This window comes from Mustela nigripes, chromosome 12, assembly GCF_022355385.1.
Source record: "Mustela nigripes isolate SB6536 chromosome 12, MUSNIG.SB6536, whole genome shotgun sequence".
Classification (NCBI taxonomy): domain Eukaryota; kingdom Metazoa; phylum Chordata; class Mammalia; order Carnivora; family Mustelidae; genus Mustela; species Mustela nigripes.
Window position 1 is genome coordinate 27,752,919 of NC_081568.1, and position 65,608 is coordinate 27,818,526.

At 38.5% G+C, this 65,608-nt stretch overlaps 1 protein-coding gene across 2 annotated transcripts; it reads left to right on the forward strand.

Moving 5' to 3' along the window:
- Nucleotides 1-26,188: 26,188 nt before the first annotated feature.
- IL7R (interleukin 7 receptor) lies at nt 26,189-57,535 on the forward strand. Of its 2 annotated transcripts, XM_059416996.1 has the most exons (9): nt 26,189-26,234; nt 26,533-26,594; nt 34,319-34,457; nt 45,960-46,117; nt 49,137-49,294; nt 51,491-51,653; nt 52,576-52,669; nt 53,553-53,628; nt 54,027-57,535. In XM_059416996.1, exons 1-9 carry the CDS (start codon nt 26,203-26,205, stop codon nt 54,528-54,530), a joined length of 1,386 nt encoding a protein of 461 aa, XP_059272979.1. In that variant the 5' UTR covers nt 26,189-26,202; the 3' UTR covers nt 54,531-57,535. The 2 variants fall into 2 exon arrangements, with proteins under 2 accessions (XP_059272979.1, XP_059272980.1); XM_059416997.1 differs by lacking the exons at nt 26,189-26,234; nt 26,533-26,594 and adding an exon at nt 30,038-30,232.
- The last annotated feature ends 8,073 nt before the right edge of the window (nt 57,536-65,608 follow it).

The following is a 65,608-nucleotide window of genomic DNA, read 5'->3' on the forward strand; positions in this document are numbered from 1 at the left end:
TAAGGGAGGGTTACAATGGGAATAGATGGGCTATGGACATTGGATGTGGCATTTGGCAGGATGCCCCACGCATCTCTGAGGTTCTTTGAGAAAAGCTCCATCTTCTTACTTCTGATTCTCCACCCAGGCCCCAACCCTCCTCCCCTCTAAATGTCAGCACCTGCTGTTCTCCTGGTCTTTGACACTCAGAAGTTGGGCTGAGTCCTTGCCTCCCAGTTGTCTCTCCCCCCTTCACACTGGAGTCTTATTGCTCCATATAAATAACTCTCACACCTGTCCTCCCCTTTCAGTTCCCACAGTCCCCAGCCTATTTCAACAGCCCTCAAACTCTTTCTTCGAGGCTCTTGAATAGCTCTCAGTTGACCCCCTACTTTCTTTATCTTCTTCATCTTCCCTTTTCTACCCCAATACAACCTCTGCATTATTCCCAAAATAATCTTCCTGAAAATCTGCTTAAGCATGTCACACTTTTGCTTTAAAAAGTTCCCTCTGACCCCTTGCTGTCAAAGAAATTCCACATCTCTTGGAATATTATTTATAATCTGATTTTTTCTATACTCACCTTTTTCTCACACTCACCTTCATACAGCTTCACTCAATATAACATCTAATTACTAGATAAGAAATACAGAATGAAGTAATGAATGAAGAGAGATGTCTCCTTTTACCAGAAATTCTGAAAGGTGAGAACATCTTTTAGAGTAAAAAAATGTTCCTGTAAACTTTTTCGCCCCGTACATTAGATCTCTTGAGAGAACTGATTTCATCTTCTCAGGATTATTTGTGTGTGAGAGAGAGAATGTGTTTGGAGGTGGTAGAGGGCCCTTTCTTCCTCCTTAGATGGTTCCCTGCAGCTCTGGAAAAGACAGACTGAGAGACATCAGGGTACATCTCCTGGAGGCTGTCTGACTCATGGAAGCTAAGGAGAAGCAAGAATTTTATTATAATCAGCTTCTTTGAGGACCCGGAGCAGGTTGGCCCAACAGAGCCCATTGTCTGGGTTCATCTAAGCGCCTCCCCCACACCTTACCCATCTTATCTAAACAAAGGGCCCTAAGTTTGCCCCAACACCCTTTGCAACTTATTCTGTCTCCTCTCTTATTTTACGGGCATATTTGACTTAATAATGAATTTATGTTGCCTGTTGGAGTAGCTCCTTCGGCCTCCAATGATTCTCATGTTCTCCAACACGGACTTAGGAGGGCATCCTCTGCTACTAGAGGCATCACCAAAGATTCTGCTGATCTAGGGATAAACAAATCAATGAGCACATCCACTCTCAGATTCTTAGCATAAGAACAGAGTGAAATTTTGTTTTTAAGCCTATATCAAAACAAATCTGGAAAGAGATGCCACTTTAGTCTCGTGACTGCAGTTTAAAGCCCCAAAAGGGCCACCCTGGCCTCAAAGCAGCGCCTTGAGAGCCTGGGCTCCAAGCAAATGCTGTTGTGTCTTTGCTCACTTCATGCTAACCACAAGGAGACAGCAACACTGAGCACTGTCTGAAACAGCCTCACCTTGCTGTGCCCCCACAAACCAGGCTGAAACCACAACATCCTTCTCGCACGCGGCAGACCTCACTATGTGCTCGAAAGCTGAGGGCTTACTGCTCTCCCAGTAGTTTCACTGTTTGAGCCCATCTCAGGGTGTAGTCCCTGTAAATCAAGGAGAGCTTTGTCACCAGGCTCCTTGCAAGGGTGTCTATAGGCGCACTGGAAGTCATCACTTAGCTTTCTCATGCTACAGGAGATGGTAAACCATTATAATTTTTTCCTGAATTTAGCTTCCCTTCTCAAAGTTTACCCCTCCTGTCAATAGGATTGTTTGGAAAGTTCTTGTATAACATTAAGGTGCCACTTGTAAAACTAGGCTGCTGTTATTTCTTGCAGAGAGCAATTTCCTCCATGCTGATAACCCTGTTTCTAAACACTATATTTTCCTAAGGTAGTAAGCGGGTAGTAATAAATACTTCTTGGGTACTTGACATATGCCAGCCACTATTCTAAGCACTTTCTAAGAATTAACTCATTTAATTCTCATTCTAGAGACAGTTCATAAGGTAGGTATATTGCTATTCTCATTACTGAGGTGTGAAAGGTTAAGGAGCTCACCTAACCAGCATGGCTGCTAAGGGGCCAGGATTCCTACCAGGGATGGAAGAGATCTGCCTCCAGATTCTTTACCCTTAATTCTCCATGGTAGGTCCAGTAGAGCCATCATAAAGCAAAGCCATGTGTTTAAGTCCCCCAGAGCTTCCCTCGGGTAAGGATTGGTGCCTTGAACCCTCTGCCCCTTGAGCATTGCCTCCCTACTGACAATTTTTCCATCAGGGATCTTGGTTAATGGAAGATGACTCCACTGACCTATATACCTGATTTTTTGTGGCCTCCTGGCTTGCCTTGCCTGTGTTGCTAATTTCACAGTTCTTCCTCCCCCACATTCAAATCTTCACAAGTCTGATCACAACATCTCTTTATCTGACCCTTGACCTATTGCATGTGGTCTACTCATTCTCTAGCCCCCTTGCTCGCTGGGAAGGGTCTACACCCTTTCTCTTGACAAATACTTTAGACAGAGGAACAGTGAGACAGATGAGCCTCCAAAATACTCTTCCCCTGCTAAGCCCTCTCCTACAGAGGCATCATGATAAATTAAGGTTCTTCTGTCAGTCATAGCTTAATTTAATGGACAAATGAAGGAGCATGTGCTCGAACTGAACTTCTACAGTTTCCTTGACTACATGATGCTGGGACAGTTTGACCTAAGAACACAGGCTGTAAAGATAATGCTAGATAGATGGACTTGACAGACATTTGAAAAATGTGGTAGCACGTCAGATTTCTTAAAAACTTGGCTTCTCATTCTGTCTTTAATTTTCACACTTTTAAAAGGGAATAAGGTAGATTTCACTTTTAATTCTTCTATAAGAGAACAGAGCACAAGTACCACAACAAACACAATTAACCATCGTTGGTGGCAGAGAGGCCACAGGGCATGCATGTGAAAAGGCTGAAATTCTGATCCGTATGCAAAAATCTCTTCAGTTGGAAATATTGACAACTCTTTCAGGTATTATTTTAAAGAGTTTATTTATTTATTTGACAGACAGAGGTCACAAGTAGGCAGAGAGGCAGGCAGAGAGAGAGAGAGACGAGGAAGCAGCCTCCCTGCTGAGCAGAGAGCCCGATGCGGGGCTCTATCCCAGGACCTTGGGATCACGACCTGAGCTGAAGGCAGAGGCTTTAACCCACTGACCCACACAGGTGCCCCTCTTTCAGGTATTTTAAAACATTTTGTGAGCCAGCTCTGCGTAAACCAAATGATTATATTTGTGGGCCTTTTATGTGGCCCGTTGCCTATCCACTTTCCTTTGTCAGGTTTCCCAAAGTGGGCCATTCCAAGCAAGTCAGAGAGTAGTTGTGGTAGCAAGAGTAGAGGCCACCAAACACAACACTTCAGCTTAAACCATGTGTACAGAGCCATAACTAGCTCATAGAGCACCCTTGTGTAACTCTCCATGAGGCACCTTCTGGGAGACATCCCTTCCTCCAGACTCAAACAGTACATGGCAGGACACAGCAGATCAGGGAATAGAATTCAGTCCCCCATTCTTGTCTCCACTGGTTGCATTTTTGCAGTGCACAGACTGCCCAATCATCTACAGGAATTTGGTGTGGCTTCATTCAGCATATCTGGAAAGTCAAACCGTGTGAATGAAAAAAATATATATATGAAGAAGGAAGACTGTGACTGAGTTTCTCCCACTGTCATGCAATTCCTGGGATTCTAAGTATTTGAGCCACCAACCAGGAGACCAGGGGTGCACAGCTCAACCAAGACCAGGGTACAACTCCCTCTACAACCTGTTGTCTTATTGCCTGCATCTCCCACCCATGTTGACATGGATGAGTAGAAGAGAAAGGAGTAAGTGGAAATGGTAGCCTAGAACAGGTCTAAGAATAAGCACACAAACACATCGCACAACCTGCTAATGCATTTGCCCACACTTCTCTTGCATTAGGTGGTTGTCTAGCAATGCAAATTCAACCCAACTCTCAATTTTACCTGCAAGGCTAAGTTGAATGGAAATCAGCACAACTTCCTGTACTCATCCCACCCCCAATGACTAAGAACAAGGCAAGGCCACAGAAGTGGTGATGACTGGCAGCACACGTATCAGTTGTGATCAAGCTATTGTTCTGGAAACCACAGCTGGTGGATCTATTTCCAAACTGGCTGTGGACTCACTTTATAAGGTTCTCCCTTCTCACAGAAATTCCCAGATACAGAAGAACATGGTAAGAAGATGCATTCCCTATGTCCACCCTGTCCCCTTTTATTGTTACCATCACATCCCCCTTACTCTTTGGGGAAATAATAATTACAAAAATAAATATATTGTTGCAAAACCTCATTTCTGATTCCAAAGGGGCTCTGGGTGAAGGCATCTCTCTTGTTCTCCTCTCATCCTCTGGCTCCCATCTCGCTCTCCACACCCATCCACCAGCCCTGAACAACCTCGCAGCTGAGGTGCACATGGGCAGCAATTCTGAGCATCATGGGACCTGTGAATAGAGAACAAACTCCTCTACTTCAACTTTCCTGTGAGGCAATGTGTGCTGCTCTTTCCGGCACACAATACAACTTCCCGCACTAGAGGCAGCAAATGCTAAAAGAGCTGTTTACTAAAACCCTGGGACACAGAGCTTCTTAAAGAGAATGACACTAAAAGAAGTTCTTTCCTCTTGCCTAGAATGCTATGTGGCATCAGTTCCCTCCTCAATCCCCACACACACCCTAGGACTTCAGTGTCCCAGATGCAGCTGGAGACAGATGCCTCTTAGAAGAAAGATAATCTGCAGAGGAAAAAAGTTCCTGGCAGCAGTGGTGATGGCCAGAGGAAAGAGACAAAGCTGGTGAAAAGTAAGAAATGGTAGATTTTTTGCAGGGAAGCCTCATTTGTTTATGGGCACATATAAGAACCATCTCAGTCTTCCTAAAGATTCTTCCAAATACTTGGGCAACATTTTTCAGGAGGCTGGTCCTGAGAGAGTGGGTAGGTTCAGGGGCCAGAGAAGTTTAAATTATTGTTATTAATGTAAAGTCATTTCAACCCACAAGGTAGTGACATCTAGAGAAAACAGTTTAAAAGGTTTGTGTATTTTAACCTTCAGAGCCTGTGTAGAATTTCCATACATTTTAAATCTTGCTGTGTGAAATGTTTCCTAAGAGTCAGTTGTATATACGAGATTTCCAGGAATCATCAGGGTGGTGGGGATGTTCCATGTTCAACCTTAGGAAGTAGATTTGCCTACCATTCTTCAACCTCTGCCCTCTTGGTGTCAGCAGATCCAGTGTAGACCCTGAAACCTTGATTTCCCAGGTATCTTGCAAATCAGAGAGCTGACACTCCTGTGTCAGCTCTCTGATTTGCAATTGTCAGCTCTCTGATTTGCAAGATACCTAAGAACTCTAGTATCTCAAGAAGTTGAATCAGTTGTAGCATTTATAACTCAGTGTTCTGATATTGGGAAATTGGATATTATTGCAAGCTTAACCCTAGGATGAGGATCACAGTTCAAACTAGGGGGATTTACAGGAAAAGTATGAAGGTCCCTTATGTCAATGACTCACTCTGCCTGCTCTGTCAAATTCTCTTGGCAGATAAACCCTCAGTGACATAATTACATTCTCATATCCTTAAAAAGCAAGCCATGTGGCTTGAAGAATTTTCCTTTCTCACCACACTTCTTAAACAGGAATACACTAGCATGACAAAAGCAGCAGGAGTGTGTGTGGAGCTGCCATCTCCCTAGAGGTGTGAGGAGCAAAGTAATTGCTGTATTTGCAAGAAGTTGCTCTTCAAATTTGTCCAAATAGATAATACAGGCACATAGAGAAGTTCAAAGTTTACACAAATAATATATGACAAAAAGTAAGTTTCCACCCAATCTGGTCTGCTAGTCCCACAAGGCTACACCCAAGAGTTAACTACCATTATTAATTTCTTAATTATCCTTCCGGAGGAGATATTTGTAATATACTCCCTTCCAATTTAACACAAGTTGCAAATGATTTGAAACTGTGATTTTCAGATGGTAAAGTATATATGACTCATCTGGGGACATTATTTAGATGAGAATTCTGATTCAGTAAATCTTGACTAGGACTAAGATGCTGCATTTCTAACAAACTCCCAGGTGATGATGCCAAGGCTGCTGGTCCCTCATTGGTCACACACTAAATAGCAAGTATTTAAAACCTTGTATTTACTCTAATATGAACTAATGAGGTAAAAGTGTGAATTAAAACATACCTTTTTTGGAATGCAATCTTACAATACTTACTAAAATTAAAAATATTTGAGGGCACCTGGGTGGCTCAATTGGTTAAGCAACCGCCTTTGGCTCAGGTCATGGTCCCGGAGTCCCGGGATTGAGTCCCGCATCGGGCTCCCAGCTCCATGGGGAGTCTGCTTCTCCCTCTGACCTTCTCGCCTCTCATGCTCTCTCTGTCTCTCAAATAAATAAATAAAAATATTTAAAAAAAAAATATTTGAAGTCTCCAACCCAGCAACCATATTCTAGCCCAGAGGAAAACATTATCATTTTATATATTATATTTATATATATAATATGTATGATATTATATATATAATATATATAAATATTCACTGCCATGGAAATACATGGGAGAAAAATACATTTATAGGGAATGATTGAGTTAACTGTGATATATCCATATCACAAAACATTGTGCAGTCATCTAAAAAAAAAAAAAAGACAGAGAGAAAGACTTCAGAAGGTAACTAGTTGATTTAAAGAAATTTCCATAAGGTATTGTAAACCCAAATTCAGTGAAGTATGTATTAAATGATCCTCCTATTTTTGCCAAAGAAAAGACAAAAACTAAAGGCCTATGTATGTGTTTGTTTATACATGTATGTAATATACATATTTATATAATGTATTTACATATGTGTGTTGTGTGTATATACTTTGATGTATATATGTTATATATGCTTCTATGAGAAGATAAAAAGATAAGAAGATACACACTAAGTTATCAACCTGGATTTAGGGGGGAAGGAGGTGATTATGGGTGGAAGGGATAAATGAAAAAGAAATGAGAGGAAAATTGTATTAAAATAACATGTATAAATTATCATGTATGGACCTATGTATGGCATCGAGAACAAACTATACATACATCTGAAAATAAAATGTGAGACTTCAGTGTCCTCAGAACACTGTTCCCCTTTCTAAACTTTCTTAAAAAAGACTTTAGTATGAATATTTGAAAGTCTTCACTTAGCTCTTTGGTACCCATATGGTACCTCCTCATTTGGTTGCTTTCAGCAGAAAAACAGAAAAAAAAAAATGACAGTGAAGATTGATGTATCAATAATGGCCAGAGAAGGCATAATTTGGGATTCCCAAAATCAATTGCCCATAAGGATAGCCACCATAACTGTGATTAAATCTCCCTGAAGTCTTCATTGAGAGTTATCAACAATTTCTTTTCACATAGCTCAGAAACTGACACCTATCTGTAAAAGCATTCTCTTCAAAGCTTGTTTTCCCCCAAAGAAATAAACACCAAATTAGCAGTATCTAGCCCACATCACGGTGCAGAATGTGGGGCAGATTACCAAAGCATGTGAGACGCACGTAATTTGAAGGGTTTTTTTATCCACAGAGTAAAGAAACATTATTTTTTCCTCCCCGCTGCTTACCCACATCTGAGCATAATCAGACAGACACCTAAAATATGTGTATGGCAAATCAGCTAAAAAAATATGGCCATACTTGCATTTTGTTTTGAAGATTTTCAGATAATATCTGAAAGATTGTTTCAAAGCCACAGTTCTGGTATTATGGTCCAGGGCAATGCTTTAACCATTTCAGAAGTAGATCAGAATATAGGTTTTTAACTCTTTCCCCTTGTAAAAACAGAACAGATTTTAATTTCACTTTAGTGGCAAAGCTATTAGACCTACACATATGTAATCTAATATGTTCATTTCTATCAGCCAAATGTTTATTTTTGTGGTAAGTTGAAATGTACTGAGACATCTAGTCATACAGACTTCATAAATATCTGCTATCTACTTCCTTCCTTTCTAAGAAGTTTCCTTCCTAAAGGAAAGTTCTAGCCATGGAATGGACAGAGACAATCTTACTTGTATCATCTTTCTTCTTCACCTATATCCACTTTTTTAGAATAGTGTTGACACTTAACATGCTGTTTACTTATGGTTTGTTAAGATGAGTATGCAAAAGTTTTATTCTAAGGGCTTCAGATGCCAACCAGGTATAAAAATTTAGGCCTCCTTGGTGAATAACTCGGTTTCCCTATCACCTCCATCTGTGGGAATGAAATGCCATCCACCCAGTAGACAAGGAGTCCCCAAGACTGTATGAATAAAATAGTGGAGTCCATCGCCAAAGCAATTAGGAGGACCAGAGCCTTTAATCCCCTATAATTTCCCATCCCAGCCAAATACTGAACTGCCACTGGGGAACAAGTGTACAGGCTCCCCTCCCTGACAAGGCATTAACCTCTCTGGGTTAAGAAGATACCATGGAGACAGTCCTACTTGGCCTCCTCTCCCACGCCTTAAGAATATGGAAATTCAATTGGAATTTCAGGGCTCTATATTTGTTATTAGTTCCTGGAAATGTAGCCAACCAGTACTGTTGAAGTATACAGAGTGACCCATGGACTGGGAGGGACACCCTCTGGTGAGACATAAGACTTGGCACACAAGACATTTAGGGTTAAGATGGTAGAAGAGTAGGGTGACCCTAAGCTTGCCTCCTCCCTCAAACACAGCTAGATAAACATCCTGAACATCCAAGAAATCCATCATTAAGTCTTATAGAACAAAGCTGCATGTCTACAAACAGGGGGGAAAATGACTTGTGGAAGGTAGAAACTGTGAAGAGTTGATTTTGGGGAGATAGGAGTGATAGGTGTTGCAGAGGAGAGGGAGTCCTGATCCCAGAGAGAGTAGGGAGAGAGAATGAGAGAAAGAAAGAGGTGGGGGGAATGAAAACACATACAGGTGACTGCACAAGAAACTGTTTCCCAAAACCATTGGCTGGGGAAAAAAGAGAGGGTTTCAATACCACCACGTTTTTGTAGCTAGCAGAGCACAGAGTCTGAAGTTTCAGAGGTCAGTGCCATAGCCAGAGTTGTGTCTGGGGAACCTTGATGTGGAAGCAGTGTGGAGCCTCAAGAGCAGGCAACACAATCTAAGGATCCTCTGGGTTGGTCAGGGAGAAGTATCTCCCCTCTTTGGGGTGCAATTTGGTAGAGGATAGATGGTCTTTCCATGGGCAAAAAAGACTCCGTGGGAGCCCCTAAACTTCCACATTCACTAGCATAGGAACAAAGACTCTCACCGAGGGCAGCAAACCCTGGTGTTGGCTATGTGTTGCAATTTCCCATAAACTTTGAACCACTGCACAGTTGCACAACTGTTTTCTGGAACAAGCCCACACTGGTCACAGCACAGTGAGACCTTCCCCAAGAGGATCAGCACAGGTCCATACCATGAGGTTCTCTAAAGTGTGGGGTATCAAAACCCAGCCATTCCTGAGATAATGCACAAGAGTTCTGTGTCACCTGGCAGGTGGACATCTCATGTAAGGACAGGGTGAAGGTGGGGATCTGGAAACTGGGGATACAGGAGGAGTGATTGTTGCATGTCTGTGAAGGCTTCATGAAGAGTGGCAGGAATGAAGTTCCCATTCTGGAGATGAGAGAGCAGAACAACTCTTTTCACCCCTTGCCCACCAGCACTGATCCACCTCAATAAACTAACCTGTGCCACCAAGTGGGGAATGGAGCTGCTACACCAAGCCCCACCCTCTGTGTGCTGCAGGCACATTTCCACTAGGGCAAGTTCACATGAGAATCCAAGCAGCAGGCATCTCTCCCAGAAGGCTGGTACAAATCCCTTACACACACCAAGTCTACTGATCATGGAGTGCTACAAAGCTTCAGCTCTAGGGGAAACAGGATCTAGCTTCCTTCTGATTTTGTTGTTGTTGTTTTTGCATATAAAAAGGGCATTTTTTTGTCTTTTTTTTTTTTTAATTTTGATCCTCCTTTCTCTTTTTTTAATCAAGCTTCTCTTAACAAGCAGACCAAAAACACATCAAGGATCTAGCTTCTTTTAACCATATATTTTTTCCTTTAATTTTTTAATTTTAATGTTACTTTGCTTTACTTAATTAATTTATTTATTTATTTGGTCTCCAAAATGACAAGACAGAGATATTCACCCCATAAGAAAGAACAGGAACAGATGATGGCCTAGGATTTAATCAATATAGATATAAGTAATATTACAACATCAATTATAAGGATACTAGCTAGGTTTGTGGGGGGGAAGCATAGACGATACTAAAAAATTCCTTACTGCAGAGATGAAAGAATTAAAATATAGTGAAGTAGACATTAAAAATGCTCCAAACAAGATGCAAACCTGAATGGATTTCATAACAACAAGGATGGATGAAGCAGAGGAATGAATCAGAGATATAGAAGATAAAATTATAGAAAATAATGAAGCTGAAAAGAAGAGGGGAAACCAAAGGCAATAGATCATGAAGGTAGATTTAGGGAACTCTGTGTCTTATTAAGATGGAGTAACATTTATATCATAGGAGTCCCAGAAAATAGAGAGAGAGAAAAAGGTGCAGAAGGTTTTTTCAAAAAATTATAGCTGAAAACTTCCCTAGTCTGGGGAAGGACACAGACATCAGAATCCAGAAAGTACAGAAAATTCCCATTAAATTCAATGAAGCCAGCCATCACTAAGTCATATCACAGTCAAATTCATTAAATCCACAGACAGGAAAGAAGCCTGAGAGTAACAAGAGAAAAAAAAAAAAAAAGTCTTTAACCTACAAGTGAAGACAGATCAGTTTTGCAGATCTGCCCACAGAAACTTGGCAGGCCAGAAAAGAGTGGTAAGATACATTCAACATGATTAATGAGAAAAAAATGAAAACAAGAATACTTTATCCAACAAAGCTGTTGTTCAGAATAGAAGGAGAGAGAGTTTCCCAGACAAACAAAAACTGAAGGAATTTGTGACCACTAAACCAGCTCTGCAAGAAATAGTATGGGGTCTCTCTGAGTGGGAAAGATTAAAAACAACAAAGAAAGGAACAGAGAACATCACCAGAAACACCAACTTTACAGGTAACACAATATCACTGAATTTGTATTTTTCAGTAATCACTCTGAATATAAATGGACTAAATGCTCTAGTTAAAAGACATAGGGTATCCAAATGGAAAATAAAAAAAAAAAAAACAAGATCCATTTATAAGCTGCTCAAGAGACTCATTTTTAAATTTTATTTATTTATTTGACAGACAGAAATCACAAGTAGTCAGAGAGGCAGGCAGAGAGAGGAGGAAGCAAACACTCCACAGAGCAGAGAGCCTGATGTGGGTCTTGATCCCAAAACCCTGGGATCATGACCTGAGCCAAAGTCAGAGGTTTTAACCCACTGAGCCACCCAGGCACCCCAAGAGACTCATTTTAGACCTAAAGACACATCCAGATTGAAAGTGATGGGATGGAGGAGCCCTTGGGTGGCTGTTGGCTATGCATCTGACTTTGGCTCAGGTCGTGATCTCCAGGTTCTGGGATTGAACCCTACATCAGGCTCCCTGCTCAGTGGGGAGTCTGCTTCTCCTCCCACTTTCTCTTTCTCCCTCTGCCCTTCCCCACAACCACTCTCTCTCTTTCAGATAAATGAAATCTTAACAAAAAAAGGAAGGAAGGAAGGAAGGAAGGAAGGAAGGAAGGAAGGAAGGAAGGAAAGAAGGAAGGGAAAGAGAGAAAGAAGGAAAGAAAGAAAGAAAGAAAAAGAAAGAAATGGAGAGTAAGTGAGGGGCTAGAGAACAATCTACCTTGTTAATGGACATCAAAAGAAAGCCAGAATAACCATACTTATATCAGGCAAACCAGATTTAAGAAAAAGATTGTAACAAGAGATGCAGAAGAGCACTAGATCATAATTAAGGAGGTTTAATCCATCAAGAAGTTCTAACAATTGTCAATATTTGTGCCCCCAACTTGGAGTACCCAAATATATAAATCAATTAATAACAGACATAAAGAAATTCACGATAAAAATACAATAACAGTTGGGGACTTTAACACCCCACTTACAGCAATGGACAGATCATCTAAGCAGAATCAACATGGAAACAATGGCTTTGAATGACACATTAGACCAGATGGACTTAACATATATATTTGAACATTTCATCCTAAAGTAGCAGAATACACAATCTTTCTTTTTGAGTGCACCTGGAACATTCTCTAGAATAGTTCATATACTAGGTCACAAATCAGCCCTCAACAAGTTGTAAAAGTTTGAGCTCATGCCATGCATATTTTCAGACCCCAATGCTATGAGACTTAGAGTCAACCATAAGAAAAAAGTTGGAAAGGTCACAAATATATGGAGGTTAAGGACATCTTACTTAAAAGAATGAATGGGTTAACCAGGAAATTAAAAAGAAATAAAAAGTACAAGAACCTAAATGCAAATGAAAACATAGTAGTGCAATACCTTTGGGATGCAGCAAAGGCAATCCTAAGAGTGAAGTATATTGCAATACAGGCCTAACTAAAGAAGCAAGAAAAGTCTCAAATACACAACCTAACCTTACATCTAAAGGATATAAAAAAGGAACAGCAAATAAAACCTAAAACCAATAGAAGAGGAAAAATAATAAACATTAGAAATAAACATAGAAACAACAGCAACAACAACAAAAAAACAGTAGAACAAATCAACAAAACCAGGAGCTGATTCTTTGAAAGAATTAATAGAATTGATAACCCCCTAACCAGGCTTATCAGAAAAAAAAGAAAGAAAAAGGACCCAAATAGATAAAATCATAAACAAAAGGAGAGAGATCACAACATAGTGATCAAGTGGGATTTATTCCTGGGCTGCAAGCCTGGTTCAATATTCACAAATCATCCAACGTGTTATACCACATTAATGAAAGAACAGATAAGAACCATGTGATCCCCTCAATAGATGCAGAAAAAGCATTTGACAAAACAGAACATCCATTCTTGATAAATGCCCTCAACAAAGTAGGAATAGATGGAACAGACCTCAACATCATAAAGGTCATATATGAAAGACCCACAGCTCACATCATTCTCAAATGGGAAAAACTGAATGCCTTTCCTCTATGGTCAGGAACAAGACAAGGATATCTATTCTCATCATTACTATTTAACATAGTACTGGAAACCTTAGCCTCAACAATCAGACAACAAAAAGAAATAAAAGACATACAACTTGGCAAAGAAAAAGTCAAACTTTCACTATATGTGGAGGACATAATACTCTATGTAGAAAACTCAAAAGACTCCACCAAAAAATTGCTAGAACTAATATATGAACTCAGCAAATCACAGGATATAAAACCAATGTACAGAAATCTGTTGCTTTTCTCTACACAAATAATGAAATAGCAGAATAAGAAATCTAGGAATCAAACCCATCTGCAATTACACCAAAACCTATAAGATATAGAGGAATAAACCTAATCAAAGAGGTAAAAGATTTAGAAAACTATAGTTTTCTAAGTGTAAGTGTACACTTTTGTAAGTGTACAAAAGAAACTGAAGAGGATGCAAAGAAATGGAAAAGCATCCATGCTTATGGATTGGATGAACAAACATTGTTAAAATGTCTATACTACCCAAGCAATTTACACATTTAATGCAATCCCTAACAAAATACTACCAGCATTTTTCACAGAGCTAGAACAAGCAATCTTAAAATTTGTATGGATCTACAAAAGACCCCGAATAGCCAAAACAATCCTGAAAAAAAGAAAAACAAACTGGAGGCGTCATGATTCCAGATTTTAAGCTATATTACAAAGCTGTAGTCATCAAGATAGTACGGTACTGGTGCAAAAACTGACACACAGTTCAATAGAACAGAGTAGAAAACCCAGATTTAGACCCACAACTATATGGGTAACTGATTTTCAACAAAGCTGAAAAGTATATCTGATGGAAAAAAGACTGTCTCTTCAACAAATGATGTTGGGAAAACTGGACAACAACATGCAGAAGAATGAAACTGAACCACTTTCTTATACTATACACAAAAATAAACTCAAAATGGATGAATGGTAATGTGAGATAAATGTGAGACAGGAAGCCATCAAAATCCTAGAGGAGAACACGGGAAGAAACCTCTTTGACCTCAGTGGTAGCAACTTCTTATTAGATACCACACCAGAGGCAAGGGAAATAAAAGCAAAAATGAATTATTGGGACTTTAACAAAATAAAAATCTTCTGCACAGTGAAGAAAACAATCAATAAAACTAAAAGGCAGCTTATGCAATGGGAGAAGATATTTGCAAATGACTGATAAAGGGTTAATCAGATAAGCTATCCGATAAAGGGTTAGTATCCAAAATCTATGAAGAACTTATCAAACTCAACACCCAAGAAACAAATATTCCAGTTAAGAAATGGACAGAAGACATGAATAGTCACTATCTCAAAGAAAAGCAGACATATGAAAAGGTGCTCAACATCACTCATCATCAGGGAAATATAAACCAAAACCATGATGAGCTACCACCTCACACCTGTCAGAACAGCAAAAATTAACAGTTTTTGGAGAGGATATGGAGAAAGTGGAACATTCTTGCACTGTTGGTGGGAATGCAAACTGGTGCAGCCACTCTGGAGAACAGGACGGAGGTTCCTTAAAAAAGTTAAAAATATAGCTACTCTAATACCCAGAAATTGCACTACTAGGTACTTACCCAAAGGAGATAAAAATACATATTCAAAGGGGTACATGAACCTGGATGTTCATAGCAGCATTATCAACAATGGCCAAACTAAAGAGCCCAAATTTCCATTGATTCATGAATGGGTAAAGAAGAACATTTGCAAGGGAAATCTTAGCTTTTTCTGTGTTTGTTTTACTGTGTGTTCCCTAAGAAATGTTTTATTTATCAATAGCACCTAGTTAACCATCCTTCCGTGTTACCTAATTTGCTACACTCCTAAAGCATTTGATGCCAGAGTAATGATATTTTGCTTTCAAGATAATTTTTAACTGATAGCTGTTGTCTATGTTTCCATCCTGGCCTAAAGCCCGAGTGGCTAGTCTCAAAATTCCACCCAATTCCACTGAATGGAGTGCAACTCATATTTCATTGCTTTGGAAATAAGGCTCTGAAACCCCAATTTTTTTCTTCTTTTTTTTTCAAATGATACATAGATGTGTACTGTGACAGCTGAACTTGCACAAGTAGAATTGTGCTTGGCAGGACACTGACCTGACCTACTTTGATGAGAATGTGTTGCACAATTGTAAATCACTTACTGACACTGGCTGACCTATTTCCAATTATATAAGCCTTCTGTGAAACACTTATTGAGAAGGGACATGAATTAAAATCACTATTGAATTGTCTCTTCAATCAGATCGGAGAAAATCACAGAAAATACAAAACAAAATCCTATTCTACTCTGCTATTGAGAGCAACATATTTTTCTGTGTTCTTGTTTTTAATCCTTGAGTGTTCTTAATTTATTAAGAATCATTCTTAAGAACCAAACTGCTCCTTTAGTCAATTCTTATTCTTCTTCTTATAAGTGATCAGTTTAATTCAACTGACTAGAATGACTCATATCTGAATAAAATTTTTTAAATCTTTGAAATAAAAAGCTGTTTACAGTACTAGATAAAATTACCTGGCAAATTTTTCTTTTTCTTTCCATTTTTTCTTCTTTCTTTCTTTCTTTTTTTTTTTTTTTTTGAGTATCAGGTAAGATATCTGGATATCACATTTTTGATACTGAACACTGCTGCACAGAAAATATTCTTTACTGAAGACACATGTAAATACAACTCAAAATGGCACTAGATGAGCTCTTGGTGGGCCTAGCATTTGTAAGTTCCAGAATTACCCAGAAGAGAAAACATCTATCCATTCATTTTTATTATATAATTACCAAAGTGTTAATTACATGTATTTTGGGTGTTCCCTTATTGGGGAAAATGTTTTTAACACCTATAAACCACAAGCAGAGTGTCAGATTAAACAAAGCCCTTTGTTCCCACAATTTGTTCAAAAACAATTTGTATCTGTAAGCAAAATTTGATATCAACATAGCTCTGTCCTAAAACGCTGACTGAGATCATAAGTTGGCTAACAGCTTAGAAGTTAACAGGTTGATAGGTGTATAAAGTTTAGGATGAACTGGGCTTCAGAAACCAAGCAGAAAATGGGTTGGTGGGGGGTCCTTTTAATTTCAATTCAAAATAGGTTCAAGATTTTTATTGTGTTTCTATTGTCTGGGGAAAAAAATCAAATCCTACTCCTTTGAACTGTCTCATGGCGCACAACTACTGCTAAGTGACTAAAACATAAAAATAAATCAACTTCTGATGCATCACAAAAATAAAGGCCAGCGTGTCAAGATAGAACTATTGCCTAAACTATGTAAACAGGAAAACCTAATCTCTCTAAAATTTCCTACCTGAACACCTTTTTTTGTTGTTCAACAAGCATGTTGGTAAATCACTGGGAAACATTAAATTGCTTGCCTGCAATTATTAAGGTATTGCTTAACATAGTAACTCATCGCAGGGTAACAGGGACAGAAACACCTGTAGCCAACCAGAATGAGGCCAGTTGTTTGTTATCTGCAAGAAAAAGAGGAAAGGGACCAAAGAGAAAGAAAGACTGTAAAAAACATATTTAAGACTACAGCTCGCTTTCAGGATGCCAGGATGGCTCAGTTGGTTAACTGGCCAACTATTGATTTCGGCTCAGGTCATGATCACAGAGTCATAGGATTCAACCCTGCCTGCAGCCCTCTGTGGGGCTCTGTGCTCAGCGAAGGGCCTACTTGAGATTTTCTCTCATCCTGTCCCTCTGCCCCTTGTTCCACTCTCTCTTTCTCACCAAAAGTTAATTCTGCTACTTGGCTTCTGCTGTTCTGATCACATGCAAACCCGGACTCATTCTATTAAATCCCCAGCGTCAGGTAATTTAAAATGAAAGCAGGCCAATTAATCTTTGGAGGTCAGTCACACAATACACTGAGCCTTTCCCTTTGCAGCCTCCTGTTCTGTTGCTGCATAGATGCAGCCCTTGAGTGTTATCTCCCCGGTTAACCTACTCCTAGGAGGATGGAGGAGACAGATAGTCAGGGAAGAAGAAACAAAGCTACCCACTCCCTAGAATGATTTTAAAAACTCACCTTACTGACGGAAGGAGGTTGTAAAATAAGCAGTCTTCACCACAGTTTTTATTTATTTTAATGCTTTATGACAGATAAATATTTCCTACATTAATCTTTCCTTCTTACTTCACATGAGTCTTTCTATGCTCCTCACTTGGCAAAAATAATAATGATGATAATAAATGTTTTACATGGTCAGTTCTCTTGTACATAGATATAGGTTGTGTTTCTCCACCTTCCCTCTGTGTGTTCTCATTGATTTTGGCTCACTGTGGTATAAAGTAGAGCACTTTTTTTCCTTTTTGGTCAAAAAGATGATAATTCATCACTGTGTTATACATTCACAAATGACCTGAAAAATAGGGTCCAAAAGTATATTTTGCAGTATTTAAAGTTATTGTTATTTGGAAATTTTTAATGTCATCACTTGGAAAATGAAATTTTAAAGTTTAGTCCAGATAATAGTGGGAAAGGCGATTAGAAGTATATACTAAATATTAACCACCTACTCCAAAGATTTCATCAACACAAATCATCTCATTTCTTCAAATGTTAGTCATAAGACATCACTTTCAGTCTTTCTCTGGTTAAAACTGAAAAAAAGAAACCACCCCTTTCCCTTAACTTTCTAGGTAGATGTTTTACAATTACAAGAAATGTTTGTTTACGAAGCAACTGAGGGAATGAATGATGCAAAGTAAGAATCCTTTATGAATGCCAGCAAGTAATTAGGAATTGATACACTCATAATTGGGAGTGGGGAGAGGACAGAAGGCATTCTGAGTACTTTCATCAAAAGAAAAGTCTGAAAGTTCTGAATGGTGAGTGGGAAAAAACCCAGGTAGGAAAGAAAAACGCAGTTCACAGTAAGAAAGCTACCAGTGAAAATCAGTTCCCTGAAGGGCTGCATTGCAATGAGAGAAGGGCAAGTCTGAAGAGGCTTGAAATTAGCGTTATCTCCAGAAACAGCCAAGTAAGTCAATGCGTATTTATGGGGCTCACTGCCCTTCGTCATTGTTGTCATCATCATCACCGCTACCATCATCACTAATACATGCTGAACATCTTGTTTTATCTCATTTGATTATGACAACAACCTTATTTAATAGGAAACTCAGACTTTGAGGTGTTGAATAACTTCTCCAGGGGTCACACTGCTATTTTAAGTATGCAGGTCTATATGATTCCAACCCCATTGTATTAGCTGTTATACCAATATTCCTCAAAGAATACAATTTAAAGATGATATACCTTGGAAGGAGCCAAACTCTGAACATATAACCACCATTCATTCAGCCACACATTAACCTTGTCCAATCTCTCAGACCTAAAAAGAACATTTCATGTCCTATTAGTCAAATATGCTTTCCACCACACTTGTAGCTACCATGAAATAAAACAGCGTTTCAAAGAAGGAGATTTCTGTGCCCTGTACATATCTGTGAGCTTATCACATAATGTGAAATAAGAGCTTTTCAATCAGTCTCATTGGAATCCCACTAACAACATACAATTCTTTAAATCACATCATCTGAACTACTATGATTCATCTTTTCTTGTATTTGTGCTATCATTCTAGCGAATCATACTATAATACTAAAATATGACTCTTTTGTTAGTAATACTTTCCCTAATCAGATATGAGGCTGTAAGGGATAGACTCACAAAGTATTAACCTCCCCTCTTCTCTTCTCCCCATGATTTTCTTAGAAGTATATACTTTGATAAATTAGATATTTGAAGACATCAACAAAATTTACAAAAACCTTTAACTAGACTAAGAAATTCAGGAATTCAGACTAAAAATTCAGGAATGAAAAAGCAGATATCACTATATATCCTACAATAATAAAAATGATTATAAGGGAATACTATATACAATGGTATGACAACAAATTATATAATTGAGGTGATAAACAAATTCTGAGGAAGACATAAACTATCAAAACTGACTCAAGAAGAAATAGAAAATTTGAATAACCCTAAACAAATAAAGAGATTGAATTAATAATTTTAATTATTATTATATATTTATTATTTATAATTTATTATTATATATTTATTATTATTTATAATTTATTATTATATATTTATTATTTTCCCACAAAGAAAAGGCCTATGTGGCTTCACTGATAAATCCTATCAAATATTTAGAGACAATCTAATGCTAATCATTCACAAATTCTTTCAAAATATAAACAAGCTTGTGAGAAATCCTAATTTATTCTAAGATGCCAGTATTACCCTATATCAAAACAAACAAAGACATCACAAGAAAAAACTACAGATCGATGTCCTGTATGAATGTGGATGTAAAAATCCTCAACTAGCCAAACTGAATCCAGTAACATAACAAAGTCATGACCAAGGAATGTAAGATCCATTTAACATCTGGAAATTAATACAAGTCATTAATCTTATTGGTAAAACAAAAGAAAAAGCCATACACACACACACACACACACACACACACACACACACACAATGGAATACTATACAGCCATCAAAAGAAATGAAATCTTGCCATTTGTGATGACGTGGATGGAACTAGAGGGTATCATGCTTAGTGAAATAAGTCCATCAGAGAAAGACAACAACCATATGATCTCCCTGATATGAGGAAGTGGAGATGCAACATGGGGGGTTAAGGGGGTAGGAGAAGAATAAATGAAACAAGATGGGATTGGAAGGAAGACAAACCATAAGTGACTCTTAATGTCATAAAACAAACTGAGGGTTGCTGGGGGGAGGGGGTTGGGAGAAGGGGGGTGGGGTTATGGACATTGGGGAAGGTATGTGCTATGGTGAGTGCTGTGAAGTGTGTAAACTTGGCGATTCACAGACCTGTAACCCTGGGGATAAAAATATATTATATGTTTATAAAAAATAAAAGTTAAAAAAAGAAAAAGCCACATAATCACCTCAATAGATGCAAAAAGCATTTGACAAAATACAACACCTTTTCATGATTAAAATACTCAACAAAGTAGGGTTAGGAAGGAAATTCCTCAATCTGATAAGAGGCAACTAAAAAAACCCATAGCTGATACCATGTTCAATGATGAGTGGCTAAATGCTTTCCCCCCACAATCAGAAACAAAACAAGAGTGTCCACTCACACCAGTTCTGTTTAGCATTGTACTGGAAACTCTAACCAGAGGATGTAGTCAAGTGAAAGAATTAAACACATTCCAAATCAGAAAGAAAGAAGGAAAACTACCCCTCTTCAAAAATGACATGATTTGTGTATGGAAATTGCTAATCAATCCATAAGGGGGAAAAAAACTAATAAGAATAAGTGAGTTGAGAAATAAGAATAAGTGAGTTGAGAAAGATTATAGGATATAAGATTCATATTCTAAAAACAATTGCATTATTATACCAGAGCAAATAATATGAAAATGAAATTAAGAAGACAAGACCATTTACAGGAGCACCAAAGGGATTAAAATACCTAGGAATAAATTAAAAAAAAAAAAAAGAAAGAATGTGACATGAAAACTAAAATCCACAAAACATTTTGAAGAAATTAGTGAAAACATTAGAAATGGAAAAATTTTAATGAATTGGAAGACTTAGTATTGTTTATATAGCAATACTCCCAAAACTAATTTTCAGATTTCATGCAACCCTATCAAATTTCAGCTGCCTTATATGCAGAAATTGACAACCTAATCCTAAAATTCACAGAAATGCAAGACTCCCCAAATAGCCAAAACGTTCTTGAGGAAAATGACAAAGTTAGAGGACTTCATACTTCCTGACAACAAAACTTAACCTGGGTGGCTCAGTTAGTTAAGCATCTGACTCTTGATTTCAGTTCAGGTCATGATCTCAGGGTCCTGGATTGAGCCTTGCATCAAACTCTGTGCTCAGGAGGGAGGAGGGAGTCTGCTTGGGATTCTCTCTCTCCTTCTCCCTCTCCCCTTCCATTCTCTCTCTTTCTCTATCTCTCTCTCTCAAATAAATAAATAAATCTTTTTAAAAAGAACTGATCCATAAAGCTATAGTAATAAAGGCAGTGTAGTACTGTACTACCATGTACTGCAATACCATTTCTATTCTACTCTCCAGTGACCTAGAGGGAAACCTGTGGGATGGCCACCTCCAAGCATGCTGCTGAGAAGTGAAGTACAGCTCCCTTCTATTCTTGCATCCCTCAAACCTATCTTGGGACCTTCTCCCTTACCTTGGGTTTATACGCCTAGTGCAGAGAGGTGTTGGGATGCTGGACTCCACATCATGAGTGCACACCAGAACAAAAGTCTCTCTTTTCTACTCTCTTGATTTTTCTCCCCTTCCCCATTTAGAACCTCTTTAGCTAGTTGTGAGAGAGAGAGGGACATGGGTAGGAGTGGTTGTATGTATTGGACAGTCTTCAGATGAGATAGGGAAAGAAGAAAATATCTTGCCTGAAACACAATTGTTCTAAATTTCCCCTACCTTTTAGAGAGTGGCTTTGAAATTGAAAGCCAGAAATTTGAAGTCTGTTTTTCTAGTATCATAGTTTTCACTTGTGGCAAGAGACCTCCTGGGGAGGGTTCTGGGTAAAAGCTAACGACTGGGGAGACAGATGGTTTAACACTGTCATCTGCCACATTTTTTACCCTCTTGATGAAAGCAGATGGTAGAAAAAACTTGCCTGCACTAAATATCTATATGACAGGCACTGAAGCATGTACTTCAACCATAGAGTGACCCTCAGAATTAAATATTATTCCCCCGTATTGCTGATGACAGACACTTGCTGAAGTTGAATTGCAATCCCAGTATGATTTCAAGTCCATTCCCTATTCACTAGAATCTAGAGATTTTTACCTTTTAAGCGGTAGATCTCATTTATTTTCCAAACAAAAGCCTACACAAAAAACTATATTATTAAACAGATTTTAAGCAGGAGGAAGGTTACTATTCTCTTGGTTCAGAGTATTTTCTCATCGGTTCATTCATCCCCTCCCTCAAGTATAGTCTGTCTATGGTAGGACTAAGAAAAGAGAGGGATTTTCTTTTCCCTATTTCTAGCCCCATCTGAACGGCCATTCTCCTCCAGCACTTAGCAATTATATGAAACTTTGTTGGGGGGAAAGCCAGATCATACTAGAGCACTGTTTGCACTGGGAAGTTGGAGGGGAAACTGATGACTATGGTGAAATGAAGTCCTCACGATTTCTTGTGGGAAGGATGGTTGGCAGCGCTCTGAATTATGGCATTGTGCACAGTCTCCAAGAGTAGAAAGAAGCGGCTCTGGCTCACCTTGCAAGAAGATCCCAGGTGCTGGCATATAGTTTGCAGCTGTGGACCCCAACCCTTCCCATCTGAGCTCTCCGAAGCGCTCCGTCTCAGCCTGGGAACATGCCTTCTTTTCCCACCCCCTCTCTCCATTCTCCTTTCCCTCAGGAGAAAGGTGGTTACTCATCTAGTCTGAAGGATGGAAAGAATGGTATTTGACAGGGCAGAGGGGTTGAGAATCCTCTCCTTTGTGACTCTATTTATGCTCCTCTTCTCTTTTACTACCTCCAAGGCTCAGACTTCTGAATTCAAAAGCCAGGAAGAGACTCTCTACTTAAATCTTTTCATCGGGCAACTTTCCTCCCTGAGTGAAGAGTTCGGAATGTCTGTCTCTTGTATGAGGAGTGGGGGACAGGAAGAGCCAAAGTGGGAAGGAAAACCTGTAGGTAGGAGCAGGGAGGAGGCAGTGGTTAATATTTCCCAAACATCACCATGCTGGAGACAGACCCACAACATGCTGCCTCAGCTTCCCCCTCTTTTCTTCCTGCATCCTCTAGTGGCCCATAAGGCATTTATGAGAGACACTGTGAAAATATGAGTACAAAACACTGCCAAGAATGGCCTAAGTTTTTGCTTGAAATAGGATTTTGCCGTTCTGAAAGACATTGTAAAGTAACCAGTGCAGGCAAAATTCAGCTTCTCATAATAAACTGGAAAAAAGTTGTGTCTTTTCAGTGACAACACAAATATGAGATGTACACTGGTACAGTCTATAGTTCCCTGCCTGTCCCTGCCACCTTTATCATTCTGCATTTACCCAAAATAAATCCCCTTCTTTTTGCTTCTAGTAGTGGAAAAGAGTTTAGTTAAGAAACCACACGACTTGGTCTGAAGTTAGGGAATAGAGTTATGCTGCTTGTAGAGAGGCAGAGAGTTGCTTTAGAAAGGGTGCATGCAGAGCCTAGACAGAAGAAAATGGTGAGGAGCCTCCCTAGCAAGGTCAACCCCCTTCCAGGGAATGGGGGTAGAATAAGAAAGAACAGGCTTATCTGCTCCAGAGTAGGGAGGTAGAGGCCAGCACAAATATTCAATGTCATACTATCAGACATACCTCCCCTCAACTGCCAAGATTGACATGAGAGAAATAGCCAGGAAACGCAAATCAAAAGTCTGAGACACAGCTGCCTCAGTCTCTAATTGTCCACGGTTCCCTGCGAGCAGCTCATCTACTTTGTCACGGTGTCCACCTCCCCAGGTCAATGTATTGGATTTCAAAGTTTTGTGTCACTGTCCCTTCTAAGGTTCTAATAAGAGAAAAACCTTTGATCCCCATATATGGCTTAGAGTTTCAAGAGATGCATGGAGTACCCAAATTTGGAGCCCTAGCTTTAGAGTTTTAATTTTCTTTAAAGCTCCTTGGGATCAGAGACCTGAGATCAGAAAAAATGGCCCTGGTTTGAATATTAAGTCTTATTTCCCCATTGGGCAAGTGCAAGTTCTGTCCTGCCGGATCTAGGTCCATTCACCTGATGAGTCATTTTGCATTCTTTACTCCCGAAATCAAATGCCTCCTCTCTGGTCCTGCAGGTGGAATTGGCTACCACTGCCTGTGTTCTTCATGATGTATACTTTGGCATAACTACTGAGTCTACAACCCTTGTAGAGGCTTCTTGTTGGCCCCAACATTCATTCTCCCCTTCTTCCTTTTACTAATAGATTCTCCAGTTTTAGTTTGAAACATTGGCTAGAAGTAGTCTCCACGGCCACTTCCAGCAGCAAGGGAGAAAGGAAAATGTAGTCTGAAAAGCAGTAACTATGTTTCAAACTGTGAAACTATGTTTCAAAGACAAGAATAGAAGTGATAGACACCATTTTCAGATCATGTTCTTTAAAAGGAAACCGACTCCTCTTCACTTTCTTGTTGTATCTGCTTCTCAAAGTCTGGAATAAGATCATGGTACAGGCCAGCTGACCTTAAAGACACAGGTAAGAGCAACATCCTAGGAAATGAAACAGTGGGCTGGGCACCTAACTGAATGAACCCCAGGAACAGCCTCACTGCCGTGGGTCACCTTCTGAGAGAGCAATAAAGCTTCATCTTCCTTAGAACCACTCTATTTCCAAGTTCCTGCATTTCTGCCAAATAGCCCAACTAATACATACAAAAAGAAATGAAAGTCCTATATAAAATTCCAAAGTCTCCTGAGACTAATAAATAAAAGCACAAAAGTTTACACATCCATAAGCAAAAGTAGGCAGGACTTCTCTGTTTTCTTGGAAAGCATCGGAAGTAACAGTTGTGTCTTAAGAATTCAGCATAGTCTTATGTAATCTGCCAACAGACAGACCCCTTGCTCCTTCTTTTCCAGGAACATCTGCCGATTCTATGTGGCAACTCCATGAACAATATCACTCAGGGTCACTCTGCTTATGTTGATGTTTAGCTTAGGAAATTATCAGACACCAGTGCTATTCTTTTTTTTTTTTTTTTTTGAGAAAAGTTTTTTTTTTAAGTATAATTTTTTATTTTTTATAAACATATATTTTTATCCCCAGGAGTACAGGTCTGTGAATCACCAGGTTTACACACTTCACAGCACTCACCAAAGCACATACCCTCCCCAGTGTCCATAATCCCACCCTCTTCTCCCAAACCCCCTCCCCCCGGCAACCCTCAGTTTGTTTTGTGAGATTAAGAGTCACTTATGGTTTGTCTCCCTCCCAATCCCATTTTCTTTCATTTATTCTTCTCGTACCCACTTAAGCCCCCATGTTGCATCACCACTTCCTCATATCAGGGAGATCATATGATAGTTGTCTTTCTCCGCTTGACTTATTTCGCTAAGCATGATACGCTCTAGTTCCATCCATGTTGTCGCAAATGGCAAGATTTCATTTCTTTTGATGGCTGCATAGTATTCCATTGTGTATATATACCACATCTTCTTGATCCATTCATCTGTTGATGGACATCTAGGTTCTTTCCATAGTTTGGCTATTGTGGACATTGCTGCTATAAACATTCGGGTACACGTGCCCCTTTGGATCACTAGCTATTCTTGAGGACTTAATTTTCACAGGTTCTGGGTTCTAAGAGGGCAGGGAAGCATGAGAAGTAGGATTGAGGGCTGGCTCTTACCAGTTTTTCCAGTTGTCTGGATTTGGATACTGGTGCGACAATCAGCACCACAGTTGTCTGGAAAGTGTTCTGCAGGCATAGCCCTTCCTGCATAGTGCTTCCCTGCAAGAACATCTCTGCAGAAAGAGTCACAGACCAGGGCTCAGGATGGTGTCACTCAATCCAGACTTTCTCCAAAACACTACAAGGCACTGACCCTAGAGCTGTGAGCAGGAACCTTCTGTGAACTGTCTGTTGGGAAGGGCCGGAAGGGAGAGACAGACCTACACCTTGCCCCGGCTGCCCCCCCAAAGTGCCAGGATCTGCACCCATTGCCAACAGGCATACCACTTTCCTCAAGGACCGACATTCAGGTTCACATTTGTATCAAAATTTGTGCGTATATTGAGAGCAAAACACTCTCTTTCTGGCAGAAATGTCTTCAGCAAACAGTGAAAAACAGGCACTCAAAGACTGCATTTTTGTTGTATCCAAAGACAGAGACTAAAATCTTGTCAGTGCAAAAGAGCTCTGACATTTCAAACTCCGCCCAGAAAGAACTCATTGCATGACATGACAGCTAGGCATGGGGCTGAAGACACAGGGTAAGGAGGAAAGGGAAATGAAAGAAGAGCCACAACAAGGAAAACGCTGTGCTCCTGGAAATGAAACTTTATAATGTTGGGACTCCCCCTCAGAGCCCTAGGGACTGACTCAGCACACACTGATAAAATGCTAAAAACAATTCATTGAGGACTAGAGCAAGATTAGGTCTGCTTACAGTCATCCTCGCCTACTTGATGCCTTGGGGGGGGGGGGTTCCTCTTTTTTTTTTTTTTTTCATAGTTCTCGGGGGTCCCCAGTCACTCCACTGAGCTGGTGTGGATTTCTTTCTTCCAGCAGAAAGCAAGTGCCCAGGACTGTTTCCCATCTTATGGATAATATCTTACTGTTAATTAAGAAAGGTAAGTGAGGGGGGGGCACTTCCTCAGATTTCATAGAACATGTTTTGGAGCTTTCTGAGTATTTTTTAAACATCAGATTTTGCCCAGGATATTCCTGTAGCAACATATACTGCCTATTATTTCTATTGGAGCTGCCGTTTCATTTTATTTTTCTTCAATGTCCAATCACAAGGTGAGTAACTTTTAAATCTTTCTCATTGGGGACAAATTACTAAATGTTACTATTTTATAAGCCTTGTACAAAAACGGACTCTGAGAAGTGCTTTTACTCTTAAAACAGTTTGTTTCCCAAGGGTGCTGAAAGAGATGACGTGTTGGTACCTGACCCACTAAATTAATAATTTCTGTCAAGTATGGAAATGAAATTTCTGGTCCTTAGGGATGAGTTCAGAGAGTGAGGATTAGTAATAAGCCTAAATTTGCCTAGGAAAATCTTTGTCCTTACATATTGGGACAAAGAGACAAAACCTGGGGCTTCCTGGAGTGGATTTTTACTAAGAAAACAGACAGTAAACAGTCAAATAAAGAATACACACCCTCTCCCACCCCCTATTCAGGAACCTCATATCTGGCTAAAAGGTGAGTTCTCTGAGCTCTTCAGGGCTCTACTTGTGATATACAAAGTTATAGACATAACTTATTACAGTAGGAAAATAAAAGAAAATCGTTCTTGCTTTCTCTGTTTAATAGTCTGAATGATCACGTGCGCACACGCGCGTGCACACACACACAGGAAGAAAGGAAAGTTGTGACCAACTGATACTGGGAGTCTTACAACAGTGTTCTGTTTGTATATGAGAAACAATAAAATGCCTTTCCTTTTCTGTGATTCACCACATCATAGGAACGCGTGAGACTAAAGGAAGACAGAATAGAAGAGAGGGAAGAGAGAAGGTAGTGGTACAAGGAAATGACAGGAAAAGAGAAGGGGGATGTGTACAACAATCAGGCTTCAGCGTCCAGGGATCTGCTTTGTCCTCAGTCCACTGCTGGGATCCTGACTTTACAGGTGGAGACTCAGGTGCCCTGAGCATCTTTCCTGATCTGCTTTTCTTAGCTCTCTACTTCTCTCACAGATTAATGACAAAACAACACAATGAAACTCTCTCATCTGGAGAAGTAGGTAGAAGCAACTTCTTCCTAAGTTTCCAAAGGCCTAGCCAGAGCTGGGCCAAGAAAGTAGAGAAGTCACCATTGCTCCCCCAAAATCTCTAGAAGGACTAGTGAGGCTTCTCTTTTCTTTGAGCTCCCCGCACTATATCTAGGTTTCTCTCTAGGTCCTTAGGCATCTCCTGCCCCACCCAAAAAGAGTAAGTACACCAGTGGAAATCCCCTGAGCAAACTAGCACATGCTGTACCAAAATATTGTGTCTTGGCTTTGTTCTTTTACATCTTCACAACTAAAGGAAAGAGATACAATCAAAATGATAGTCCACTAAAATGATAAACAAGAGAATTTAAAGAGACACAACCCAATTACTCACCCATGGAGTGACAACCTGAGCAATCCATGGGACCTATGCTGGTGGAGAGATACAATACATGATTCCTTCTCTAACACTTACTTAGTTTATGGGAATTCGTAGTTACATCTTTCTTGAAAGGATCTTCAGCTCATTGCAAAAACGTACCAATTTTCATGAATCAGACTCGTGGTTTTTCTAGCCAAGCTTTCAAGACAAGATTAGAAATGAGGGCACAAATTATTATTTGATGCACAAAATTGTCACTCTTTGAAATATGTTTGAAAATGCCAAAAGAAAACCTCAGCAGGTGGAGGAGATAGATTGTGTCCATGCAGCTGGCTTCTTGCTCTGAAATGTCCCTTGAGCTTGCACTCCAGAGTGTGATCTTATGAACAGGGCACCCCTTCTCTTTCACTGGATCTGCCTCAACGATGGGGACAAGCTTCCAGAGACTAGTATTGATGCCCAACTTCTTCTTTTCTTATTTTATGAGTCTATCACAATAACTGTGATGATGACATCCATGAACTCAGGCAGCTTTCAAAGACTTTCTGTGTTTTACACTTTGGGGTAGTGTTCGTCTTTGTTAATTCAGCCACTTTTACAACCCTGTAGGACCAATATCTACCCAATGTCTGTAAATCAAACAAAAGTTCACTATCATTTTCTACTCCACATCAGTACTCATCATCTTGTAATTTTAGTCTTATGGCTTTTTTTTTTCTAAAAAAGAGCTGAGGGGTATTTTATAACTCCAGTCCAGGTGATTAGCCAGTGAAGACCTGAGCAGTCATCAGTGTTATGGAAGGCCTGTCCGTCTGTTGATAACAGGATTGCTATCAAGCAGCACCTTCATTTGAATACTAATAGTGGTTTAAAGAAAAAGATACAACAATTACCAGGAAGTCCTTTAGACTTAACAAATATGACTACTTTAACCCAGGAACCAGGCTGGGAGCAATTTTGTTTGGCAGACAAGTTTGGGGAGAGTCTGAATTATCTTTGTCATTGTCCTAAGCTTTTGCCCAGTACATGTAGGGAGGTACCAGTGTGGTTTGCGAATACCGTATGTTCCCAAAATGTTGTGTGGCAATCACATTTTCACAAATATAAACCTACTAAAAACTCAAAGATAAGCAATCTATCCAATAAGCAAGGGATCAACAGCTTTTTTCTGTGAAGGACCAGAGCATTAAGATTTTACATTTTGTGTACCATATAGTTTCTGCAGTAGGTCCTCAACTCTACTGCTATAACACAACAGTACCTCTGTTCCAATAAAACTTTATTTGCAAAAATAAGTGGTGGGCCAAATTTTGTCCCTTGGCCATAGTTTGCCACGTCCTGAACTAAATAAATAATTCTTGAATGCCTACTTTGATGAGCAAGGCATAAGTAAGTACTGGAGACACCCAGAAAACCAAACAAAATTGCTGTTCTTATGAAACTCTCTAGTGTGTATGTTCAGAGATTGGAGGTGAACTATTTAAAATAACAATATATTCATAAAGTGCAGAATCTTTCCTTAAAGAGAAACCCCAGACAATCAACTGATTAGATTTCTAAGTTTAGAGTTTTATCTTGCTTTTTTTAATTGAATCTTATTTAATTGAATCTTAAGTGAATCTTTTTTTAATTGAATCTTTTTAATTGAATCTTATTTAATTGAATCTAATTTTTTAATTGAATCTTTAATTGAATCTATGCTTTTTTTTTTTTTTAATTAAATCTTATTCACCCTAGTCTCAGGTAGTTTGGGGCTAGATTTGAATGTGCTACCTTACTCTGGAATAAGCTGAATAAGTTTGGGGGCTGAAAGACATGTCAAAGAGGTACAATAATTCAAAGGCTCTATCCCTTCATTTCCGCTACCTCTGCTTACAACAGCAATACTTTTTACTCAGACTTCCTGTTTCTGGCACTTGCCTTCTTTTTTGCTGTGTTTATACTTCCCCCTGTCTGTGGTTAAGTAAGTATAAAGTGCCAAAGCTGTAGATTTGTCTCTGTCTCTCTCTCACTGCTGCTCTCTCTCATTCATTCCTACACATAGGCTCACACACCTCCTCTCTCCTTTCTTTCTCTCTCTCAGAATGATGATTCTGGGTACAACTTTTGGTATGATTTTCTATTTACTTCAAGCCGTTTCTGGAGAAAGTGGCTATGCACAGAATGGTGAGTCATTCCTAACTTTTCTTTAGGATTTCAGATTATCTCTAGCCTATGCTTCAGGTACTCAGATCCCTAACAGACCTGATCTGGATACTGGGTTGGAAAGGAGTTGGAGACCTTACCACATACTCAGTCATTTTTTAAGTTCTAACCACCAGGACGGGGGGTCTTAGGGACAATACTGTGGGTGGTTTATAAAGTCTTAGAATTGTCAGAAAAGAATGCATTTGACTCTCTAAATGTGGATCTTAATTGTTGGTCAATGCCTCTGCTCTTACAAAAAGAACACCCATATGGACACAATGGCTGTGCTTATTGGAGAATCTCCAAGGAAGTTTTACCTTGTTAAAAAATCAAGCTAGATTTCTTTTGCTTAGCTTTTCAGGAGGTTCCAAAAGCATGATTTTCATGATAAAATAATTTCCAGAAACAACAGCTTTGTATGCATTCACCAATGCCATATCTTTAGCACCTGAAAGAGTATCTAGAACATGTACTCATTCAGTCTTCGAATTGAGTATTTGAAAATTTCTTCAAAATACTTTAGTTTTGATAGACTTACCTGAGATTCTTAGTGAATAACTGAACAGAGAAAGATCTGAATGAGTTGTCTCATTGAAATATATTTAATTTTCTACATATTGGCAAATTTATCATCCTATAATAATCTTTGGAATCCTTGAAATACTTAACATCTGGAAGCCAGTGCTGCCTACTTAGTAAACAGGTTGTTAATTACAACAAGACTGTAGACAAAGGCAAAACAGCCGCAACAGGAGCCAACTGGGAATTTGGACCACCCATTTGTTCCTGATAATTAAGTCCTATCACTTTAAGAATTAAAAAGGCTTTTCTTACCAAGGTTATCAAATACATCAGCCTAATGATTCAGCTTAGATATGTCAAGTCATGTATTTACTAAGGGTGGAAATTCCTAGAATATTTTCACTAGGGGCATTATCAGAGGGCTGACATTTTTCACAGGGTGACCATGTATGAATTTCATTGTGAGGATGATTATTATTTGAAAGTGTTGCCTAGTGTTTGCACAGATAGGTGGTTGGCAAGTAACACCTAATTCTAACTCTTCAGAGTATAATCTGTTTCCTCTATATCCTCCTGGTGGCCATACTTTTTTTTTTTTTTCTAAGAAATAAGAATTCTAACTGAAAACTGATCAGATGGATTTAAATTTAAATTTCAGATGGATTTAGGAGATCTAACCACTCATCCACATTGATCATCTGAAAACACATTTCAGTTTGGTTGTATAATAATCAGCTGCTATTTGTTGAAAGATTCATTCTTTGATAACCACAAAGATGAACAAAAGAAGAAAGGGTTATTTTTTAAAAATCCAAGCCATTTATGCTTTTGATTAACTAATTTATTCCAATAGAAAGATTTCTAAACCACATGGCCTTGTCTATAATACATATTCAAATAATTAAATTTTTATAGAAAAATATGCTTAGATAGTGAGCATTTAAAGGATATGTTAACTCACTGTTTTAAGTTCTATGTAATTTCAAAGCCATAGTAATAATACTTTTGATAAAGAATTCTTTTTCAAAGGAGCCCCCAAATTTTTCACATATATTTCAGAATTAGAATTCTTATTTTACCTTTTCATTTATTATTTCTCAAAAACAACAACAAAAAGATGATAGTCATAACTAACCCTTTTTGGGTGCTTACTGTGTTTTAAGCTAAGTCTTTGCATATATTTTGTTCAATCATTCTTCAAAATAATGTGAATTTCCATATTGAAACAATGAGACATAAAGAGGTTGAGTAACCTGACAAGGACCACAGCTAAAAAGTAGAATAATAAGAATTTAAACCCACAGGTGTGGTGACGGAGGCCTTAACCACGGTGTATATAACCTTTACCTAAGGATTTTTCAGCTTAGATCAAGTATAATATTCTCTTTGTAAAATGCCTTGCAATTTTTGCAAGTTGTTGAGGGGAACTTATCTTGGTTACAAAGCAACTTTATTGGCTAAAGAGCCAAGGAACTGCTTCTCAAAACATAGTCACTTTAATTGTATGACCAGTGCTTTGTATATTGTATGAAAATGTACATCAGACTCACTCCACCAGACAGGATGGCTAAGGTAGGTGGGAGTGCTTTGTTCTACTGGTGCTCAGCATCTGCTAGACTGTGTTCTCTCTCTGGCTTATACTGATCTCGAAGAATTTTGGAGACAAAGTTGATCCACAGAAGCCTGAATCCAAACAGTAATGTAGGTTCTATTGTATAGGATTGGTGGAAGATTTATAAAAGAGAAAACATCAAGACAGAGTGAGGACTGCTGAGTAAAGGCAGGCTAAAGCCACCTAGAACCATTCCACTGAGAAAATAGCCAGTTCTTAGGAGACAAGAGCTTAGTCCTATAAGATTAGGAATGAACATGTTTTAAAATGTGAGCCCTATCTGAGGGTTTTGAAGGGGTGGGGAGTGGGAGCTTGGGGGAAACCAGGTGGTGAGTATTAGGGCACATATTGCATGGAGCACTGGGTGTGGTGCAAAAACAATAAATACTGTTACGCTGAAAAGAAATTAAAAAAATACATTATTAAAAAAATAAATGTGTTTCTATATTAAAAAAATGTGAGCACTAAATGATGGGTTTCCCCCTCATTATTTAAAACTGTCATCAGGAAGAAGGCTATACCTTGCTGAAATTACATAAGTCTTTGCTAGTGGCAGAATTGTGGGCCTAGTGAGTTCTAGGAATGGTCAGAAAGAGAAGTGCCAACAGCTCTTATCTAGATCTAGCTTTTCAAGATTTGTGGCTTTAACTGAACCAACCTGTCACTCAGCTAGTTGGTCCACTCACAACCAGCTTTACTAATTTTCTCACAGACCTGCTTAGTTATTGAAATAAAGAAGATGCTGTTTCTACATTTCATTGCATTCAGGACACTCAACGGGGGTTTAATTTTAGTACATTCTATATCCTATTTAAAACCCTAAGAGATTCTAATTCTAATTTCTGTTGTTGATGGGTCAAAGTATTTTCTTGTATTGATGGACCTGGAAGCCATCACAGGCTCACATTTGACCACTCCAAGAATGGCTTCGGTTACGCTGGATTTTTTTCAGGTCCCAGTCCAAGTGTATTTGCTGACAATTTTTTTTATTAAATACTGTGAAATATATATACAAAATGTCTGTTAAATCTTAGGGTCCTCAACCCAGTCTAAGAAATCTAGTACTATCTGTGACAGAATGTACTGCCCAAAAGTGGCTGAAAAAAAATTCTGGTTCCCTCCATACTTCCAGAATTCTGATGTCTTTAAGATATAATATCTATAGAGGAAGGATCTATATACCTATAGAAGCAGTACCTGTAGGATTCATGCGAAGGTCTACTAGATCTGAGTCCTGTCAGATCTAATTTTTTCTAACCACATTTGCCTTAGTAGCTTAAGACAAATTGCTTTAAATAAATATTTGTACAATGGAGATAAGCAATTATACTTTTGGTTGGGATGCCTATTTATGCAAGGAAAAGCTATCCCTTAAAAAGTGAACTTCTGACTGTAAGATGGTTCTCATTTTCCTTCATTCAAAAAAGAAATACTTGGGAGTAAATAAATGAAGATTAGTGATAAAGTCAAAGGCTAGATTAGGTAACATTTGAAAAATGGAGATAAAGTATCCATATTCGAAATGTACCATTTAACAGAAGAAATTAACAGTATAAAAAAGAAAGAGCATATTTAGTATTTTATTCTAAAGAAAGAGTATACTTAGTATTTTATTCTAGATCTCTGGGGCACTAACTCAATAGCAGAAATATTTAGAAATATTTGGAGGTTATTTAGTAATTGTGATGATTTTGTTTCCTGTTAGAAAAATCTGTGCTCACTAGAGAATTTGGTTTGGGTTTGGGTTCTTTTCGGTTTGGGTGTTGGTATTGGTTTTTCTGTCTTTTCCCTTGGGCTTTTCTTCTTTAAATAAACTTATAATCATTCTTTCATGTCTGCCCCAAAAGGCTACCATTTCTTTAATGTCACCCCAGATTTCAAAAGGAGGTACCATTTGCTTCATTAACAGCTGCAGATTTGTTCTTCCCCAGGAGAGTTTGAAGATGCCGAACTGGATGACTATTCATTCTCTTGCTACAGTCAGTTGGAAGTGGATGGAACCCAGCACTTGCTGACCTGTGCTTTTGATGACCCCGACGTCAATACCACCAATCTGGAACTTGAAATATGGTGAGGTGCCTAGAAATCCTGCCTCTCCTTTCATGTGCTACTTAGCAAAGGAGGGAGGATGGGGCCTAGTTCTCAAGTACTAAAGTCAAATAGATTCCAAAAACTTCCTGAAACCCCCTGTTGTTCACCAAAAGACTCCAGCAGAGATGCTCTCACAGTTTCATCTGTCCTGCCTTGCTGCTACAGCAAGCTGACAGGATGACCTCACAATCCTGACTTCGTGGCAGAGTTTAAATCTTGCCTTCCTAGGACACTCCTCCCCCAGATTTCTTTGTCCAACATGAGACAGTCTAGTGCTTTGTTGCACTCTGGAGCACAGCTACCTGGTTTCTGATCCCAATACTGCACAGACTTGGCTTTTTAACCTAAAGCAAGTTATGTAACTCATCTATGCCTCAGTTTCTTCACCTGTTACATGAAATATACTAACTCATAAGGAGGTCTGGATGATTAAATAATTTAATACTTTAATAATTTAATTAGAAGACACATCCAGTATATAATAAGTAATGGGAAAAGAGCATTAAAATAACAAAATCTGAGTACAGACCTAACTTCTACTCTCTTGACATAGTTTCACTTCGCATGATACCCTCAGTATCAATTTTCCAAAAATCTGCAGGAATAACCCAGCTCTTGGTTTCTTGAGGTCTCAGAGAAAAGGCAAGGGAAAAGAGAACGTTTCTCTCTAGTTTGAAAGTTTGATGAAGAGCTCAGGGAGCTTTCTTCTCCCTCCACAAACCATCTTTTGTTGCTGAGGGTTATTCTCTCTGATGACTTGAAAAAAATGCTCCAATGTGAAATTCTAACTTAGGGTTATCTCCAAATTCATATCAGATGACCTAATTAGTTTCTTAGAAAAAAAAAGTAAGTCAAGATTCACCAGTCGGAAAAGAGGGCTTCTTAAACTCAGTAGTCCTTCAGCTAAGCCCCTCTAATACAAAGTCTAGACAAGCTCTAAATCACATGTGTTATATTAAATTATAGGAGCTTTCCTGCATGTGCTCATGCAGTGCCTCCTGATGGAGTCATTGGAGAAGGATGGTCTTGGACTTGAATTCCACAGAGCGTTCTCACTCTGCCTCTGTAGGTTCACTTCTCTAACACACTTTCCAGAAATAAATCGTCAGAAGAACAGCAACCTTCTTTCCAGAAATAAATCGTCAGAAGAACAGAAACCTTCAATGTCCAGAATCTCTACTGCAACTAGATATACCAACATAGCCAAACAACTTATTCAAACTATCCACTCATTTTTATGGACAAAACCCCTTCAACAGAAGTTTGACTTTGGGTTTTCCACTCAGCTCTTTGATGGACTGTCATGCTAGGGTAGTTTCTCCTTGGGAGGCTGAGATGGCCTTTCTGGCCACTTTCCCTCACACCACTTCCTTGCCCCCTTGAATAAATTTGTCCACTCCCTTTTTCAAATTTCTTGATTATTTTTCCTGTCATATTGTAATCTGTCAGCAGCTTCTATTGGGGGTTTTCAATTGGATTTAGATATTTCAGTTGGAAAGAGATTGTCTTAAGACATGTTTTGCAGTGTGAAACAAATATGAGGAGGATAAGGTGCTCCTAGATAGCAGCTGTTTTTATAAAGGTATATGTTGACAGGGATTTTCATGTAATTCCTAGGCCCAGCAGGGACATTGTTTCTCAAATCAAAATCCCCTGGTGTGTTATATTTGCTGGATAGGCTAGGTTGCTTTTCCAGTGAAACTAGATTTATTGGAACTTTCTGTTCCTTTAACATGTTAATAAAGAAGAAATTGGAAATGACTCAAGAATGTGCTTTCTGATGAGGTCTTTACACAGTTTAGATTGTTGCTAGAAACCAGGTATTATTTCCCAGTTTACTAGGGGCATTTTCCTAGGTGAGTTTACCACCTGTCTGATCTGGCCACCAATCTCCCAGTGTTAGAAACTAAATTATTTAGTGTTCAGTGAGAGGATCCACCTCTCAGGAATGTAATTGGATTAGCCAAAATCATAGGATTAGATTACTGGCATGCCAGTTGATGATTTCACAGTGGTAGATAACAATTATTACAGATACCCAGATATTCATACTGGACTCAGGACCTATGAGACTTGGTCTTGGGAAAGAAGAGAAACAGAGCAGGCCAGTAGGGTGTATATCAATATAAATCCACTCTTACTGGGTGATCTGAAAATTTTTCATGCACCAAAACATTAACCAGTTTGCAGGTACCTAGAATGACAAAATAGAGGCACCAAAAATAGTCACCTAGGTTAGAATCCCAATAGCAACCCTTATAGAGCTCTGTGACCAAGGAATTACTTAAGCTCTCTGATCAGAACAACTACCTTGCATCGGGGTTTTTGGCATATGGTCAATACCTGTAAATGGCACTTAATTCTCAGTGTAGACTGATTTTCATTAACAATGTGATCAAAAGTTTGTTCAGTAAATAGAACGTAAAACAAAGGAGTTTGTTCATTTTAAGATGAAGGTTATTTGGTTCAGACTTTAAAGTGCTTATTAAATTTTTTAGGATTAGCTGCCAGCACTCAAACATCTAGTTTATCTCTTTAAAAATCAGTTTTGATAATAGTGGGCCCATAAAGCACAAGTACAAAGTAGAATTCCAGCTGCTTCTGTGGGTAGACATTGAAATCTCAGTCCAGAGGTTAGGCCCACTCTTATAGATACCAAAGGCACTTGAATTGGGAAGCCTGCTTTTTAGCTGTTTGAGTAAGTCCTACAGTCAGCTTTCAGAAGGCAGCTGATTTTCTTTATTCCCGCATTCCTGGGGGTACCACATTCACTCCCAGTTGCCACCTACAGATATCACTTCACATACGTCACTCTCGGTTTCATCATTTACCACCTGTGACCAGGCACCCTACCAAATCTACCTCTAGAATTACCTAGCAATATCTGTCAGGTAATTAATTTAGTCCTTCTTCAGTAAACCATACTAACTTTCAAAGTTGTTTGATATTTTTGAGATTGATTCTGTCTTTCAAGGCCAAATGATGCTTTTGTTTCTGTTTTTACTATTTCCATGGAGACCCCTGTCTGCCCCCTCAGGAGAAATGCATTTATCCAGATAAACCAGACATGATTGCAGGAAATTTAGGAAGCTGGAGACAGGGTAGAGAGGCAGGCACTATGGTTTTCCCAACAGTCTCTCCCAGTTTTCAGAAACAGAGGGTTTTTGTGAGTGGCTTAGGTTGAGGTCCCCTGGGAAGGTCCTGCAGGCCCAAATTTGTTAGCCTGAGGTCAAAAGTACATCAACAACAACAACAACAACAAAACAAACAAACAAATAAAACAAACAAAAAACAGAAGTAAAGCCAGCAAATCACCGAAGTAGTAATTTCTGAAAGTTTATTGTGCATGTACCAAAGGGTTTGCAAACCAGGAGCACTTAAACTAAAATATGGAATGAGGCTTAAAGATATATTGTTATAAAGTAACTTATATCGTGGAAAGGCGATGAAGGTTTATTCTTTACAGTGATTGGCTATAATGTTAGAATTTTCTTAACTGAATGGAAATTGGTTAGTGGTTACCTCCTATCAGTTTTGGCAAACGATTTAAGTTTTGCTTATGATTGTCAGAAGCATAAGCAAGAAGTCACCCAGGTTAAGTTAATCTTGCTTGTCTTACAAAGTAAGCTAAAACATCTGCTTACATGACTAACTCATTTTGTCTGCCCAGAGAATATTCAAGTTTGGTTTCTGTGTTTAATTTTAACATTGGATAATTATAATCCTTTTTTTCTCCCCCCAAAATACCCTAAAATGGCTCTATCTGACAGAAATACAGTGCAATCCACAAACATCTGAGCCATATATGTAATTCTAAATTTTCTAGTAGCCACATTTTAAAAAAAAAATTGGTGAAATTCATTTAAATTAACATATTTAATATAATAATATATTTAATTTAATATATTTTATTTAAGTTAATATATCTAAAATATTATCATTTCAACATGCAATCAATATAAAAATATTATACACTCTTTTTTGCATGCTAAATCTTCAAAATATGTTGTGTATTTCATAGAGCACATCACAGTTTAGACTAGCCATATTTCCAATGTTCAATAACCACATACCAAGTAGTGGCTATTGTGTTGAACAGTGTAGTTCTAGAATATGTCTAATCTTAGCAATAAATACTTAGCAACAAAGTAAATTGTTTTAACCTAGTTAAGTTAATTGAAATTCAATTGGATTGACTTGAGTTTAACTTATCATGGGGAAGACACTAAATTTTCTTTTTTTTTTTAAGATTTTATGTATTTATTAGACAGAGAGAAATCACAAGTAGATGGAGAGGCAGGCAGAGAGAGAGAGAGGGAAGCAGGCTCCCTGCTGAGCAGAGAGCCCGATGCGGGACTCGATCCCAGGACCCTGAGATCATGACCCAAGCCGAAGGCAGCGGCTTAACCCACTGAGCCACCCAGGCGCCCAACACTAAATTTTCTCTAATTACCTGAGGCCAGGGCCACTGGCACAAAGTGAGACTGTCCACTGTAGGCCACTGGGTTTTCTTAGCTCCTAGCATGGCTTCCCCTCCATATAGAGGGGATCCTGAAATTCAGACACTTAAAAGGATGCCAAGGCTCACAAGCCAACTGTATGGTGACCCTTTCTATTTCATTGCTTATTAATCTCATTCTCCAAAAGGTGAGAATGAACCAAGAATACCATTTTAGGTTCTTCTTAAACTTCCAACAATACCAAGAACTTGCTTCTTGTTAAGGATTTATAATTGAATATTCTACCATGCTTTACTTACAAATATATTCTAAACTCGATGACTGAACTAAAAGCTATTATCTTTTTAATTTCTCCACATCATGTCTTACCTAAATTCAGAAATGAAATCTACTCCAATTCTTCCCTTCTATCCTTATTCATCTAATTATGACGTATTGCCATCTTCAGAACTTTCCATGTGACACTCGTCCCAAGTTTGTCCCCTAGTATCCATCTGGCCTAACTTAAAAATTTGCTTTTGATATTTACTCTACTCCAAGGGGAAAAACCTCAATGAAGGATATGCTCTCTAGGAAGTCCAACACACACACGTGCACTCACACATACACACACACACACACACACACACTTAAAGCCAAAACAATTGCATACCTTAAGATATAACAACAAAAAAACTATAATTGGGGGTGGGACAATTTTAAGGAAGGTGCCACAAGTAGTAAATATACTTAGCCAATTAATAAACTTAAAATTTCTTCAACCATCTCTATCTTTGTCTGAATGCAGAAGTATAACCAGTCACTCAAAGATCACAGCAACCCAGAGCTGGGAGACTCTGCCCCTAAATCTGAGGCATCCTTCTCAGATTTTAGCCCAATGCCCACCTCATCTCAAGCCACAGACATGTTCTTTCTGCTCAGAGTCCAGGAACAATCCCAGAGAGGGCTCACTTGAGCACATGCTGAGATAAGTACACCCACATCCAGTTTGCCAAAGAAAACTAACACATTCTGTATTGTAGATAGTAAAGGACCTTTTTAGAAGATATTCCCTATAATCTTTTTTTAAAAATAACTTGTACTATGCAGCCATCAAAAGAAATGAAATCTTTTATTTATTCTTCTCCTACCCACTTAAGCCCCCATGTTGCATCACCACTTCCTCAAGATGGGATTGGGAGGGAGACAAACCATAAGTGACTCTTAATCCCACAAAACAAACTGAGGGTTGCTGGGGAGAGGGGGTTTGGGAGAAGGGGATGGGATTATGGACACTGGGGAGGGTTTGTGCTATGGTGAGTGCTGTGAAGTGTGTAAACCTGGTGATTCACAGACCTGTATCCCTGGGGATAAAAATATATGTTTATAAAAAATAAAAAATTAAAAAAAAATAACTTGTTATTTAGAAGAATTCTTTCCCTGTAAGCAAATCTATACAAAGCCTTTATTTTTCCTGCCACTATCCCCACTTCAAATTTGGCCAGCTATACCTCTCTTCAGGGCTATTTGGCTAGAAGTGCATGTAGAAAAAAATTTGGTAACCATGTTTATCACAGGGGAGGGACATTAAATTGAGGGTTGAGGAAGGAAGAGAAATGAGTACTTTTATTTTTATTCTTCATTGTTTAATTATTTTTACAATGAGAATACATATTTTACTTCCTTCTTTAATATGGAATATTTCTTTCACCCTAGAAGGATGCCTCCTGTCCCCTTTCAGCCGTTCATCCCATGTGAGCAATCTATCACCCCCTGGTTTTGCCAGTTTCCAATAGTTCTTATAAATGGAATGACACACTATTTACTCTTTTCTATATGAATTCTCTCACACAACAAAATGCTTTCAAGAATTACCCATGTTGATGTATGTATCAGAACTCATCTTTTCAACTGCTATTAATTCCACTGCATGAATATATCACAAGATTTGAATCCTTTCTCCTCTTGATGGACACTGGAGATTTTTCAAATTTTAGACTATTATTTTTTTTAAGCTGCTACTAAATTATTTTACAGATGTGTTTGTTAATGCACACTTTCATTTCTCTGTGGTAAAAACCATAGTGGAATCACTGAATCATAGGGTAGGTGTGTGTTTAACTTTGTAGGAAACTGTCCAGCAGTTTTCCAGAGTGGTTATACCATTCTATTCATCAACCAAGAAAGTGTGAGAGCTACACATCGTCTCCAACATGTGGCTTTGAAAACAGTATCTCGTGATTTTTCTTTACCTTTCTCAAATAACAAATAATTTTGACCATCTTTCTGAGTAGCTGCTGGCCATTTGTATGTCTTCTTATGGCAGGTGTCTGCTAAAGCCATTTGTCTTTTTTACTGAGTTATTTATCCTTTTATTGCTGATGGGTATGAATTCTTTGTATGTTCTGGAAATAATTCCTTTGTCAGATACATGGATTACAACTATTTTCTGCCAGTGTGTAACTTGTCATTTCATTTTCTTAATGGTGTATTTCAATGAGGAAGAAGCTTTCATTTTGATTAAAGTCCAATGTCTTTTTTTTTCTCTTTCATGTTTAATTTTTATGTGTCAATACTATTTTTGTTCACTCCCAAAGTCAGAAAGAAAGTTTACTTTTTCAATGTTGTTTTGAGTATTCTGAGCTCTTTATATCTCCACATAAATTTTAGTATCAGCTTGGTTTTTTTCTTTTAAATCTTGCTGAGATTTTGATTAATATTATATATGTTACATTGGGGGAATTTGTTATCTTCTCACTACTAAATTTGCTAATCCACGAATACGCCACTCCATTTATTTAGATCTCCTTTAATAGCTCTGAGGAATGTTTTATAATGTCCATTGTAAAGGTCTTGAACATCCTTTATTAATTTTATCTTTAAGCATTTTATGTTTATTGTTATCATAAGTAGAGTTGTTTTTAAAATTTATTTTCTAATTGTTTGATTCTAGCTTATAGAAATATAATTGTCTTTTATATTCTGACCCTGAAGAATTCACCCTACTAGTTCCTGTAATTGTGTTGGAGAATCTATATAATGCTGTCTGCAAAGAAAGGTTTTTTCTTCCTTTTCAAACTGGGTATCTTCTTGTTTATTTTTTCCTCTTGCCTTACGCACTGACTAGAACCTCTAGTACTCTAATAAATAAAAGTGGTGAAAGTGGTTATTCCTGTTTTGTCCTTATCAACGGGAGAAACGTTCACAATTTCACCATTAAATATGATAGTAACTCTAGACTCTGTAAATTTCCTTTATCAGGTTGAGGTAATGTTCTTCTATGAATTGCTGGGAGTTTTTTATTATAGGTGGATGTTGAATTTTGTCATATGTCTATCTGCGTTACTTAAGATAATCAGATTATGTGTGACTTTTGTTCTGGTAATACGGTGAATTGTATGATTCATATTTGATTGCTGAACCTGCCTGGATTTCCTGGGATGTGACCTACTTTCTCATAGTAGTAACATCAATGTGTTAATATTTTCTTGAGGAAATTTTGATATACATTCTAGGGGGATGTTTATCTGTAAATTTCTTCTCTGTGATATTTTTGCCAGCTTTTGGTACAAGAGTTGAGCTAACCTCATAAATTAAGTTGGATAGAGTCTGTTTCTACTCTATTTCCCAGAGTAATTTCTGTAGAATTGGCACAGTTCTCAGTTTTCAGTTCTGTTTTTCTAGAGCCATCTAGCTATTGCTAACCCATGCTTTTCTTAGCATGTTTCTTAAATATTTGCTAGAAGTCACCAACATAGAAGTATCTGGCATAGAGTTTTCTTATTATGGAAGTTTGTTGATATTAAATGTAATTCCTCTGAAAGAAATATAGCTATTGAGATACTCAATTTCTTCCTTATTTGTACTTTTGGGCAATATCTTTTTCTTAGTAATTGCTCTAATAATTAACAATATTCAACCTTATCATAGTTTACTTAGAGTTAATATTGTACTATTTCATATATGAAATCTAAGAAACTTGTAATGATACATCAATATACTAACAATTATCACATCCTATCTTATGCACTATTGTTATATATTTTTACATCTACCATACATTATAAATGCCACAATAATGTTATAATATTTGTTTTAAGCAATAATTTAGCTTTAAATAATTTAAAAGAAAGAAATATATATTGTCTTTTACATTTACCAAAGTATAGCCTTTCTGGTACACCTAGTTGTCTCCTATAGATCTGCAATCCCTTATGGTCAATGCCTTCTGGTCTAAAGAAGTTAAAACAAATTATCTCAATTTTTATTTATCTGGAAATATCTTTACTTGACCCTAATGATTGAAGAATATTTGGTACATGTGAGACTTCAAAGTGGACATATTTTTTTCTCTCTTCCAGAGTTTTAAAGGTATTATTCCAGGGTCTTCAGTTCCCATAGTTTTTGATCAGAAGTGATATTTTTCTCTAGATACTTTCAAAATTTTCTATTTGCCTTTGTTTTTCAGCCATTCAACTGTGATGTGCCTAGGGGTGGTTTCTTTTGGATTGATCCTGCTTGGATTTGCTAAGTTTCTTAAACCTAAAAATAGACATTTTTGTTACATTTGGGAAATTTGCAGCCATTATTTTTTAGGGCATTTTTTTCCATCCTAGTATCTTTTCTTGTTCTGGAATTCTAATTACATATTTATTTATCCCTTGATATCATCCTATAGGTCACTGACCATTTCTGTTACTTCAGACTGAAAACTTGTCGTTGCTCTATCTTCAAGTTCACTGACCCTTTCCTCTGCCATCTTCAATCTGTTGTTAAGCCCATCAGTGCATTTTTACAAATTTCTTTTTTAATTATTTATTTTTTATAAACATATATTTTTATCCCCAGGGGTACAGGTCTGTGAATTGCCAGGTTTACACACTTCACAGCACTCACCAAAGCAAATACCCTCCCCAATGTCCATAACCCCACCCCTCTTCTCCCAACCCCCCTCTCTCCAGCAACCCTCAGTTTGTTTTGTGAGATTAAGAGTCTCTTATGGTGCGTTTTTACAAATTTTGGATTTACTTGTTCATTACAGTATTTTCATCTGGTTTTCTTTTACAATTTCCATGGCTCCATTAACATTATACATCTATTCAATCATTATGGCCATATTCTTTGTTTAGCCCTTGAACGTATTTACAAAAGCTGCTTTAAAGTCCTTTTCTGCTAATTCCAACATCTGGTCACTTTAGAGTAACTGCTTTACATTGACTGCTTTTTGTCTTGACTATGGGTCTCATTTTTCTTTTTTTCATCTATTATAGTGGCTCTTGAATGTATGAAAGACATTGGTAACAGGTTTTCTGGATTCTGTTAAATTCCTCTGCTGAATTTTAGTTTTACCTCTGTTAGTAGGTCAACGGGACTAGATTAATCTTCAAATTCTCTTTTATTTTGAGACAGCATCTAAAATCTCATTTCAGTACTTTCTAGAGCCATCTAACTATTGCTAACCCCTGTTTTTCTTAGAGTCTCTCCCACACTTGACAATTAAAGGGACATATACTGATATGAGCAAAGTTTATATGCAGATCTGGTGTCATACATCCCCATTAAAAATATCCAGCCATGCAGACAAGTCCTCTAACTTCTCAAGAAAATAAAATTGTAGCTTTCTGTTATATTCTAGATGCCTATCACAGTATGATCTGAGGATTGCCATCAAACAAATTTTAAAAAACTAGGAACAAGGATACCATCCACCTCTTTTTAAAGGATTAATTTCCCTCTCATGTCTGCATATTTTTGGTTACTCTCTAAAGCTTTTAAATAGGATTTCCAAAAAAATAGCTTGTCTAAGGTTTATAATAGTTACATATTAGAGGGCTAGTATGACATAAGTTGTTCTGCTATTACTGGAACTCAAACATATACTTTTTATTTTAAAAGTACAATGTGGAACTTTTTAAAAAATATATTTTATTGGGGTGCATGGATGGCTCAGTGGCTTAAAGCCTCTGCCTTTGGCTCAGGTCATGATCCCAGAGTCCTGGGATTGAGCCCTGCATCACACTCTCTGCTCAGCGGGGAGCCTGCTTCCTCCTCTCTCTGCCTGCCTTTCTGCCTACTTGTCAAATAAATAAATAAGTAAATAAATAAATAAGTAAGCAAATAAATAAATAAATAAATAGTTGTATTTACGCATTCAAATAAATGTATTTATTTATTTATTTATTTGAGAGAGAGAGAAAGAGAGAGAGAGAGAGTGTGTGTGTGTGTGTGTGTGTGTGTATGCACGAGTTGGGGAGGGGCAGAGGGAGAGGAAAAAGGAGATTCCAGGCTGAACAGGGAGCCCAATGCAGGGTTCAATTCCATGACTCTGGGATCATGACCTAAGCCAAAGGCAGACACTTAACTGATTGAGCACCCCAGTGCCTCAATGTGGAGATTTTGATGTTAGTTGTACAGTAGGCAACAATCTCTCTTCCTCGGTTTCCTGAAAGTCTGATCTGAATTGGGAAGAGGAAGTGACAGAGTTCAATTCCTAGAGCATGGCTACTGTGTGTTAAGCTAGGGAACATGGGAAGAAGGGTTGATTTTAAAGTCTGTTGATTAGGTAAAAGTGGAACACAGTCAAAATTACCTTTGAAAATCCCTAAATTACTCATTAAGTATATATGGTTTTATGTATACAATTCTTTAGACTATTGTATCATTTCCTTTAAGTTTTCTGGGGGCAATGTTTCTTTACAGGTTTTATTTTCTCAATTTATTTCTGCAGGATATCAAAAAGAGAAATTACCTTCTCACCTAAACAAGGATTTGTTTTTCAATGATTGATCATTTAAAAATAGGAATTTTCCATCTTTTTCATGAACATGCTTTGACTGTTTCAGATTCAGTATATCACTAGGTATGACAATAGCAAGAAGCCACATTATTTAATTCTCTCTCTCTCTCTCTCATAAGCATCTATGCATCCACACACCTATTGACAGAGTAGAAGTCACACAACTGAAATATCCATGAAATGCTACTCTATTGTATACAGAGACTCCGACTTGATTTAAGATGGATTCACTTTTTGTTTCTACAGTGGAGCCCTTTTGAATGTAAAATGCCTGACTTTTGATAAACTACATGAGATGTATTTCATTAAGACAAAGAAATTCTTACTCATCGGAGACAGCGAAATACATGTGAAACTTGGAGGAAAGAACATAACTTTCAAGAAACTGAACATAGTCAAAATAGGTAAGAATTTGTATATAGGGGTAAGGTTGCCATTTAGGGATATATGAAGACACTGATTCAGTGTCATAACCTGTAAGTGGAAATTGGACAAAGTGATTAAAGAGATGCATTCTTTTGCTGGTTTTAAATACTATGGTTCACTTTCTCTCCCTATTTTTGACCCCTTCTTTGGCGCCCCAAAAGAAAATTAAAGGTAAGAGAGCAGTATTCATTAGAGACAACAAGGAGGTGAGAAACTTTAAATCTATCTCAGCTTTGCTTCACTAAATTGGTAAAATATAGAGTAAAAGCAGAAGTTCTATCTGTAAAAAAAAAAAACCCGGAAAAAAAGTCAGAGAAAAAGTCACTAATGTGAAAAAGACACATTAGTCAGAGGGTTGTGCATGTTGGCCACACAGCAACATAGGCCACAACCTATGTGAAAGCAAAGGAGATAATAACAACAAGGTAATTATGAGTATAGGACACAAGAAAGTTGGCTTTTGTCATTTGTAGACTAGGCTGTCAAGGATGGATGGTCAGTTTGTGCACTGTGCAAGAGCATAATATCTACAGGTTCATCACTGGAATTGCAAATATAGATAATAGACACACACACACACAATTGCAAATATGTATCTCTCACTTCTCTGAGAGCAGGTAGAAAGGACAAAGATTCTCAGTCTTCTGGCAGACTCCTGGCATTTTAGAGACTCCAGCTGGCACCCTGTCCATCTGAATCCCCAAATCATACCCAGTTCTCTCAGAGGCCCAATTTCTATACCCCAGCAGAAACAAATCTCAAAAACCACATCTGAGGAGCCAAGGGAAAAAAGCAGTAGTGCTTACCCCTGGTAGCATGTGCCCCTGTGAAGTGGGAGTTAGGAACCCCTTGGGGTTTTAGAAAGCACCCTTAAGCAACCAGGATGAGAGATAGTGGAGGCATATTACTCAGTAGTACCTTCTTCTGGTTCTTAAAGTTATATTTCATTGGCAGAACTGTCATTGAATTAAATTTAAACTGGAAGTCCCTGATTGAGCTCTAGAACAGAGTTCCCCTGCAACCACCTGGCCCTCACATACTTCCCTTTCTTTAGGTTTGGGCCCTCTGATAAGGCTAGAGGGGTAACTCCCTCCATTCCCATTAGTCTTGGTGGCGTAAATCTGTTATTGTTCACATTGTTTCCAGAATAAATAAACTTATAAAAATATTTCTTGAGAAATGAGCTACTTTTCCTAATGTGCTCACAGGCACCCTTTGGACCAGAGACAGACCTATTTGGAGGACACCTGGCAAGCCACTATGAGATAATGGAGCACAAAAACAAAAGCTAGAGAAGAGCAAGCCTCAGAATCAGACAGAATTGACTTTAAATACTAGTAAACCATTTTATAGAAGCCTGAACTTAATTAATCTCTCTGAGACTCAATTTCCTCGTCACTATAGCGGTAATAAGGGATTGTTGGTGGAAGCTTGTATAACTAAAGCACTTGGTGCTTAGTAGGTGTATAATCGATAGAAGTCTGTTCTTCCCTTTTGGGGAGTCCTTGGGAGATGGGAAAGAAGCAAGGAATTCAGTGTCAGAGGTTTCATTGAGAAGGTGAATCTTAATTATTCTCTTGAATGAAGAGTAGGAACTGACTTGGCGCGTGAAAATGTTGACAATATTTTGTGGTGGTCTGTTTCTTTATACCCACGTGCCTTTCCCCTTGTTTCCCCTGGGCACCTTCCCTTTCTATAGTGCATCTAAGAGTAAAAAAGAATAAACTTCCTCTTTTATAAGACATCGAAGGACAAAGGAGAGACTTCCTCTTTTTCAGGATCTCTGGGGCAATGCAGGAAAATCTTAGGTGGTTACCACTATGAGCAAGTGACAATAATAAGTGAGCCAAATTCCACCACATGAGTTCACTTTACTGGGTCAGCAAGTGGGTCTCAAAGCCCAAATCAGGTAGCTTAGACTCCAGATCAGTCTACAGAGTAAGAGTTTGATGAGCACATACTCTCTCATTAACAATAGGTTTAGCTTGGATTTTAGCCTATGTGCTCCCCATCTCTGTCTGAGATCAGCCATGCGAAAAAGTGGCTGTCCCACCTTTAGACAACTAACATCCCAGGCTTTGGCGATAGAGTAGCTAAGAACCCAAGACAGGAAAGCCCCTGGACAATAGTGGAGAGGCCACCTGACACGCATGCTTTTCAAAGAATTTAGTACATTTCTCTGGGATCATTTTGCCTAGAATAAAACCTATCTCCCTCAATAGCATTTCATATATGGTGCATATGATCCTAAGAGGAACTTTGCATGGCAAGCAGGCAGAAGGAAGAGACTAGAGAAGAATTTAGAGCCAATACAAACTAGATTGAAGTCACACCAGAAGTTATGAGCTTAGGGCCAGGAGGCAGACCCTCAAATTCTATATAGCTGAGACGTGCAAGTCTCCCAGCTTACAATCTGATTTTATTGGAATAACAAGGACTCAAAGTTCAAATACTCCTATTTGGGGGCCAGTTATTAGCAAATTCTCTAGTATTCAAAAGGCAAAGAGAATATGTTTTAGTGTAGAATTGGCACTAGCTGCCATAACAAATAAACCCTAAAACATATGACAGCTCAAACACCAAAAGTTTATTTTTTTGCTCACATAAGAACCAAAATAGGTATTTCTAATTTGTGGTTGATGCTCCTCCAAGCAATATTCAGAGTTCCTTCATTCTGTGGTTCCATTGTCTTCAACATATGTCTCCAAGTGTTAGAAAGGGAATAAGCATAGAGCCATACATGTAAGGTTCCTGGGCCAGGATGGGAGATGGTACACATCACTTCCACCCACATTGCTCACAAGACCACACCCAACTGCTAGGGAGGCTGAAAAGCATAGTTAGGCTTGTGAATCAGAAGAAGAAGAAATGGTTTTCTCAACAACTGTCCAGTTACTGACTCAGAAAAAGAACGTGATTTTCAGAGTAGATGAATTTTAAAAAGTATAAATGAATTTTAAAAAGAAAATTCCTTTTTAATTTCTTTTTCCTTTCCAGTTAAACCTGAGGCTCCTTTTAACATAAGAGTCATCTATCGCGAGGGAGCAAATGATTTTCTGGTGACATTTAACACATCTCATTCACAGAAGAAGTATGTGAAAGAACTAATGCATGAGGTGGCCTATCGCCAGGAAAAAAATGAAAATGACTGGATGGTATGTAGATTACCCACATTTATCCATTACAACATTCATAAAGATGTATATATAAATATACTTTATAGGTAAATTTACATAAAATATACAAAATTTAAAACACTTACATAAAACTCTAAAATAAAAAACTTCTTAATGTTATAAATTTCATTGTCCTGGAGGTGAATTTACCTGGGGAGGGCCCATAGCAATTTTGTGGTCAAAATATACCTTTTCTGGGAGAGTCTGCGTGGCTCAGTCATTAACCTTCTGCCTTCAGCTCAGGTCAGGCTCCCTGCTGGGTGGGAAGCCTGCTTCTCCCTCTCCTACTCCCCCTCCTTGTGTTCCCTCTCTTGCTGTATCTCTCTCTGTCAAATAAATACATAAAATCTTTAAAAAACAAAATGTCCCTTTTCCTGAAAGAAGCTTCAGGTTCCACAAAACCTAGGTCTTCTCGGGGCCATCCCATTTTAGCTCTAATTTTTTTTTTCTTGCTCTATTTTTTTCTTTTCATAATGTTTCTAAATTAGGCTGTTGAATTAACAATACAGAATCGATCCTCTTTATTTGGGGGGGTCTCAAAAAGTACACAACTCTCACAGGAAAATCAGACAAAAATCATGACCAAGCCATAGCCACAGTCTGGGTCACAGTTGTGGAATCAGCCTGAAGTAAGGAAGCGAGTGGAATATTTTTCTTCGTTTTTTTAAAAGCCTGAGTTCTTCATCTGCTTAGTAACAAGATTCATTTGTATCATAATTTGGAGGACTATTTAGACTCTATAAGTTACTGTTGGAATGGTCTAGCTGTCCCAGAAATTTGTCTTGAGGAAAAGACAGGAGAAATGTAGAGTGTCCCAGATTTTCAGGTTTCTCTTAGCCTACTGGCTTAACTTCTGTCTTTTTTGTACCACATGGACAAAAACCAAATGATGGCTTCTCCTTCTCAAGGTGAAGAGTGTCTACTTACCCATACTCTTCCCTTTTCTCAGGCCAGGATTAGCCTTCTTTTTCCACAACATGTTGCTGTACAGTACTTATATTAAATGTAATGTCTGCCCTAAACAGCCTTCTCTGTCTTTCTACCCATCCATCCCACAAACTAGGCTACCTTGATCCTGCCCTCTTGAACCTTCATCTGAAAACGCTCCAGTGGAAAAACAACTATAGCGTAGAAAGGAAGAATCTTGAATAAATGATAGTAGGACAGTCAGTTTGCTACTTGCCAAAAAACCCAAGTTAAATGTTTAACTTGGTCCATATAAAAATAAAATAAAATAAAAAGATGATTTAAGGAAATTATATAAAACTGAAACTATACTAGGTAGGGAAAATATAGGTAAATGTTTATATAATCTTGAGATGAAGAAGAATATCCTAAGCATGAAAGCAGTAAAAAAAGGCAAAAGATTGATACGTGTGACTACATAAAAATAAAGGCTTATAAATGTCAGCACATAAAATAATCAAAGTCATTAAGCAACTTAGAAATTAGAAATTAGGATTAAATTGTCACGTATACTACTGACAGATGGTTAATATCTTTCCTATATAAAGAGGTCATATAAATCATTAAGAAAAGGACAAATGTAGAATAGAAAAATTAGCAAGAAACTTGGAAATGTCTCATAAATTAGAAATATGTAAATTCAATAAATACATGAAAACTAATAATTGAATGAGTATAAATGTAAGTAACAATGGAATATTAACTTTTTATTGATCAAATTGAAAGATGTTTTTTCCTCCTTAAGGGTAATGCACATTTTTGAAGATACTATTGTCTCTATATTGTTATTTACAATATAGAGTGGTATATTTTCTAGAGAGAAATTATTCCTGCTCACTAACCTTACCACTCCCTTTTATTTCCTTTTGGAATGTGAAATGGGGGAAAAGGGGAAAAAAGAAATTAAAGTAAAGAAAGGAAGGTGGGAGCCTGGGAGTGATTTATATCCTCTTGGAATGGAGAGCCCAGCTCACCTGGGCTGAACAAACATCACCTGCTCACCTGAACAAAGACTTATGGTACTGTTGTCCTCCTTGACCCCTGGTAGCATCATTTAGGAGCTCACACATGGTCCTCCCCATGTCATAGCTTCTTTTCCTAATGAGAGTATCCATGTGACTGAAGACACTCAACTTGAAATGATTCGGGGGATCTGGGTAGCACTTCTTTTTCAATCCTAGACATGTAACAGCGTACTTTGTTCTTTAGCATGTGAACATATCCAGTACAAAGCTGACACTCCTACAGAGAAAACTACAGCCTGATGCAATGTATGAGATTAAAGTCCGGTCCATCCCTAATGCCAACTATTTTCAAGGCTTCTGGAGTGAATGGAGTCCAACCTTCCACTTCAGAACACCAGAGATCACAGGTGGGAAATGACTGTAGAATCTTTGTGCCCTTCATAGGGCTTTGCATGTCAAAGTGTGTGAGCAGGAGTGAGAGCCAGAGAGACTAAATGAACCCACAAGTTAGGACTCCCCCTAGGGTATTCTTACAGTTTTATAGAATGACCTGCTGTCTTTGCCCCTTTGGTGAAGAACAAGGAAGTGGTGGGAGCAAGGTCCTTAGTTGTTGATCAAATGACTCTACTGGTATCGTCAGTGACTCTACTGACCTAGATGCTCTTGGGAGATGCTAATGCTGAACAAAATGCCCATCGACTACCTCCACTTTACCAATTTAGACTGGAATTCCCATGGCTGGTCTCTGTAAAGTGCCTCTAGGGAACGCCTGTGGTGATGGAAGACGGGCAACCAAATGCTGCTCTTCTGTGCCCCCTTTTTCAGAATAGCAAAGATACCCACGTGGTCTAGGAAGCAAGAATGGCTAGAAAAAAACAAAGAACATGGCTCAGGCAGGCCCCTGAGGAACAAAAACACCGCAAACATATCTTATCTTTGACGGTATGAGGGGAACTGTTCTGCCATCCCAGACTCCCATTCTCAGACTGGAATTTGTCGAGTCTTCAGTACAGAGAATCCACCTCATCATTCTCCTGCAGGGCTTCCTTCTCTTGGTGGTGGGAGTTGGGAAAGAGTTCTGGCAGCTTAATGCCTGTCACTTTTATATTTCAAGTGACAGATGTTCTAGACCTGGTCACCCAGTTCAGTACCACTTACTGAAACCAAAATTCTTAGTTTATAAATCTAGTACATCATCCTATTTGCTGAAAAGTAACTTCAAAGAAATAATAGATGGTCCTATGTTACTAAATAAATTCAAAGCACCCTGAAAGCATCCCCTACTACGTGGTTAATGATTGCTAACCAAGATCTATCCTTGCATTCCAGGGAGGATGGATCCTGTTTTACTAACTATTAGCATTCTGAGTTTCTTCTTTGTGGCTCTGATGGTCATCTTGGCCTGTGCATTATGGAAAAAAAGGTGAACTTTAACTAATAAAGAGGATGGTTACTTGGGGTCCCAGACAGTTGGAGCTCTAACCCTATTTATTGATGAAAAAACTACAAAGGGGAATAAGGCATTTCTGGAATTACAGTGCCCATATTCCTCCCCAGCTGGGGGCACTGGTGAATTTCAACCGTTAATTTCATAAGGGATGAAAATATGTAAATTTGACATAGGACAAACCCTCCTCCCAAACTTTCTCTCCTAACAGAATAGAAAGTATGCCTCCAAAATGTTTGGGCGGCTTGGGGTACCCAGGGAAAATGCAGAATGTATTTGAAAGCTTGAATTTCAACACATGACTTTGTGGGACTTTGCATTCTACCCCACGAAAGAGCCATGTTGGCTTCATCACAAAAATGATGTTTTTGGCACATACCTTCAAGTTATTAATGTTCTAGAAAGCTACCCACAGCACAGAGCCATATATTCTCATAAGACTCCAACTTGAAAAAGAACAACTTAGAGCAATTTCCCTGGGTGACTTAGAAAATATTCCTCATCTCCACCAGAACAAGAGCAGAGGGGAGGAATAAGATGACGACACCTGTATTAGGAGTAGATGAACAGGGTGAGTGTTGGCTTCATAGCTACACCATTGCCAAACTTCACTGTTCCTCTTTCCCAGGGCTCTCTCCCCAGTGCTCACAGAGATGACTGACAATGACCCCTCTGTGAATTGACAGGACACTGAGGCCCAGGGAAAACAAGTCACTTACTCAATCTCACCCATCTAGTTGTAGCAGAGCCAAGACTAGAAATCCGCTCTTTTGATTTCTGGCTCAGAACAAATGGAAAGACCTACTGTGCATGCTCCCACACCATTCATTTCCTCTTTCTCAATGTTCTTTCATTTCAGAATTAAACCCATTGTGTGGCCCAGCCTCCCCGATCATAAGAAGACTCTGGAACAACTGTGCAAGAAACCCAAAAAGGTGAGGGCTTCTGGCGCTTCTACCACAATGTTAGAGGCATCCCAGTACCCAAGAATGATATTGCAGGATAGAGAAAAGTTGAACAATAAGTTTTGGTCTTTTGTGCTTCCCATGACTAGGGTCCCTCATGAGATCCTGGCCGTACCATCCTAGAGATAGGAAACTAAAATGAAGTAAAAGTCTCAGAAGTCTCCCAGGGTGGAGGACATAGCCAGTCCCTTTAGACCTTGATGTGTCAGAGCGTTTCCAGAGGCAGAGTCAACTAGACTTGCGGGTAGTTCTCCAACCTTCTCTGGTAGACCCCTGTCAGAAAGTTCCTTACATCCTTCCATGAACTGAACCTTTGCTTGTGTGTCCCTTTGGAGCACTCTCTATGCCTTCTCTCTTTTTTGGTGCAGAATTTGAATGTGAGTTTCAACCCCGAAAGCTTCCTGGACTGCCAGATTCATAAGGTGGATGACATTCAAGCTAGAGATGAAGCAGAGAGCTTTCTGCAAAACACTTCTCCTCCACAACTAGATGAGACTGAAAAGCAAAGGCTTCGAGGGGGTATGCAGGGCCCCACCTGGCCATCAGAGCATGCAGTCATCGCCCCAAAAACCTTCAGAGGAGATTCACCCTTCGGAAGCCTGGCTGGGAGCACCAGTATGTGTGAGGCCCTTGTGCAACCTTCTTCCAGGTCCCCAGACTGCAGGGAAGGTGGCAAGAATGGGCCTCATATGTACCAGGGCCTGCTGCTTGGGTCTGGAACTACAAATAGCACCATGCCCACTCCATTTCCTTTCCAGCCAGGAATCCTGACACTGAACCCAGCTGTCCGGGGACAGCCCGGGCTCACTTCCTTGGGATCAAGTCAGGAAGAAGCATATGTCACCATGTCCAGCTTCTACCAAAACCAGTGAATTGTCAGAAATGCAGGACTGGAAGGAACCATGAAGACCAAGATGACCGAGCTCCTACTTACTTTCCCTCATAGGACAAAGAAGACAAAATCAATGCCAGCCCTCCGTATAATCTACAGGATTCAGAAACATAGGTTGGACCACTCCTCCCCACTCCAGGGTCATTTGGCTTGAGGGAGGAGCACTCTGCTGCAGGCAACCCAAATTATTCCATTATTCCAGAAAGAAAAAGAAGCAGGAAAGAATGAAAGAAAGGGTGGAGGAGAGGAGAAAGGGGGGTGTACAGCGGGAAGAAGGCAAGGGCAGACAGAGGGAAAGGAGAACAGAGATGATGATATCTTCCATTACTAGGACTCACTGTGTGTCCTGTGCTCTGCACATCTTGTCTCCCTGCATCCTCATGGTAATCCCGGGCACTGGCGCAATTTTTATTGTTATTATTATTATTATTCTCTTTTCTAATGGATAATGCAACTGAGTCTTGGAGGCGTTAGGTAACTTGTCCATTTTGTTCCCCCTCAGCATGGGGTTTGATGGTTGGCATCTAACTCTGCCCACTGCCCTTCAAGGCATGTACCTTCTCCTTGATTAGGGGTCGTTCCCTTTACAAGTGCCACACTTCAATAATATGGAACAGGATGACTATATAATTTATTGTCCAAATTGAGTCATTTTGAAAGTGAAAGGGGACATTATAAATACTCATTCCAGGACAAGCAGCATAAGTCAGGAGTTTCCCAGGCATATGGGGACAAGGCCACCAAAAAAAAAAAAAAAAAAAAAAAAAAAAAATGCTAAGAGAAAGAAAGGGTGATGTAGTATGTGAACTACCATGGCTAGCCACGTCTATGAAAACTGAATAAGGCAAGAAAAAAGCCACAAATGCCACTTGATTTTGTTTTTCTGAAAAAGGAGAAGCCCAAAATTTCTACTGTTAGTTATCAAACACATGATTCTCTTGCTACCACCACCCAGCTGCATCCCTTGACACAGAAGAATCTGTTACCACCTCTGGATACAGGTGCACTTGAGCAATAAACCAAGAATAACCTTTCTTTGTGTGTAGAGACTGCCCCAACCCAAACATATCTACAGACTGTCCTGAGTTTTATGGCCTTAGATGCTGCCACAAGGGAGAATTATAAACATACACAGTGAGTGAGCTGACTTGGCCTGGGTCTTGAAGATAAAGAAGATTTGACATGCGACCCCTTGCCTTTCTTGGTCTAGATGAATTTCTGGTTATTATCTCAAACCAGGTTAAGACAGCTAAATAATCGCAACCCAGGGGAGTGCAGGGGAGGTCTCTCCCACAGGCCCCCAACCCCTGGGCACCTGTAGAATCACACAGGGCAGCTGAGGCCCAGGAAGTCATGAAGGGCATGGGTTCAGGATTTGATTTGGTTTTGTCCAGGAGTTTGTCCCTGCTGTTGTTGGGGTTGATATTTCATATCTTTTTTTTTTTCTTTCTGTTTTTAGTTTGTTGAGGAGGTGATGTGTTTTTAATCTCTTTGTTTTGTTTTGTGATATCTGGGAAGGGGGCTTTAAATTCTGTCTAACAGATCTTATTTGCTGGTTTAGCAGCCTAATTATAGTAAGATCATTTATTCTTCCATTGGGCATTATACCTTACAAATGCTTTTCTCTGAATCAGTGAAGAATATAATCTCACATTCCCTTCATGCTTTTGTGATTTTTAAAGCATTTCCGTAAGCATTATCCCTTTCATTTCCTTGACAAGTGTTTATGGAAAGTCTGCTATATGCCAACCCCAAGGCTGGGTGTGAGGAATCAAAGACTAATAAAGTCAGGGGCCTCATAAAGTGAGCAATCTAGTAAAAGTGCCAGCTTTGTAAACAAATGATTATAATCACATAAAGTGCTATAATAGAGGCATGATCATTCAAAGGGCCCTGTTGAAGACAATCAGAGAAAATGCCATATCTGCATGGAGGAAAAGCAGAATCTGCCTGGTGTGTCAACAGCAGAAGACATTTTCCACCAGGTAGACATGTATTCTTTACCTTTTGTAGAAATGGGAACCAGGTCTCAAAGAGGAGGTCATCACAGGAAACTTCGTATCAGCCTAGTTCTCTGGTACCTTATCCACCGAGGTCCTATGAAGTGTGTTGTTAGCTTTGACTTATGGGAAAACTGGGAGACAGAAAGGACAGGTAAGTCATTCCACCTGAGGTGTGAAGTCAGGACTTAAAGCCCGAAGTTTGTTTCCCTGACATAATAGACAATCTCTCAAAGAAATGAGAGCATAAGTCTAGAGGAAGATCCAAGTTGCTCCAGCTCTAAAATCCTGTGTTTCAGTATTGTTGAGTACAGATGATCATTTGAATTTTGTGTGTGAGTGTCTGTCTTTTACTGGAGGGATTTAAAATTATTGTATTATCCTCTTATAATCATAACTGCTGCTAATGTGTGATCTTATACTCAGGGATAATGTATAATATCAGATTACAAGTTAGTTCTGACTGACCTCCTTTCAGATTTCATTAAGAAAGAAAAGCTGGTGAGAGACAGGGCAGAAGGCAGAGATGTAAACTGCTAGTTCTGTAGAGCATGAAATGATTGCTGTTTTGACAGGCAGCTCATTTGGTCAAATAAACAATCCTGGCTGGATCTAGGGAGCCTTGGCGTGTTCAACTGATTTTCCACTAGCTTTTGCCTCACCTGTCCTTCTGGTTTCCATGGAAAATGGCTTCAGAAAAGCCAAGGATAGGCCAGTTCAGATGTGCATATATGTGTTTCCATAACACTTCTGGAGGCACTATAAGATGGAACTGGCCAGGAAGGTGGTGAGAATATGTGGTAAGACAATATGTGGTTTTTCTTTGGGGTTGTTCTAAAAACTCTCCAGAATTCACTACAGTGAAGGTCTCTGATTGGACCACATACTTCCCATGGGCATTACAAACATTTTGCAGAGCTGCTAAGTATCTAAGTATCCATTGTGTGTTACCATCTCATATTTAATTAAATGCTATGGAACTCTCTATGCCTGTGCTTGTCGTCTGTGAGGAAAAAGGGACAGAGTGGGCCACAGTTCTCCTCAGCCACTGAACACATTCTGGTGTCATTTGCTGTCATTTTATATTTGGATCTCTGGGGGAAACTCACTCGGTAATTAAGTAATGAATTCACAAATTAAGGAATTAATAACAGTTTGTTGAGTATCTGTTTTACGTTACTTTGTCCTGTGCTAAGCACTGGAGTTACAGAGATGAGATGTTTCCATTTCACCATCACCGGGGGCCAAAGACACACAGGAACAGTTACAATGTCATATCACATACTTGAAGGCCAGGTATCACCAGGATTCTCAGTTGAAGCAATAAAAACAAATGTAGGCTGATTTTTCAGAAAAGGAATTTAAAAAGGCTACTAGAGTCCTCCCAGAAAATTCAAAGGGATCGAAGAACCAAACATGGAGTTCACGAAGCTGTCCCTTCCCTCTAGCACAGGCATCTTCAAAACCTGGTCAACCTCCTCCACCACCACCACCAACCCCAGAGTAGACCTGACCACCATGTCTGGCAGCTTCACGTCCCTGGAATCTGCAGTTAGGTGTAACAATGCCTACCTAGCTCAGGTGCCTGGGCTCAAGCAGTGAGAAGCAGAGAAGAGAAGAACTTGTGTTTGCCTCTTCTGCAGGAAGAGGCTGTGCCTCGTAGATTGGGGTTGTCTCCAAATAAAGGAATGAATTGCTGCCGCTGGCTGAGGAAGGAAAACAAACAAACCAGGAGCAGCAATGTGGAGGAAATCACACTTGATGTGGCAATGCAGTGGAAGCAGGAATGTGACAGAGATACAGGAACCCGCAGGATGTTTCCTGGCAGAGAAAGCTGCTCAAAGTCACGGAGCTGTGACAGAACATGGGGCGTTGGGGGAGGTATAGATACAATAGGTGATGCCTCCTTGTCTCCCTCCATTGCAAACAGTAAGGTGTTGGTTTTTCCCAAAAGTCAGACCCAGGGAACTTTTATAAAAAGTAATACATTGCTGCCTGGAACACTTTATTTTAACTAAGAACATCTGACTGTATGCCCATTCGGCACTCATCTGTAAGAAGAGCAAAGCTGCTCCTTTGGGTTGTGGGCTGTTGACCATCATCTACTCTTTCCAATTTTGCCTTCTTTAAGATGGATAAGGACCTTCAAACACTTAAAAAAAAAAAAATGTAGATGCCTAACTTTGTAAAGGTATTTAATTTTTCAAAATGTTTTATTTTTTTTTAAATTAAATTTAAAATTAATTAAATTTAAAATTAATTTTCTAATTTTTTAACTTTTAATTATTTAAACTCTTCAAAGGTATTCAACAGCCCTGTCTCATGCTATCATGTTTTCAGCCCTGTGACAGCATTCTTTCATGACAAGCGTGCCTTTGTCAGTTTTTTTTCAAACCATTGAAGATAGTTCTCGTAGATCCACCTGAGTCTTTCTTTGCATACTCAAACTTCATCAGCCTTATAATATGATCACAGTAACAGGTCCGGTTGGCCTACACAAGTCTGAAACACGCAGGACTGACATGGGTGAGTTTATGTTTCACTAGAAGATAACCTGCTAGCAGCCAAGTCTCAGCAGAGGTGTTAACTGTACCTCACAGAGAGAATGAAGCGTGCTGGTTCATTCGGCAGGTGGTTCAGTGGAAGCCATCCAGAGGCAGAGAGTCTGCTGAGCGGTGGCTAAGACGGTATTAAGAGAACTGGTGGGGAGCAATGGTTAAGCATTTGACAGGCCAGTCTCAGAAGTTTTGATTTAGTCTTCAGGGAATATACGTGGAAAGATTTTAATCAGGGTTGTGGCATAATAAATTTTATGTGTGTATCAGGGTTAATGGAGGAATCCTGTAACACCTTAGGCTTACTTCTATTCACCACATTGATTTGGCATTATCTGATCTGACTCCCCTTTGGGCTTCTAAGTACTCTGGCGGAGAGAACTGTGACTTACTGGTGTGTATGTGTGTTGTTAAACACAGTACCTAAGAATCAAGAAGGCACTCAATCATAACATGGAATGAATGAATCAGCATGCTAGTGAATGATATTAGTCAGTGTGCTTCCTTATTACCATTCAGGGTAGATTAATGCCAGGATAGGAGGCTCAGAGACACTGCATCCCTGAGAGAGTAGCATATCTGGCAGCCACGTGTAGGGAGTCGGTTGCCTTCCCCATCCACAGTTACCTCCCCAGCTGCACTCTTAACCACTGGAACCACAGAAGTGGGGAAACAATAGGGTGGGGGAAAGAATTTTTCAAAGCTTCATTTTTCAAAGCTTCATTTCTCTGGTGAATATCTACATTTAATTTTGTTTATTTACTTACTTAGTGTATTTCTGATGCACAGTGAAGTCTAATCTAACTTTACATTGTAATGGCTCATGGCATTTCTGTGGGATTTGTGTATCTCTTGCAATGAGGTAGCTGTTAAGGCAAAGAAAGTATGATGCATAAAACTTGGTGGGTCAGAGGAATACATTAACACTCATGAAAAACACTGGGGAAAACAAATGTGAAGCAAACAACACAAGAAGACCCGGAGGTTTGAAAAACAAAATTTTGATGTCAAATTCTGCAGAAACAGTTGAGCTGATCTGGTGGACCCTCAACTATAAATTAGGAGGGTCAATTCCTTTCTACTCTGGTAAAAGCTTCTCAATGAGAAGAGAACTCCCAGAGGCTGAGAAGGGCTTTTTCTTTTTTTTATGACAAATTATTTTGTTGCAAATTATGAATTGGACAGGTCATTACAAAAAGGATAAGTAATCAGAAAATATTTTAATATTAAGCCAAAGACACTGTTGTCTACTGATAACAATGAAATACTACTTTTATAGGTTAAGGAATAATTAGCTTAGATAAAAATTTAGGAAATGCTCTTCCATGAGACTGATGAATATGCTGTCAAGTCCCTTCTTCACACATCAATAAACTTTCATGGATTTAAATGTAAGGGTGCCAATGCAGATTTGAGTGATGCTTAGGATTAATTTTTTAATTAAAAAAAGCTTTAGCAAAATAAGAATAGGATATAGGCCAGGGTCTTGCTCAATGGTAAAATATTAAAAGTACCCCATTAAACTTAGAAATAAAACAGAAGAAATTCTACTGTCACCACATTTAACATTGTTTTTGAAACGCTAGAAAGTGCAATTAGACAAGGAGAAAAAGCGAGAGGCATAAATATTAAATAGGAGGAAACTAAGTGATCATTACTGGCAAATGAAATGTTTGCAAACTCAAAGGGATCAAGTAAAAAAATAAACTAAAAGACACAGAGACTTTATTAAAGCCTTTGACTATAATATTTCCACTTGTTGAATTATTTCTTTAAATCTTCATTGAATATTTATTATGAAACAAATACTTGCTTATTCCTCAAAATTTAAGAAACACAGACATATATGATGAAACAAGTAGAAGACCTCATTCCCCAATTCACTGCTCAGAAATAATCATATTTAATAAGTGATGTGTAGTCTTCCACATCATATTGTTTCCATATTGTTTTAAATATCAATATGGAGAAATATGTGTTCAAGAAGAGCCTGCACAAGTCTGGAGAAGAAAAGAATTGAGAAGAAACTGACCAAATGAGTGATTTTGACATTTATTCATTTTTTAAAGATAATATAAATTACACTCATTTTATATTTAGAAATGACAAAATGATAAAAATTATCAGTGCAAAAAGCTACAAAGTTACTTGCCTAGAAATTATAGATATCCCTGGTTAGATTTTCCTTCTTTCTTTTTCTTTTTAATTTTTGTTTTCTGTTTTTTGACAATCATAGACATAGACATAGAGAACCTATGTGTCCAAATCAGGGTACTTATAAAAATTTCATTTACTTCTAAGTAGGGGAGAAAAGGTAGATTATTTAATAGAGATTAGAATAATACACTAGCCATTTGTAGATAAAGGTGGAAGTCCTGACTTCTAAAATAAATTCAACATAGATCAAAGATATAATGTTAAAATGAAAACAAATATGATAGAAAAGATGAGCAAATCATTTTATACTTTTTGAATGTGAAAAGCATTTCTAAAATGCTTTTCTAAAATAAAATCACAAAACCCAGGAACCATAAAAGAAGCGATAAGCTTGAGTAGGTAAAATTTAGAATATTTTAATTTCTTTATGAAATTAAAAAATGCACAACAAAAAGAAGATAAAAATAAACTGTAAAAACAGAGTAACTACAAGATAGGCACAGTGCTAATATCCTTAGTATCCACAGTCTTTAGATCAATAAGCAAAAAATGAATAATTTAAGAGGAATATGGACAAAACACATTAGCAGATGGTTCACAAAAGCAAAATTTATTCTAAAAATAGGAAATAGGAAATATGCTCTCTTTCATTCAGAATAAAAAGTGCAAATAAAATAATGAGGTAAATATTTTGCCTATTAAATTGTTAAAATTAAAAATATTGCTAAACTTCAATGCTGGGAAAGGCATATGAAAATAGGCTTTTTCATATACTTTTGATAGAACTATAAATCAGTGAAACTTTTAAGAGGATGCTTTAGACATACATGACAAAAATCTAAATGTGTATATTCAGAAATTCCACTTTCAAGAACTCTCTACAGAAATAATCAGAGGGGCTCAAAAATACATGTACCAAAATATCTATGCGCCACTGTTCAAAAAGGAGAAAAATCATAAATATTCTACATAAAATATGGTATATCCATACTATGGAATAATAACAAAGTCACTAAAAGAAATATGGTAGAGATTTAGATAAATGATAAAAATGTCTGTGCCATTTTGTCAAAGGCTTCTAGGAAGGGGAAATTCTGTAGAGGTCTCTGCCTCTCTCTTACTCCCTTCCTCTATCATTTCCACAATAAGAAAATACCAGATTGAGCTGTGTAACTATTAGCTGTTGCTGTGTTGATGGTCAGTAACAAACCATGCCAAAACTGAGTGGCTTTAAACAGCATCATTTATTGTCACAAATTGTTCATCGTGTGGGAGTTGGATGACCTAGGCTGAGTTCTGCTGGGTGATTCTACTAGTATCAGCTGCAATGACTCTGCATCTGCAATAGAACAGAGTCAACTGACTTATGCTGGGTTCAACTGGGAATACACTGATCTGTGAGTTGCCCATCTTTTTCTTGAGAAAATACAGAAAGGGAAATTAGAGGATCGATTCCATTTATTATAGCACCAAGAACCATAAGATACCTGAGAATGAACCTAACCAAAGAGGTAAAGGATCTGTACTTGAGGAATTACAGAACACTTATGAAAGAAATTGAAGAAGACACAAAAAGATGGAAGACCATTCCATGCTCTTGGATCAGAAGAATAAACATTGTTAAAATGTCTATACTGCCTAGAGCAATGTATACTTTTAATGCCATTCCAATCAAAATTCCACTGGTATTCTTCAAAGAGTTGAAGCAAATAATCCAAAAATTTGTATGGAATCAGAAGAAACCCCAAATCGCTAAGGAAATGTTGAAAAACAAAAATAAAACTGGGGGCATCAAGTTACCTGATTTCAAGCTTTACTACAAGCTACTCCGTCTTACTCTTTTCAGAGTAGAGGTGCAAGAGAGGAAACAGAAACACAAGGACCTTCTGAGACTTAAGTCCAGAACTAGCACACCTGTCACTTCTGTCATTTGTACCTCATCCTATTGGACAAAGAGATCAAATAGCCAAACCCAGGCTCAAGGAGTGAAGAAATATTTTTTTTTTCTTTATGGGAACTCTGAAAGATAAGGTAAAGCATGTAGATAGGAAAGGGATAGAGTTGAGATATTAATGCAGCTCCTTCAGTCACATTTGAGGATAGATATGCCGTCAAATTTACAGAACAACACAAATGTCCCTATCTGAGGAAGCTCTCCTCTCCCATTCACACAACAACAGCACCGCAGACACCTTCTCTCCATTCCTTAATGATAGGGCTTTTTTTCTATAATTGTACTGTGGATTTGGGGGGAAAGAGAAGTGGCTGGGCAATGGAAGGATTTCAATATTCATAGATCTCTCAATCTAATAGCAGCAAACCTAGCCATTTCTCATATGAATTGTTAAGTGAGAGAAAAAACACACACACTCCTAAGCATGAAATTTAATTTTTCCCCTTCAGTGTGATTGACTGAGTTAAAGTCATGTGGGCATCCCTGGACCAAAGATAGTCACTAGAGAATGCCTTGCACTAACAGGCTTGGAAATGGCTCACTCTCTGGACCTGGGAATGAGATAAGTCTCAAACAAAATAAGGGTGAGAGGAATGAAATAAAGGATATTAAAGAAGCAAACTAAAGTGTCTACTAAGAAAATCTCCTTTTTTAAAGATTTTATTTATTTGTATATTTTAGAGAAAGAAAAAGAGATAGTGAGAGAAAGAGACAGTGCACAAGTTGGGGAGGGGCAGAAGTAAAGAGAGAATCTCTAGCAGACTCCCTGCTGAGGATGGATTCTCAACACAGGGCTCCATCTCGGGACTCTGAGATCATCACCTGAGCTGAAACCAAAAGTCAGACACAACCGACTGAGCCATTCAGACAGTCCAAAAGACTTTTTTAAAAGTATATATAAAATACTTTATATATATATATATATATAAATAATTAATTAAAAGAATATATATATATATATATAAATAATTAAAAGAATAAAATGTTTCTCAATATAATTCTTACTTGGAATTAAAACTTTTGTTTTTTTTTCTGTAAAGTTCATTTTTCTAGAATAACATTGATATTGACTTACTCAACTAAAAATATGCAAATAATGAATCATGGAACACAACATCAAAAACTAATGATGTACAATATGGTGACTAACGTAACATAATAAAAAAATGAGATTTTCTTGTTCTAGATCCATAATCTGATTTCTTTTTGTGGGTAACACAGAAGTGAACTTCAAGACGTCCTATCCTCCCATCTTGTAAATAATTTCTGAATTCCACCATAGTTCATCAAGCACATTGTAGTTGCAAATTGCAGTAATAGATGCTATGAAACAAGGTGAAATGCAAGAGCACCTGTCTCTAGGGGTCCCAAACAGCACAGATTCAGCCACTTACCACTGATAAAACCCAGTAGTGAAACAAGAATTTATTTCAGCAAGGCCAACATTAGGAAGACAGAGGACTAATGGTCCAAAGCCTGTCTCCAGAGTGCTGAAAAAACTTCTAGGTTTATATAAGGAAAATATGGGACCCAGGTTGGTGGGTATGTTTAGCCAAGCATTAAATATAAGGCCAATCATTGCTCTGGGGACAATCATGCAGGGTCTGGCCAACTAGCATCAGGACAGCCATTATTGTTTAAGGGGGTGGTTTCGGTTCCCATCATGGGATGCTTTGCCTGCCAGGTCTTTTGCCTAAGTTAAGAGATAGGTTGGAAAAAAGAACTTAATTCATTAGAAAGTACAGACCAAAGTCAAACTGGAGGTAAGCCAAGTCCTGTGTCAATATAGTATGTCTCTATGGTTCCCATCTCTTCTTCTTCATCCTTTCTGCTATATTGTCCTGGTAGAAATCTCACAATCCTGCCAAGTGGTGTCCATATAAATTTGTGCTTTCCTCTATTGGTGTTTGGCAGTACTTCCTCCCTCCAAGGCCCTCCATGATTCCTGCCAAACCTCCACCTCTCCAAATCCCCCCATTAAACCTCAACCCTTCTCATTCCCAGCAGGTATTTTTGCCTTTACTTTGAGAAAACTAGGCCACGACTCTTATTCCTCTCTTCATATTTCCATCTACAAACTCCCAAATTCCCATAAATACCTACCAACTCTTCTCCCAGCCAAAGGATGAGACATGCCTCTGTCAGTAGAAGACCAACTCAACCATTACTGTCCTTTACCCTTCCTTCCCCCACTCCAGAACTTTGTCCCTTCAATCATGTGATATCTCCTATACTTTTGCTATTTCCATTACATTCATTGGCTTTTTACCTTCAAGACTTTCTTATCGATCCAGACCTATACCCTGAGCTTTAGAATCATGTCCACTAAGCTGAACTTCCATGAGTAAATATATCATCTGCCTTTTGTTCAGGGTTAAATTTCTAGCACCTA

What these genes read in the sequence shown, in the direction of transcription:
- IL7R (XM_059416996.1), top strand. Translation starts at nt 26,203, where the DNA reads ATGACAGCTAGGCATGGGGCTGAAGACACAGG. An exon ending in CATGGGGCTGAAGACACAGG is followed by an intron (nt 26,235 to 26,532) that starts GTAAGGAGGAAA and finishes TTCTTCCAGCAG; the next exon opens with AAAGCAAGTGCCCAGGACTG. An exon ending in AAAATGAAAATGACTGGATG is followed by an intron (nt 49,295 to 51,490) that starts GTATGTAGATTA and finishes TTTGTTCTTTAG; the next exon opens with CATGTGAACATATCCAGTAC.